The sequence below is a fragment of the Peromyscus eremicus genome, chromosome 1 (genome assembly GCF_949786415.1).
Source record: "Peromyscus eremicus chromosome 1, PerEre_H2_v1, whole genome shotgun sequence".
In the NCBI taxonomy this organism is placed as follows: Eukaryota; Metazoa; Chordata; class Mammalia; order Rodentia; family Cricetidae; genus Peromyscus; species Peromyscus eremicus.
Window position 1 is genome coordinate 88,592,639 of NC_081416.1, and position 60,948 is coordinate 88,653,586.

General features: G+C 43.9%; 3 long non-coding RNA genes across 3 annotated transcripts; all 3 read left to right on the forward strand.

Annotated features, from left to right (window-relative positions):
- The first annotated feature begins 8,054 nt into the window (after positions 1 to 8,054).
- Positions 8,055 to 14,695, forward strand: LOC131900057 (uncharacterized). Its single transcript, XR_009376162.1, has 2 exons — positions 8,055 to 8,181; positions 14,546 to 14,695. It is a non-coding gene; the product is annotated as an uncharacterized LOC131900057 (long non-coding RNA).
- Positions 14,696 to 14,768: 73 nt separating this feature from the next.
- LOC131900064 (uncharacterized) lies at positions 14,769 to 38,678 on the forward strand. The gene is made up of 2 exons (XR_009376163.1): positions 14,769 to 14,876; positions 38,248 to 38,678. It is a non-coding gene; the product is annotated as an uncharacterized LOC131900064 (long non-coding RNA).
- A 16,223-nt stretch (positions 38,679 to 54,901) lies between these two features.
- On the forward strand, positions 54,902 to 60,744 carry LOC131900072 (uncharacterized). The gene is made up of 2 exons (XR_009376164.1): positions 54,902 to 55,103; positions 60,557 to 60,744. It is a non-coding gene; the product is annotated as an uncharacterized LOC131900072 (long non-coding RNA).
- Positions 60,745 to 60,948: the final 204 nt, after the last annotated feature.

Consider the following 60,948-nt stretch of genomic DNA (forward strand, 5'->3'; position numbering starts at 1 on the left):
GGAATGGGCTGCCTCTGGGGTGCAAATGCCGTGTCGCTCTGAAGTGGAGTGGCATTTTCTGAAGGGCTTCGTGTATCAGGTGGGGAATTACATGAAAATGGCTTTAAGGTACCTTTAATCCGCCACTTTATGAGTGTGGCCTTGAGGGGTCTACACCATTATGAGAATCAGAATATGGAATCTTCCAGAAGTTGCAACAGAACTGTGTATCTAGAGCAAACCAGAACTGTCTCACCTCCCAGGGAGTCACTGCAGGCTGCCACCACAAGGGGAGGTCTAGGTAAGACTGCATGATCCCACAAGTGGTGAACAATTACAAATAAAATAACTACTTTCTTCTCATTAACTGTGTTTGATTACCAGTATCCCAACTTGATCCTGGGTTGGTATGGATTAAAAGTACTAAAATAATTAATTAAGAAGCTTTTATGGCTGAGATGGCTCCAAGGCCGTGGGTTCCTGCATAAACAAAACAAAACCCAGCAAACAGCAAAACAAAAGGTAACCCAGGATATATTAATGTGATCCATCTTATAATAACCTTTTGCAATTTGTAAAGCTGCCAGATCTCAAGTTCTATGTTACAGTATCCCCTAAGCCCTAGAGCTTTCTCTGCAGGCCACCTCTACCTACTGACTCTAGCCAAAACCTCGATCTTTCCTGAGGCTACTGCTTCCCCTCAGCCCTCTCACAGGGAGGTTCCTCACCCCCACCCCCACTCCTGTCTGAAGAGCTTCAGGGAGCTGATCCTTTCTGTTTCTCAGTATTGCCTCCCAGGCTTGCTCCTCTCACTCCCCTGAGACCTACAGCTGTGTCTCCCATGCCTGTGTCAGTCACCATCCACTGTTAGCCCTGCACACTGAGGAGCCCTTACACTGCATGGGGCCTGCTTCTTTCATTAGAGTTTGGAGTCCCGTCAGTGTTTTTTGAGCTCTCCTTCACAGTCCTGAGTTATTTCAGCATCCACATATTTGATCTTTCAATGCCCAGACCTCTCTTTTCAGGACTTCTTCGTCCCCAGTGAACTTGTCTTCATGGAAACTATTGAAGGAACCATTATGTTCTGTCAAGAGGTAAATCACCCAGATGGAGTGGCTTTGGTTTGGGGTTCTAAAAATGCAAGCAGAAGACACTGCCACTCTGAACTCAAATGCAGCCCAAGCCAGATCTCTGAACTAGGCCACCTGTCCCGTGCAAGCTGGCTTTCATACTAAGACAAAATGCAAATTTCTGAAAATATGATGCGTTAACTTCTGCTGACCTTCTGTACAATGAATTTCTTCTCCCAAACCATCTACAGACTTGGACACACCCCATCCTCATCTCATAAGACAGCTTAACTGTCACAGGGACCAATCATAAGCCCCAATAAAGCCCTCTATAGGCCCCACTATATACATAGTCTATACCATACATGAGCTATCTACATAGTCATTATTTAGTAAAACCATGGGGTGCTGTTTAAATACATGTTTTCCCCAACTGCAATCCTAAAAGATAATGGCTTCTCTGTTTTTGACTAGGTAGATTTTTTTTTTTTCTTGGCCTAGAGTATCAAGGGAATCAGCAATGGAATCAGCAAATAAATCTCCACTGAAACTCCAAGGAAGACAACTTCATAGAGAAGAAAGCGGGGGCTGCAGGTCCCCAGGTCCACCCTGATGGGAGGTTACTGGCATGAGGGAGCTGGAGGCAGCCTACGCAAGTAAGGATCTTGTGTGATAGATTTGAGGATGTGTTTAACTTCTTATCAGTCCCCAGTTGTAAGTGGGACATTGACTAGAGAAACTGAGGATTGCTGATCAGGTTCTGACCGTTGTGGACCCATGGCTACATAGGTCATGGTTTCTTACAGAGATTGGGGGGCAGAGTTCTATCATCACTTATAGTCTGGCTACTATACATATATTCTGTCTCTCAGCCTCCGTTCCTCCTCGGCCATTCGTTGCCATGGTCAAGGTTCTGAACCTCATGATTACCAACGACTGTGGCTTGGTTTTGCTCATTTTTTTTTTCTGTCTTCTTTTTTTAGTCCACTCTTTGGCACCCCAACAATTCATCTCTAAGCCCACAACATACTAATTCCATCACCTTTTACTATCAAAAAGGACCCTTCTACATCCTCATGTCTTGTCTTCATCCTTCTCTCCACCCAGCTGAAATTCTCTCACTGTTAAAATCAGTTCTTCCCACACTCATCCTGGGATTTTGGCTGGATGCACCTGTCTCACCTGACAAAGCCACAGCGTAGTTACAATCCAACACTCCACCAATGCCACAGCTGCATTCCCACAGCAGCCACAGCTAGAAAGCTTGTGCAGCTGTGCTGACCACCAGGGAAACACTCAGGGATGAAGCTTTCCTCCTCTTTAACAAATAACGATGCACAATTCCAGACATGGAATCACCAGAACTTTCACAACCAGACCCTTGGAAAGGCCCATGCAAACAAGTAGAGAGCCCTGAGCTTAAGCTTCCTGAGCTCCGTAAGTTTGCCCTTGCTGACTGGTCCCTTGCCTCAATGCTGGACTTTCAATGCTGCCCATCAGTTATGTTTTATCTCCTCTAAGTTTCTTAAATGGCTTTCAGAAAGAACAAGGAAGCAATAACATAGAACTCCCACACCTTCCCAGAACCCACCTGCCTGTACACTTCGTCTCCTCCATTATCGCCAAGGACTCTGTGGGTGCTGCAAGGGCAATCCTCCTCCATTCCCCTCCCTGCTCTCCCTACCACCCTCCCCCTCCCTCGTCGTTGTCCCCCCCCCACACACACACACACTCTCTTACTTATATCCCTCTTTATGGGGACCTTCCCAGCAGCAAGTAATGTCTCTAATCTTAAAAATGAGAAGTCCCTGGAATTTGATTCTTCTTGTCAGTCATCCCACTTCTCTCCTTTCAAAACAAACTCCTCACAAGAGCTGTGTTCCTCCCTTGGGTTCTCGGTCTAGATTTTTTAGTCTGTCACTCTATCCTCCTTGACTAGGTCCGTGGGGACTTCCATGTTGACAGCCCACACAGCTCTTTCCAGCTGGCAGCTCCTGTCACTTACCTGGAGTGTGGTGGTAGACCCCACTCCTCACAACCCTCTGCATTTGTGTTCAGGATACCGTTTTCATCTGGCTTGTCTCCTCTCTCGCTGGTGGTGCCTTCTATTTCTTTGCTTATTTGTCAGGCAAATTCTTCCAAAAATAGTAAACAGCATATCTAAGTTGGGTATAAGGAAAATAAAAATCTTTAAAAGAAAGAAAAAAGAGAGGGGCTGGAGAGATGGCTCAGTGGTTGGGAGCTCATACTTTTCTTGCAAAGGACCTGAGTTCAGTTCCCAGCAGCCACATTGAGCCTGCTCAATCCAGAGTATCCAGTGCCTTTTCTGGTCATTTATGTGGATATCTGCACTCACAGGCACATAACCACACAGACATGCATGCACATAATTTTATTTTTTTAAGTTGTGTATAAGGCCATGGCGCACAGGCTCTGGTGTACTCTCGACACTGGAAGTGATTAGGGGCTGTAGACCTTCCGTGTAGAAGCAATTACAGATGTAACTCCTTACAGGAACACTGTCACTGTTGGATTTGGTGGGCTTCAAATGTTCTGGTGGCTCCTTATTTGTATGACCCATGAACAGTGCGTGTTTTGTTATCTCAGGGGATAAAACCTTGACATGATCCCTCAACTCTTCATCATCTTTACATGTTGAGGTGACTCAGGGCCCCTTCCCTGACTTTTTCATCTTTTTGAACACATCATTCCCCTGGAGATTCCATCTCACCTGTCAGCTGATTTATCTGTCAATCACAGAGGGAGTAATTTCTAGGGACCACAATAATTTCAGAGACCCATGAATATGCTTTGACTTCTTTCAAAATTAGAATTTAAAAAAATGAGTGTCATGATAATGAACCCAGGCTAGATTATATTCATCTGTATATTTTTATTTTTAATGGAGAAAAGAAATCATGAAGACAAAAGTGCCTAGGGCCCATGAATGTCATGAGGTGGCCCTGAGTTTTATGGCCTTAAATACCATGTAGATTCAATCACACAGCTCTCTAATTCATTTCCCCAGCATAGACCTTAACCCTGAACTGTAAATTTGCATGTCCTTATCATATGAACACAAACTGACCCACCGGTCAGGTGATCCCAGGTGTTTGTTCCAGGATACGTAATCACAGAGTCTATAGTCTTATATAGTCACACAAATGAGACACAAAATAAGTATGTATTTGGGATAAGAAGGCTGGGACGATATCTTATTAGCAGAGTACTTGCCTAACATGCACAATGCCCCAGATTCAATACCCAGAACTTTATAAAACCAGGTGTGATGTCTCTCTCACACACATATACTCACACACAACTGTAACCCCTGCACTTAGGTGGAGACAGGCTTGTCAGCAATTCAAGGTCATCACTGAGCCTGGGCTATATGAGACAAATAGAGACAGAGAACAAGAACTGCAAACCTGCAATTTAAAAAGACAACAAGACTTGGAACAAGTCACAAAATTCAGAAAGAAAATACAGCACCTGCACTGGTTGTCTGAGAAGCTTTTACACAGTGTTTTCCTACCAACCTGGGGTGGATGTTCTATGACCACCTCTTTATTTTCTCCATCAGGAATGAGAAGGCAGTGAGGTCTTTCCACCAGCATAGTTGGTGGAAAGCAGGTTTTTAATACTGACCGTGTAGTGAACGTCATTTCAGCGTCGAAACTTGTTGGTAATGTCCATACTCTTTGAGGACTGTTTCTGAGTTCTCAGGGCTCTTGAGCACCTTTTCTATGGAACTGTAGGACTTTGGAGTACTGCAGGGTTTTCTGTTTGGTGTGATGGAGCTGACAGGCTCGTTATCCCGGTTCTGTCAATGTCTTACTGTGGGAGTACTACCCTCAGTACTGTTGATGTCGTGGTGTGAATTAACAATGCCTTTAGTTACTTCTCGTCATTAACTAGACAATCTAATTTCCTGGATTTAGCAAACTTCCATGTTAAATTTACGTCTTTTCATGATCAGTTACTAAACCCAGTGTAATTTGAAAATTCCATTAGTTTTGTTTGCAAAATAACTTCTTTATATCTCATTGTTCATACTTATTGTTTTTGCTTCATATTCCATTCAATTTTATTTTTCAAGTTTATGAGGGGTTTTTGTTTGTGTGGTTTTTTGGTTTGTTTGTTTGTTTGTTTGTTTGTTTGTTTTTGAGATGGGGGTCTCACTATATAGCCTAGGCCATCCTTGAACCAATATCCTCTTGCCTCGGCCTCCTGAGTTATTTTTATGTAAATATTCTGTCAGATTTTTAAGATAAAAATAATTTAGAGATGAAGAGTACTTCTTGAAAACATGCAGAACAGTGATCTGTGGTTCCTAACTTGTTTTATTTAAACATTTCTAAGCTGGGCGGTGGTGGCACACGCCTTTAATCCCAGCACTTGGGGAGGCAGAGGCAGGTGGATCTCTGTGAGTTCAAGGCCAGCCTGGTCTACAGAGTGAGATCCAGGAAAGGCACAAAGCTACACAGAGAAACCCTATCTCGAAAAAAAAAAAAAATTTCTAATATCCAAAATGAAGTTGAAGTAGCATAATCATTGATTACAAGTACCTATCTTAACACACACACACACACACACACCAAAAAAAAAAGCTATTGAGTAATTTTAGCTATATCTATTGTCTTAGTTAGGGTTTCTATTGTTGTAAAGAGACATCATGACCACAACAACTCTTATAAAGGAAAATGTTTAATTGGAGCTGGCTTAAGTTTCAGAGGTTTAGTCCACTATCTTCACGGTGGCATGCAGGCAGACATGGTGCTGGAGAGGGAGCTGAGAGTTCTATGTCTTGATTCACAGGCAGCAGAAGCAACTGCGTCCCATACTGGGTGTAATCTGAGCATAGGAAACCTCAAAGCCCACCTCCACAGTGACATACTTCCTACTCCAACAAGGCCACACCTTCTAGTAGTGCCACTCCCTATGGGCCAAATATTCAAACACATAAGTCCACAGGGGCCATTCCTATTCAAATCCCCACATTTACCCCATCATTAAATATATACCTGAAAAGAGAGGACTACCATTTTGACTTAGTCTCAGTAAAAACTGAATCCTTTGCTTATGATTAATGATTAAAAGTTTCTATAGCTCTCACTCTGAAAATAGCTATTCTTGATCCTTCTAGTTCCCACATAGCTGTCAACTTGATCTTGTCAAAATCAAGTTGGAACCTGCCAATCTTCCAAAGCACCCAACAGACCCAATCCTACTGTAGACCTTCCAGGGCTCTGCACAATCTGAGCCAATCCTGACTTCACCAGGATGCTAGCTAGTACTCTCCCCTTTCCTGCTTCAGTTACATAGATCCCTTTCTTTCAGGACTAGTTACCCCAGGCCACTGCACATGTCATTTCCTTTGCTTAAAATGTTGCCCTACCAAATAAAACAAAGGGGCTCACTCCCGCACCAGCTTTGGCTCTTGGCTGAAGCCTCGGCTCTCAGTGAGGACTTCACTGCCTACCCTGCTTCTCTATCCATCTAGCTCCTATACTATATCTAGTATTAATTCCTAGGGCTAACTTGAACATTAAATAAAATCAATTGACTGAAAGAATGAAAGTCTAAAAATCAGAGACTTTATGCTTTTTTTTTTTAAACATACTTTAGGTGGAATCATTCTGGAATTTTGTTGTTCATTCTAGGGAAATGTGTTTGTCAAGTATTTTGTTGTTGTTGTTCATTCTGTTCTTCATTCAATAAACCAACAAGTTCTGTGCTTAAAGAATGTTCAGCACTGTGCTAGGTCCGGGGCACACATTGCTAAAGGAGGGAAAGATGGTCCCAGGTCTCCTGAAGCTCATGGCTATGGAGAAAGTGGACTAGAGCCATAAGGTTTGGCACATCACTCCCTGAGCATAGATTTGCATAGAACTGGGCAAGTCCAGCTCCTGGAAATTCACTTCCAGCATATCCAGCATATTCTACAGATGCATAGATCCCAAACACACACTTAGAGAAGACAGCAACATCAAACGCAATGTAGTTCAAATAGGTATCAGAGACAAAGGTTTAGAACCCATGCATGTCTCCTTAAATTTACTTCTAGTCTCATAGTCTGTGTTAATGTCTGTAATTATTGAGCTTTGATGAGATCTGTATTCCTAAAGAAAGAAGAAGCCAAAGGGACTGGCATTTTGGGCTTTGGAATAGCTTTTAAGCCCTAAGATTCCAGCTCTTTATCCAGATTTAAGTAGCCAGAGAATATGCGCATAATTCTAGACTGCCACAGATTTCCAACAGCCTTTCGCGCCCTGTTCTCAGATGGTTGTGATATTTTCTTGAGTGTGTGCATCTTATCTGTTTTAATATGTAGTATTTCACAAGTTTTAATCATTCCCACTAGAGCGTGGGCAAAGGTGCGGGTGGTGTGAGGGAGGAGAGTCTCACGATGCAGAAGTTGGAGAGCTGTCACTGCTCAAACCCAAATCATCTGTGTTTCCTTTCCTCTAAGTCCATGAAACATAGCTCAGAGGAAAAACACATCCTACTGCCTGGCACACTGTGGGTTCTCAAGAGCATATGACTGAGTATATCAGCTTGTCTTCCGTAGCTCATAACACAATGCCACAGGCTGAGGAAGTTATAGAGAAAAGAGGTCTCTTTGGGTGCATAGTTCTTTTTCTGATTTCTTTTCTGTTGCTATGACAGATACTTCAACTACAAACAACTCAGGGAAGGAAAGGGCTTATTAAGCTTTCAAATCTGGGTCATGGCCTCTCATTTCAGGGAAGTCAGAGCAAGAGTTCAAGCAGCTAGTCACATCACATCCATAGCCAAAAGCAAAGAGAAAACGTACTTTGCTCACACTCATCCAGCTTTCTCCTGTCCTGTATAGTTCAGAATCCAGCCTGTGAATGGATCCTGCCCACATTCAAGGTTGGCCTCCCTACTTCAATAATTAGGACCGTCCCCCCATTGGTGTGCCACAAGCCAACTCCACCTAGACAAATCCTCACTAAGACTCTTTCTGTGTGACTCCAGGTTGTGTCAAGTTTACAGCCAAAACTAACCAGAAGAATTCTGGAGATAAAAGGTGCTAAATATGCAGGTGCCCTTCTTGCAGACAGTATCAGATGGTGCAAGTACCACACTGCAAGAAATAGAGAGAAAGGTGTGTATATTACCTCTGGTCTCTCTTCCCTCTTCTTAGGAAATCAACAATATTCAAACATAGGGCTCTACCCTGGTGGCCTTATCTAGTCCTGATCACCTTCCAAATGCCAAATTGCAATTGCTTCCACCCTCTTAATATTTCCCAACGGGTTGAATCTCCAGCATGAATCTCCAAAGGGACAAACCATATTCAAAATGCAGAAGCAAGAAAATGAACCTTTTCAAATTGTTTTGGGAGACACTGTAGGCAGAGGCATACTCAGGCAAGTTAGTAACTGAACCGCAAGCAATATGCTGCATCTAACTAATTTAATTCTGCTGGCTTTGGTTTGTCTCATTTGATTGTAAATAACCCAGATGGCCTTAACTCCACAAACCTTCTGGAGTGACTCCTCCCTCCTGCCCTCCTCTTCCTTCATATGAGCACACAGATAAGAACTAAAACAATACCAAAAGTAAACAAAGCAGGGTGCACTGTTCACCTACTTATTGTAAAGTAAGTGTTTCAAAGCCAGCATCCTGCTCTGGATACAGAATTCTGAGGACACCCAGAAGCCATTCTCATGCCCCTCCCAGCTGCAAGCCTTTCCTTCCCCACAAAATCATCACTTAAAATATTTTGTTTGTTTTAGATTTATTTACGTGTATAAGTGTTTTGCCTGCTTGTATATATACACACCATGTATGTGCCTGGTGCCCACAGAGGTCAGAAAAGGGTGTCAGATCCCTAGAGCTGGGTTTATGGATGGTTGTGAGCTGCCATGTGGGAACTAAACCCAAGTCCTCTGCAAGAGTAAGTGCTCTTAACTGCTGAGCCATCTCTCCAGTCCCCAAAGTAATCATTTTCTTGAATTTTAGTTTGATCAGCAATACACATGTCCCTAAATAGTATAATTAAACCTCTTTTAGATCCTTTCTCTCTCTCTCTCTCTCTCTCTCTCTCTCTCTCTCTCTCTCTCTCTCTCTCCCTCTCGTGTGTGTGTGTGTGTGTGTGTGTGTGTGTGTGTGTGTGTGTGTATGTGTGTGTCTTTGGATGGCTAGACAAGCACTCTACCACTGAAATACATCCCCAGACTTTTGTTTGTTTTTTGTTTTTTCGAGACAGGGTTTCTCTGTAGTTTTGGTGCCTGTCCTAGATCTTGTTCTGTAGACCAGGCTGGCCTCGAACTCACAGAGATCTGCCTGACTCTGCCTCCTGAATGCTGGGATTAAAGGTGTGCACCACCACCGCCCAGCCCTAGACTTTTTTTTTTAATCTCAAGTTGTTCACGCTAACCTCGAACTCACAGCCTAGGCTGGACTTGAACATCAACTTCCTGCCTTAGACTCAAGTAGGTGAGACTACATGTGCCCTAGCTAGCTTTCTATTGCTGTGATTATTTTCTATTGCTGTGATCTATTGTGTTACCAAAAGTTACTTGGGGAAGAAAGAGTTTATTTGGCTTAAATATACTGATCACAGTTTATCACTGAGGACAAGTCAGCAAAGGAACCCCAGCAAGAGGAGAGGCAGGAACTGTGGAGGAATGGAGGAATTCTGCTTACTGGCTTGCTCCCCATAGCTTGTTCAGCTTGCTTTGTTGTACAACCCAAGACCACCTGCCAAGGGACAGCCACACAGTGGGCTGGGCCCTCCCACATCAGTAATTAAGAAAATCCATAATATAGAATATTTATGTCTTTGTCTCTATAATGACTTAAAGCAGTCTATGTGGGGTCTTAGAAAATTTTAAATCACAGATAGTTAATATTGTGATATTATTCTAATTGGTATTTTTACTTTCATTTTTAATATATATATATGTTATATGAATGTATATATAGATATATAAAATGCAATTGATAGTCCAGGTGATCTGGTTCTCTTATCTGGACTTCCTGGAATCCTGTATGCATGTGGTACACATAAGCTCATTCAGATTCACACACCTACACATAAACAATAAATACATAAATATATATATAATATAATATTGGAATGCAATGTCCAATATTTTAAAATTCTTTTAATTTTATAGGTATATAGCTGTATTTTCGGTTACTGGCAGTTTTATTTCTACCTTTCCAATTCTTATACTTTAATTTCTGTCTCACTCTAATGTACAGGTCCTTCACCCCAGTGTCAGATAGAAATGATAATTGCCTTGTCTTACTCTTGATTTTCATGCACAAATCTTCAATATTTCACATCAAGTACATTTTTTAACTTTCTAGGTACTTGTTATTCAATTAACATCCCCTTAATCTTATTTTGTTTAGAGGTTTTATCATAAGAGTTGAGTTTTATAGATTGGTCCTGCTACATTTACACGGACAATTTCATTATTTTTTTCCACTTTTATTTTGTTAGTGTGATGTTTCAGTTTTTTCAGGCCACCATCACAGAAGATTATAGGCAAGGCAACTTACAAACAACAGAAATCTATTTCCCATAGTTCCAGGGCTTGGGAAATGCAGGATCCATATGAGTCTAATTCAGGGTCTGGCAAGGGCCAGCTTCCTCAGTCACCTGCAGCCTCGCTGTCACCGTGAGTGGTAGAATAGATGAAGCACTCTCAGGTCTTCATTAATGAGGACTCTAGTCCCACTTACAAGGGCTCTCTGCTTTCATGGTCTAGTCATCTCCCAAAGCACTCACATCCAAATCCATCAGATCAGAGATTAATTTCAACATAGGCATTTGGAGAGAACACACATTCAGACCACATCATGTGGCAAATTGTATTATTTAATTAGGTGTGTTATGTTGTGTGTGACGTGTGTGTGGTGTATACACGTATGGGAGTAGGTGTAACTCTTATGTACTCTTGTGACATGCTTATACACATGTAACTCTTATAACATGTTTATACACAGAAGACAGAAGGATGTTGGGTGTCCTGCTTTACCACTTAACATCTTAGTCCCCTGATAACACTGTCTCTCTCTGATCCTGGAGCTAGGCTAGCAACCAGCAAGCCCCCACAATTCTCTGCCTCTACCCACAATGCTGGGGGTTCAGACATGTATGTTTACATGGATCTGAACGAAGGTCTTCATGCTTGCATAGCAAATTCTTTTATGAATCATCCCTCCAGTCCCTAACTGCAAAGACAGCACATTAGGGCAGCAGTTCTCAGCCTTCCTAACACTTCGGCCCTTTAATACAGTTCCTCATGTTGTGGTGACCCTCAACCAAACAATTACCCCCATTGCTACTTCATAGCTGTAATTTTGCTACTGTTATGAATCATAATGTAAATATTTTGGGAGACAGAGATTTGCCAAAAGGGTCACAACCCACAGGTTGAGAACCACTGCATTAGGGAATGAGGTTAAGAAAGTTTTTCTCAGAGTAATCTGATAAGAATGAGCCCACATTTGATTTCTCCACCTCTCCCCCTGTATCTTCTGACTCTAACAAAGGGCTTTGCTCTATATTTATGAACAACACAGAAAACATGGGGTAGGAAGAAGATGAAAAATTCTTTACAGAGATCTTTAACAAAGTTTTACAGGGGAAGTAGTTACTTTACTGACCTAGAATAACACTTGAAACCACACACAGATGTTATCAACTTATATTCACATGTTGCTTCCAACATTTATGATGGATATTTGTTTCAAGGTTGCTTTCAACCTGCTGACTGCTTTTATCAAATTATTGCCACCACCACACACACACACATACATACATACATACATACATACATACATACATTGTTCTGAGTCAGGGGTATGGAAGAGTGCATAGTTTAAGATTAAATCTATGCTTTTGACTTAAGATGTAAAGGATAAGTGCATTTGTAAATCCAAGACATGGTAAGGTTGGATACATAGTACTCTTAAAGGCAGACTAGCCCTTAACAAGCTGAGTACACAGTAGGAGAGCAAGAAAAGTACATAGTCTTAGGTGATCTCAAGGGGTATTATACTTGTCTGTGAGGTCCAGCAAAAGTGCAGTCTCATTGGAGTAAGAGATATTTTAGAAAAATACTCCACTATGTCTTAGTTACTTTTTTACTCCTGTGGTTAAACACCATGAGCAAAAGCAAGTAGGGGAAAATGGTTTTTTTGATTCACACTTCCACACTGTAGCCCATTATTGAAGGAAGTCAGGATAGGACACAAACAGGGCAGGAATCTGGGGGCAGGAGCTGATGCAGAGGCCATGGAGGAGTGCTGCTTACTGGCTTACTCAGTATGTATTCTCATAGAACCCAAGACCATCAGCCCAGAGGTGACTGCAACCACAGCGGACTGAGCCGTCTTCATCAATCACTAGTTAAGAAAGTGCTCTGCAGATATGCCTGCCACCTGATCCTATGGAAGCATTTCTCAATTGAGCGTCTCTCCTTTCAGATTACTATAGCTTGCATCAAGTTGACATGAAACTAGACAGCACAATTGACCCCTTGTCGACTTGATACACAAATATATTACTGTTAAGCCATAACCTTTCCTTTTGCTTTGTCCCCAAGATGGCATGTGAATATTTATATTGCCATATAAAACATAGGTAACTTTAAAAATCCCATAATTGCCGGGCGGTGGTGGCGCACGCCTTTAATCCCAGCACTCGGGAGGCAGAGCCAGGCGGATCTCTGTGAGTTCGAGGCCAGCCTGGACTACCAAGTGAGTTCCAGTAAAGGCGCAAAGCTACACAGAGAAACCCTGTCTCGAAAAACCAAAAAAAAAAAAAAAAAAAAAAAATCCCATAATCATTACAAACTCAACACTTTAAAAGTTCCGTCTCTTAAAAAATAAAATCCAGTCTCTTTTGAAATCAAAGTCTCGTAAAACTACAAATTTTTTTTAAAAGCTTAAAGTCTCTCAGCTGTGGATTCCTCCCTATAAAATAAAAAAATAAGGTAAATACTTTTCAGTTCAAGAGGAAGGAACCGGGGCATAGTCAGAATCAAATGAAGCAAAACTGAATTCCAACCACCTAAATAACTCAGTATCCAATGTCTGGGATCCATTTATGATCTTCTGGGAGCCTAAGTCACTTCTCTGGCTCCACCCACTGCCTCCACACAGATTGTCTCCAAAGGTCAGGCCAGCTCCACTCCAGAACTACTGCTGTTGTTGGTGGCTGTCCATGGTACTGGTATCACCAAAGTGCTAGGGTCTCTTGCTGTAGCTGAGGTGTTCTTTTACCAATAGCCTCTCCTGGGCTCTCCTCAGGGACACCAGCCACACAGTGCCAAGCCTTAGTTGTTCTCCATGACCTCTTCATGCTTCAAAATCAGTACCACCTAGGTGACTCTTACACTACCAAGTTTGGCTGCTGGCACAACACTGGCCACCTCTGGAATGGAGCTACTGTGTGCCAACTGTGAGAAAACACATCCGATTTCACCTCAGCAATGCTGGTCCCTTCTTAATCACTGCTGATTTCTCAGCTCTAGTTAACTAGCTTTGATTATCTCAGCAAAGCAAACGTTTCCCTTCAGTGGTTCTAGTATCTTATTATCCACAGCTGACTCTTCAGCCTTGGCTAATGAGAACCACGGATTCTTAACTCAAAATATACAACAGCCTCAATAGAGTCTTTAAGTGACTCTCAAACTTCCGTCTGGAACTTCACAAGCCAGGCCTCCACTGTCTGCATTTCTCTCAACATTTATATCTTCCAAACTCCCACAGAACAGGTCACCAAGATTTGAACATTCAATGGCTTTTCTAGCCCAAAATTCCAAGTCCTTCCACAACCCTCCTAAAACCAACGTGGTCAGGTTTGCCATAGTAATATCTCACAAGCCTAAAAACAATTTCTGTCTTATTTTCTACTGATGTGATGTAACACTGTGACCAAAAGCAAGTTGGGAGGAGGAAGGGGCTTATTTGGCTTACATTTACATATCATAGTCCATCACTGAAGGAAATCAGGACAGAACTCAAACAGGGCAGGAACTTAGAGGCAGGAGCTGATGCAGAGGCCATAGAGAAGTACTTCTTACTGACTTGCTACCAATGGCCTGCTCAGTCTGCTCTCTTATAAAACCCAGGACCACCAGCTCAGGAGTGGCGCCACTCACAATAAGCTGGGCCCTCCCCTATTAATCACTAATTAAGAAAATGCCCTATAGGCTTGAATACATCCTCAATCTTATGGAGACATTTTCTCAATTGAGTCTCCCTCCTCTCAGATGACTCTAGCTTGTGTCAAGTTGGCATAAGTAGCCACTATATGCTAGAATATCTAATGAACTGATTTTTAGGAGCTATAGTCCTAGTGAAACCCTCTTTGGTTATAATGTTTTATCATCTTTTTACTTATCACTTGGCTCAGTTTGCCAACATTTTCTTTAGGACTTTTGCATATATTTTCATAATGAAACTGACTTTAATTCTCTTTTCCTGTCATGTTTTTTTTCCAGATTCAGATTCAAAATCATGATTGCTTCATAAAACACTTTAGATGGGGAGATTTTCTCTTTTTATAACTTCTAGAAGAGTTTAAGATATATGCTATTATTTTTGTAACATTTGGTAGAATTTTCAATAAACCATCTGTAAATGGTTCTCTATATTAGTCTGGAAATGTCTGTTTTACATTATTCTTGAAGGGTAATTTTAATTTGTTTTATTTTGTATTTATTCCATGTATTGGAGCATACAGGATGTGGTCAGAGGACAACCTGTAGGAGTCAAGTCTCCCCCTCTGTCATGTGGGTTCCAGGGATTAAACTCAGATCATCAGGCTAGGTGGTAAGTGCCCCAACCTGTGCACCATCTCACCAGCTCTTGGAGAGAGGGAATGTTTTAAAGATTGTAAAATTCTAATTTATAGTCATATTCTTTTAGCAGCTCATCTCCCACTATTTTCTGTTCCCATTCTTCCTGTTGATGTGTCAGTTGCTAGTCTTAGTCTTGTGACTTTCTTCTGTGGCTGCTTTGAAAACTAATTCATTACCCTTTGTTCTCGGAAACTTCAGTATGATGTATTAACATAGAGCACTTATTTATCCTCCAGGAACTTTGTTAGGAATGTCAAAACACTGGATTAACTTTGAAATTTCTCAGCTATTATTTCTTCAAAATTCTCTCTCTCTCTCTCTCTCTCTCTCTCTCTCTCTCTCTCTCTCTCTCTCTCCCTCTCTCTCCAGAAAACATTGATTAATACATAGACCAGTGATAACAATATTAGAGTCATTTGAATTAATTTTTCCTTCATTGTCTCTTTTGCTCTTATTATTTACCAGCTTTGGTTTCTCTGTTCCCATCTGAATGCTTTCTTTCAAACTATCTTCTAATGCTATCATTACTAATTCTCTCATTACTAATCAGACTCATTTATTAAATTTTAGTTTTCAGATATATTGAAAAATTCTATCATTCTGTGATTTTGACTTTCTCACATGCTCCAAATTTATTCACTTTTCAATCAAATCTGGCCTCAATATACCTTAGATAATCAATCCAAAATGTGTCCAGTTAATGGCACCCTAGATCCCAATATTATTTAGGATCTTTACAGATCCTACAAACCATCCAGGGTTACAGAAAGAGATTCTCCATTTCCTCTTTCTCTTTTCTGCACCCCAAGCCCTGTTTGTTTTGATCTGGTCTCCCACACACAGAGTGTAATGTCCTGTCTTTATGTTATTGAGGATGGATCTGTAACTTTGTTGCAAAGTGGGAGCCAGAGCTAGACCTAGCAGGATGAGGATAGAGCAAAGGAATAGACCAGAAGTAGGGCGCACATCCCTGACACACACCCCTCCCTGGCTGAGGTGTCTCCCTAGTTCTACTTACAGTGTCCTCTCCTAAGGTATGTAAGGATCATTTGTGTCTGCTGACTTCTGCCACCCACAAATTTGATTCCACGGCAACTTATAAAAGAAAGAGCTTAAGGCTCCAGAGAGTTCGTGATGGCAGAACAAGGGCACAGAGGTAGGCAACTGGAGTAGCTGTGAGAGCTCACATCTTCATCCACAAGCAGGAGGCAGAGAGGCACATTGGGAATAGCGTGAATCTTTTGAAACCTCAAAGTCCACTGCTAGTGACACACCTCCTCCAACAAAGCCACAGCTTCTAATCCTTCTTAAGCAGTTCCAGCAACTGGGGACCAAGTATTCAAACATCTGAGACTATGGGAGCCATTTCCATTCAAACCACCACAACTATCTAAGCACATCAATGGCCACAAAAGGAAGTGGGAAGTTTGTTCACAGATACATCACTGTAAAATCAGGAATACAAAGAACAATACACAGTGATTATTTTGCAGCCACATCTGGCTAACTGAGCCATCAAGGAACATATCCTCCTTAAATGAGTCATTACAGAACTGTTAAGTCTATCAATTGTCTGTCCTCCATGGATTCTTCTCTTCTCTGTGGATTGAAATGTCTATGGGGTCAAGGACAGGCTCATTTGGCATTTCCCTCAATCCTCCTGGTGGTAGTTTGAATAGGCATGGCCCCCATAGATTCATGTGTTTGAATGAATGGCCCATAGGGAATGGCACTGCTAGGAGGTGTGGCCTTGCTGGAGGAAGTATGTAGCTGGGGGTGGGCTTTGAGGTCTCATATGCTTAAACTACACCCAGTGTGGTACACAGCCTCCTTTTGCTGCCTGTGGATCAAGATGTAGGACTCTCAGCTCCTTCTCTAGCACCATGTCTTCCTGCATGCTACCATGCTTCTTGCCATGATGATGATGGACTAAACCTCTGAAACTATAAGCCAGCCCCAACTGAATGTTTTCTTTATAAGAATTACTATGGTTATGGTATCTCTTTAGAGCAATAGAAACCCAAACTAAGACAGATGGTACCAGAGATTGGAGTATTGGCGTGATAGGCCTGACTGTGTTTTTGTTTGGAGGAATTTGGACCATGGGACTTTGGGTTAGGAAAGCAATAGTATGCTTTAAGTGGTGCTTAACGGACCATACTAGTAGGAGCATGGAAGACAGTGGTGCTGAAGGTGATTTGAACTGTGGGAGACTGGCTCAAGAGGTTTCAGAGGAGAAGAATTTTAGTTTGTGGCCTAGAGACTGTTCTTGTGATATTTTGGCAAAGAATGTGGCTGCTTTTTGTCCTTGTCCTAAGAGTCTGTCTGAGGTTAAAGTGAAGAGTTTTGGATTAATTCCATTAGCAAAGGAAATCTAAAAACCTAGTATTAACTCTGTTGTGTGGTTATTAGTGTTCACTCCTATGAGTATTTATAATGAAAAAGAGTAAGCTGAGCAAGTAAAAATACAAAATGTACAGATGGAGAAGAAAAGGAGCACCAGGAAGTGGAATGGAGCTAATATTGTCTTCAAGGAGATAATCAGATGAAGAAATGGAATAAAGGGAGTAGTGATCTCAGGGCAAGACTCCACCCAGCTAAGCTTTCAACTTGTGAAAGGAATTAAATACCTTAGGGCTAGGTATGTTGGTACACCCCTTTAATCCCAGCACTCAGGAGACAAAGGCAAGTTTGTCTCTGAATTTAAGCCCAGCCTGGTCTACAGAGCAAGTTCCAGGACAGCCAAGCTCAGGCAATGAAGGAAACCGTCTAAAACAGAAAGCTGGTGAAGATGTAATTAAATGAAGGGACCATGTTCTAGCCCCAGTACGCAGCAGAACTTGGCAGCTTTGGCTATATGGTTCTGGCTTTGGAGTCAAGAATAGAAGAAAGGGGTTATGGAATCTCCCTCTGTGACTAAGGAAAGATGCTGAAGCCAGGTGTGTGGCAGGGGTGTCCTGCATGGAGGCCCAGAGAGGCCATTGTATGAAGCTATAAAGGTGAAGCTTGGATTTCCTTGGAGACCTCAAGATATTGGAGATGCCAGAGCCATGGGATACATGCTGAGGAAAGCTGCTAACAGGGAGTGGAACTTGTGTTATAAGACTCTGAAGTATACCAGAGTTCAAATTTTAAACCCAGACTTCCAGGTTATCATGAAGATATAATCACCAAGATAGTAACATAACACCTGCTGTGGTTAATAGTTTACTAGCTGGTTCAAAGCACTAGTTGTTTCTAGCTGTAGCATATATGCATAAATATATATGAATATATATAAACACACATATGCATCATACTGTATTTATTAGCTTAGTGTTATTTTTTTTACCTCTGCCAAATCTGGGAAAAGTAGGCTAGCTCACGCTTAACATCTGTGGGGTTTGGAGCAAGCATAAAAATAAAGGCTTATAGTTGCCCAAACAGCATAGTGTTGGCATTTTAAAAAGACACACAGGCCATTGGGACAGAATGGAGATCCTAGAAACTCCCGTTTATCTATAGACAAGTGATTCTCACATAGATACCAAAAACATAAGCTGCCCACTTCTCACATAGATACCAAAACATAAGCTGCCCACTCTTGAGGAAATGACAGACTTTTCAGTAAATGGTGTTGGGGAAACTGGACATCCACATACAGAAGGTTAAAACTTGTCCCCCATTTCTCATCCTCTACAAAAATCAATTCAAAATGAATCAAAGGCCTAAACTCTATAGCTACTAAAAGAAAGCTATTTAGTACAAACAGTAGTGTCTGGACAGGATTCCAGTAACTTAGGTGGGTAGCAAAATTAGACAGATGGGATTGACTTAAACTAAAGTTTCTTTTCAGTAAAGGAAACAATAGAGAGAAGAGAATATTTACAGAATGGAAAGAAATATTTGCCAGCTATTCACGTGACAGAGGCTTAATACTCAGAATATATAAGAAACTCAAAAATCATAACAGCAACAATAAAATAGAATTCTCTGATTTGAAAGTGGGTAAATGACCAAATAGATGTGTGTCCTAGTTAGGGTTTCTATTGCTGTAATAAACACCATGATCAAAAGCAAGCTGGAGAAGTGTAGCTGTAAATTCTCTCCAGTCCCGCCAGGTCCTGCGGTCTGTGTTCCTCCAGTCATGCCTGGCACTGTGGTCCCTCAGCTGCTTATAAAATAGTCACTCAGAAGCTTATATTAATTATAGCTGCTCGGCCATTAGCTCAGGCTTATTACTAACTAGCTCTTACACTTAAATTAACCCATAATTCTTACCTATGTTTAGCCACATGGCTTGGTACCTTTTCTCAATTCTGCCTTGTCTTCTTGCTTCCTCTGTGTCTGACTGGTGACTCTTCCCTCTGCCTTTCCTCTTCCCAGCATTCTCCTTGTCTGCTCACCCTACCTCCTATACTTCCTGCCTGGCTACTGGCCAATCAGCATTTTATTAACCGATAGAAACAACATATATTCACAGCATATAGAAAGACATCCCCCAGCAGAGAGGAGAAGGTTTATTTAGCTTACACTTCTACATCAGAGTCCATCACTGAAGGAAGTCAGGACGAAACTCAAATAAGGCAGGAATCTGGAGGCAGGAGCTGATGCAGAGGCCATGGAAGAGTGCTGTTTACTGGCTTGCTCCCCATGGCTTGCTCAGCCTGCTTTCCTATAGAACCCAGGACTACCAGCCCAGGGGCAGCTCCACCCACAATGGGATGGGCCCTCCCCAATCAATCACTAATTTAAAAAATGTCCTACAGCCAGATCTTATGGAGGCATTTTCTCAACTGAGGTTCCTTTTCAGATAACTCTAGCTTATGTCAGGTTGACATAAAACTAGCCAGCACAACATGGTTAGTTGTGCTGAAAGAAGGTTTGGTGGCACATGTCTATAATCCCAGCACTAAGTGTCTGAGCCAAAAGGATAGTAAGATTGGAGCCATCCTAGACTATACAATGAATTCAATACTAGTTTTGGGTATATAGTGAGAAGAAGGAAAAGGAGAAAGAGGAAGAAGAGAAGGAGGCAGCAAGGGAGGGAGGGAGGGAGGGAGAGGAAAACATTGTAGGAAAGTAAAATAGCAGAGCCACCGTGGATACCAGTATGAGGGTCCTCAAGAAACTAAAACCAGGTCTTCTGTATGCCCCATCTGTTCCCCTCTGGAATGACAGCAGCACACTGAAAAGCGTCCTGCATGCCTCTGTTTATTTGCTGCACTATCCGCAGTAGCTAAAACGGACTCAGTCTGTGTACCTGTTCTCATTTCCCGTTTGCCTCTCTGTTGCTGTGATAACACACTGACCAACACAACCTGAGAAAGAAGGGGCTTATTTAGACTTTCACATCAGAGTCCATCACTGAGGGATATCACAACAAAAACTCAAGCAGGAACCTGGAGGCAGGAACTCAAGCAGAGACAGTGGAGGAACACTGCTTGCTTGATTGCTGTCCATGGCTTCCTAAACTACCTTACCTAACCCAGAACCACCTGCCCAAGGGTAGAACCACCTACAGTGGTCTGGGGCCTCCCACAGTAATCATTAACCATGAAAATGCCCCACAGCCAGGCTCACAGGCCAACCTGACAGTGGCAATTCTTCCTACTTCCCAAGTATCTCTACTTTGTGTTGAGATGAATGGATAAAGGAAATGCAATATTTACATTCACATTCATAAAATGAAATATTTTCATCTATAAAGAAAAAAACTAAATCTTGTCATTTTCAGCAAAATGTTTGAGATGGGAGCGCATTGTGTTAGATTGAATCAACCAGACACAGAAGGACAAACATCTAGAATGTTCCCTCTCATATGTGGAAGCTAAACAAAGTTGATCTAGAAGTGGTTACCAGAGCTTGTGAAGGATAAAGGGAAACTGGATTTCATCAGTGCCCATTGTTTAGAGGACCATAGCACCCCATTAACACACTCAATTAACAAAGCCTTTTGTTTTGTTTTTGTGAGACAGGGTTTCTCTGTGTAACCCTGGCTGTTCTGGAACTCACTCTATAGACCAGGCTGGCCTGGAATTCAGAGATCCATTGTCTGTGCCTCTCAGTGCTGGGATTAAAGGCGTTTGCGCCACCACTGCCTGGCTCAATTAACATATCTTAATAATTTGCAAAAAGATGAATACTTACTGACCATATGACTAGTGGGTAATGTAGGGTAACTCTATGAGTGCCCCAACCAAACTGACACACTAATTACTCTAAGTTGTCAATGTTCCAAAAAAATTTATAATAATGAGCAACAGCTAGAGTGGGGAGAGGCCTACTGCCTAATGGGGCAGAGAAGCCACTGGAATGGGTGTAGCCCCACTAGCCAGGCTCAGGCACCCACGTAATCCCTTGTGCAGAAGAAAGACTATATGAGTTAACTGTTGCATAACAGACACCCCAAATCTCAGTTTGTTAAAGCAATGCTGTGCTTCTGACCATGGATATTGACTCCTGTCTTTCCACCTCTTCCAACAAGCCAGCCTGGCATGGTTTTTTCATGGAGATGGCAAAACCTCCTGAAACTAGTAAGAAAAAGAGTCAGTCATCCTTCAGTAGCCACAGGGATACTCCACGGAGGCCAAAATCAACAGCTGCAAAAGTCACTTGCTGGAAATGGTATGGTTTCTCCATGGAGCCCACACCTTCCCCGCCAGTGTACTTTATATATACTCTAAATCTGCTCATGATTCCTTGTGACACCCAAGACAACATACTTCTATGTATACAGTCATTATCCTGAATTGTTCAGGGCGCAATGACAAGGAAAACAGTTGTGCGTATTTAGCAGGTCAATTGCTCTTGCCAAATACTCTTCGTCTGCACTTGGTTGACTCAAAGGGTATGGAACCCGAGAATCTAGAAGGCTGACTGTATGGAAGCCTGTTGCTGCCTGGGCTTCTGGAACATCACTTCATCACCTCTTGTCCTAGTGGCCAAATAAGGGGTCAGAAGAGAAATAATGCAAACATCCATCAGGCACGAACATGTGACCAAACTATTGCATGCCTGTACTGTGATAATTGGAGTGTTCATGGCAAATGACTGGACCCTGTTTGTTCCAACAAGCTAGGTTCACTGCATATTGCCAGTGCACCAATTAAAGAGAAAAGCTGTGAAGGGAGGTGCATTCAATGTGGCTATATTGGGAAGAGGGATAGATAGAGGGGGTCCAGTGATCCCAGTCTATTTAGCAGGCTGATATGAAGTATAGGTTTAAATAATTGGGGGTAAGACATATCACAAAATCCTGATCTATGTGTGTTCTTACTGACTGCTGTCTCAACTTGGGTCTTGCAAGGTGGTCCAAAGCTCCTTATCCTTGAGGAGACAGGGAGGTTCTCAGGAGAAGGTCACATCTGCTCCAGGGTGCAGCCTGGTCCAGCCTCACCCTCATGGGCAATTGCTCTCATCTGGGGGTGGCCTGACCTGAGAGGTTTCATGCCTCTTGAAATCCAAGGTCACTGCATGTGTAGGACAATGACTTACCATAAAGGAGTAATAAACAAAGCCAGAGATTCCAGGCTTCCATCCTGTTTGTAGTAGTCTTCTGAGCCCAAGAAAGAATCAATGGTTTCAAGTATAAGTGTTAATGAGTAATAGTTTTAAGTCAAAGCAGCTTCCTTAAGATTTACCTTTTAATTTTAATTATGGAGGGTTTATGTGCATGTGTGTATAGGTGCCTGTGGAGACAAGAGGGTATCAAATCTCATGGAGCTAGAGTTAAAGCTGTCATGAGCCACCTGATATAGGTGCTGGGAACAGAACAGGGTCTGCAGCAAGAGCAGTATGAGTTCTTAAACCACTGAGCCATCTCTTCAGCCCCAAAGCATCTTTTAAGTGCCTGTTACACAATGGCATGTTATTCTTCATTAATAAATGGCCAAATTCTGGGCTAAAGAGATGGATCAGTGGTTAAGAGCATTTGGCTGTTCTTCTAAAGGACCAGGGTTCAATTCCCAGCACTCACATGGAGGCTCACAGCTGCTTGTAACTCTAGTTCCAGGGGACTGGACACCCTCACACAGATATACATGCAGGCAAAACACCAATGCACATAAAAGAAAAATAAATAATTTTTTAATGACTGAATTTTTGGCATGGTACAACATGATACCTGGAGGTACAGGGAAAAAAGTCTCCAGCAGGTACAGTCTCAAGAGCACACACTGACCAACAAGCAGGACCATCTGTCACTCAATGTCTATTGGTCATCTCTACATCTCAAATCCCCTACATCTCAAATGCCCTCCATCCATGGAATCACCCCACAAAGCAAGATGCAAAATCAAGACCCTTTTCAAACACCTCCATCACCAGTTAACTTTGTTTCCTCCCTGGGTGGCTTCCTTAACCACCCAGCCCAGAGAGTATTAGCTTGCCTTGGTGGGGACATGAATTACTTGGCAAGAATTTGTACAGAGTTATTGTCAAAGCCCAGACACAGCTTCGGAGCCCCCACAACCCTCCACAGTGACTTATTTTGATTTTCTTTGCCTTGCTGCTATAACAACCTCACAGTGAGCCCCGGGAATGCCGAGGTCAGCGTGAGGCAGGCTGCGGGAAGGAAATACAGCTCCAGAGACAGAAACCCCACAGGGAAAACATGTCAGTTATTAGTTTAAAATATTAACCCACCTCATTTGCTTCTAGGAGTAAACTATTCCTTTTAGCCAGAAGTTTAGAATATAAATGTCTCTTGTTAGGAAATGAAAATAACTCTTCCTTCAGGCTTTTCTGTTTTGGGCAGATACCGTTGGTGGTGGATGCCTGGTTAACATTCTCTCTGTCCTTTTTGGAAGTCAGCAGTAGCTTTCCCAAGCTGGGCTTGCCTCTCTTTCCCCTAAAGAAATGTATGGCTCTGAAAACACTCTCAAACAATGGCCCCATGGTAATGAAGAGACAAGACTGAGCGGATATTAATGGCTTCCTGTGTACATCCCACTGACCCCCAAGATGTCAGGTTTCTTGTGTATCCTGTGCTGTAAGCCCCTGATGGAGGGGAAGGTTGGTGGTATTCAAACACTGCTCATTAAAAAGGATGGAAATTATTCTAGAACCGAAACAATCCAACACCCGAAACTAATTTTCTTGACACATTTCTCAGGCTTTAACGACAGCTTCATTAATTGAATGTAGTCACATGGGGGCAAAAAAATCACCACTTTTTTTTTTCTTCTAATGACCTGCCAGATGATGGATCTGTTTGGTTACTTACCTTACTCTGGAAATGTTCAAAGGAGGAAAGAGAGAGAAAGGCACATTTCCAGGTGTCCCATGACCACTGGGCCCAATCGAGATGCTTCCTGGGGTATAGGTGGTGGAAAAGGTGAAAAAGATGCTGGGCTTAACAGGATAGGGGAGCAATAAGGCCCTTGTTCAGAGCCCTGCTGAACTCATCGGCATCCCCACCCTTAAGGTCTACTAAATAGGAATCTGCATTTAATAAGATCTCTGGGGACTCCCAGGCACACTGAAGTTGAAGGCTCACTGAGTAAGAACACATATTTGGGACACAGTCCCATGGGCATAGGTAGGGATTCAGTGTCACTCCCTGGCTACTGTGAGCAGGGCACAGTATGTAGCCTTTCTCAGCCCATCTTTCATCGGTAAAATCAGAGTGATGTCCACTTCATGGCATTCTGAGGACTGAACAAGCCCTTAGCCCAACTCTGGGATATGATTCTGTGCGAATCAGTGGTGATGGTGTTCTTGTGGCCTCCTCTGACCCTTCCATCTTGGAGAGGAAGGTTTGGGAAAGCAGACAGAACTGAGTTCAAATCCATGTTTACAACTGCGTGACCTTGGCCAGGCCACTTAACCTTCCTGAGCCTCAGCTTCTCCTTGTGTGTAAAGTAGGCACAGTTTAAATCTTGGTTAGCAACCTTCATCCTCCTACAAAGCCTTAAGATATAGGCCGATTACATGGGCCATAGAAGGTCTTGAGATTTTCACAGCCACAGGTTTGCCCTCGCTACTGGACCAGTGCTGCTCTGTCCTACCTCTCCTCTCCTTTCCTCTCCCTTCCCCTCCCCTCCCCTCTCCCCTCCCCTCCCCTCTCCTCTCCCCTCCCCTCCCCTCTCCCCTCCCCTCCCCTCTCCCCTCTCCTCCCCTCTTCTATCCCATCCCCTCTCCTCTCCCCTACCCTTTCCTCTCTCCTACCCTCCCATCTCCTCTCCCCTACCCTCCCCTTCCCTGTCCTCTCCTCTCCCCTCCCCTTCCCTGTCCTCTCCTCTCCCCTACCCTACTCTACCCTACCCTTCTTCCCCTCCCCTCCTCTCCTCTCCCTGATGCTAAGTTGGACTTACTTTCACTAACAGTTCCCACAAGACATTCGCCTCTGCCAAACATTTTTGTGAGTTGGGTGTACTTGAGGGAGTCACAAGTAGAGATTTTTGCCTATGGCTTGACCTCACGCCATCTCTCTAGTTCTTCCTGCCATCTCATACTCTCTTATCACAGACCAGCTCAGGAACAAGGAACTTCTTTCCTTTCTCATCCAGAAGGAAGCTCAGCTTCAGCAAGATGCAGGGAACAAGGAATGAACATAGCGAGATGTGTGTCCTCATTCTAAAAGTCCCTACTATTACATCCTGTCTCTACTTCCTTGTCCAAATAAGGCAAGTGCCCCCAGTCACAGGTTAAGCACTTTGGAAATACTTAACAGAGTGGCAAATGCCTGTCAGCTTCGGTTTCTTCTCTGCCAGGCTCTGCTGCTGAGGCCGAGGCCACCCTCTGTAAACAACACTTTCCATCCACAGCCAGCTCCTCCTTCGGTTCCAAGCATCAGGGATGCCAGGGTTGCTGGAAGGTTGGAGGACCAGAAAGAAATCCCTCTGTTAACATGCTGTTCCTTTCAGCGTTGCTCAGCAACAGCGCCTCAACCTGGTGGCAGCAACTGAATCCAACCGGACAGGTGCCTCTGGTTCTCAGTCCCTCCACGCTCAGAGCCACGTTCCCTGTGTCCTCTCACAAGCAGCACCAGCTGCAGGCACTGGCCCTGACGCCAGACTCCCAGTTCCACAGAGCCAGTGTCCAGGCTCCAGACCCCAGCACCCAGGCATTTGAGTGTACCCCCGGCCAGAGAGCTGGGCCTCAGTGAGGCGGGCCTCCAAACTAATAGACTGCAGCCATCACGGCATCTTCCTTATGTCACTCCATCCACAGAGTGGGCAACTTCTTAGGCAGCTACTCCGGTTGCAATGCTTTCTGTTTGTGACCTCAGTCCTCTGCTCAGTGAGCATCCACTTCACATTTATACTCTACCTGGTTCTGACTTCTAAGAGGACCCTCTCAGATACAGAAAAGTATGTCAAAAACACCAATTCCTTCCAGAAATTAAAATCCACCTTCTAAATATCGTTTTCTCACCAATAAGGATATTCAAAAGAACATGCCAATGGTTTTGACAGCAATTTCCCTAAGAAAAATATCCACACTATTTTGGGCTCTGACAGCATTTATTGGAACAGAACCGCAATCCTAAGCATTTGGAACAAAGAATCAAAACAAGGCTCTGGGGGAAGAATTAGAGTTAGACTTACTCATGTGGGCAGAGCTAAGGCACGATCAGGAGAGACAGAACCTGTGTAGACACCAGTGTAAGCAAGGACAAGGAGAGGACAGTGAGGGACCCCTTTGACCTGGTCTCTCCATTGCTGATAATGACTCTAAAGGTAGAAAGAATTCTAAAAAAAGAATTGTATCTGTAAAGGTACTTGTTCAACGTTATATACAAATGTGAAAAAAATGACATCATAAATCTGTAAAATAACAATCAAAAGTACAGCCATATCCACCTGATAAGAAACAATATAATAACTGTAAAAATGTGGAAGTCTTTTACAGTGTGATATTGAGCAGAATAAAATCAAGACATAAAAATGTAAAGGAGGAAAGGTCCATTTGTCTCAAAAACTAATGTAGAGGAGACTAAGGAAAAGAAGACCTATGAGGACCTTGTATCAAGATGCTGAGAGATGGTTGTCCGTGAGAGATGGTTGTCCGTGAGAGATGGTTGGTTGTCAGAGATGGTTGTCAATGAGGGTCAGTTGTCAGTGAGAGACAGTTATCAATGAGATAGTTGTCAATGACAGACAGTTGTTAATGAGAGTTGGTTGTCAAGGGAAGATAGTTGCCAATGAGAGACAGTTGTCAATGAAGAACATTTTTTTTGTTTTTAGCTATGGCCATTCCAAAGCTTTCCCTGAGACCCTGAAGTATGGAGGAGGAACATAGTTCCTTGTCTAAAACCAGGAGCATATTTAATAAAGCCAGTAATGGCCTAGGGCCAGGGCCTTAAGGAAGCTGAAATACGGGATCCTGGGAACCCAACTCTTTCCTCCTTAGGGCCTGTGCTTATCAGTCCCAAGACCCCAGTGTATTTGGTCCGTGAAGCACTTGAGAGATTGTCTGTTCCCTTTGTGCAACATTGCTTGATCAGCTGCCTGCTGACTTAGTCCTATTGTGGGATAGTTTTCTGCTGACTCCGTGCCATTTCCCCTCTGCAAATAGTATCTAGATGTTATACTTAATAAACTTCCTAGTGTGAGTCGTCAGCCCATGCAAACCTCCTGATCCGCCTTCTGTTTTCTTTATTTTCTCATCTCTGCTTCTCCCTCTTGACACCTCACCATTCGGGTCACTTTTTAATAATCTTCAGTGTTGCATTCATGCTTCACAAAAGATAAGACAATTTCATTACAGACTGTGATAGCTTCATTCTATAATCAGCATCAGAATTTTAAGGGTAAGGACCAACAAGATGGGCCAGTGAGTAAAGGTGCTTGATTCCAGGTCTGATCACCTAAATTCAACCTCCCAGACCCACCTGATAGATGATGAGAACTGATTCTTGGAAATTGTCCTCTGACATCCACACTCACACTCTGGCACACATGTGCTCACATACATACACAAAATAAATAAATGTAATTTTTAAAGTTGAAGGATTTCTGACCCTGAGATGTGTCTTTTAATTTAAGTTTTGAAAATAACTTTAAGGTTGAACCTAAGTTTCTTTCTCCAATTGAATCAATACTAAAAGTGATTTTGTTCCAGGGGAGGGAGAGGGAAGGGAGGGAGGGTGGAAAGTGGAATTTGAACCACACAAAGTAAGCACATGTGGGAGGTTGAGCATTTATGAAGCAGGACCGAAGTGACGGGCCACTGATTTAACATGTGGTCAGCATGGGGAGAGTCACGATTGTTGACCAAGTTCAGGAGATGACTGTCTGCAGGAGGTAAGCTCAGTGCTAAACCTTGACTCAGACCAGTGTTTTCACCAATACTTGGCACTTATGGCTGGGGTAGAAAAGCTCTGGGGGGCTGGAGAGATGGCTCAGAGGTTAAGAGCACTGCTTGTTCTTCCAAAGGTCCTGAGTTCAATTCCCAGCAACCACATGGTGGCTCACAACCATTTATAATGAGATCTGGTGCCCTCTTCTGGCCTGCAGGGATATGTGCAGGCAGAACACTGTACACATAATAAATAAATAAATCTTTAAAAAAAAAAAAAAAAGAAAGAAAAGCTCTGGACAACTGACTTATTTTGAGCCTTAGAGAGTCCTAAAATTCTAAATGATGTATGGTAGCAGTTCTCAACCCATGGGTTATGACCCTTTGAGGGTCAAATGACCCTTTCACAGAGGTCACCTAAGGCCAGCAGAAAACACAGATATTTACATTACAATTTATAACAGTAGCAAAACTACAGTTATAATGAAGCAATGAAAACAATTTTGTGGTTGGGGTCACCACAACATGAGGAACTATATTAAAGGGTCGCAGCATTAGGAAAGTTGAGAACCACTGCTTTATAAGATTAGATGGGCACATAATGCATTATAGGAAGCTGTAGTTACCAAGGACAGAGAGAAATCCCATTTTGGAGAAGATATTTGCTGTTACTGCAGAAAGTCCCTAAAGGCAGATTTGATGACTGAGTTATCTGTCATCCTTTGATGTTACAGGCTGGGGGGTCCCATAGCCTCTATTCACCTCAAAGAAGCCATACAGTAGCCTCTATTCACCTTGAAGAAGCCAAATAGTAGGCCCCATTCAGCTTGAGAAAGCTATGTTGTAGCCCCTATTCAGTTTGGAGAGGCCATGTTGTAGCCTCTATTCAACTTGGAGAAGCCATGTCATAGCCTCTATTCAGCTTGGAGAAGCCATGTTTCAGCTCCTATTCAGCTTGGGGAAGCTGCATCACCTGAATTCCATAACAGCAATTAGGGGTTACTTCTTTAGAGGAGGGAACCATGAAAACAGGGGTTAGAACCTGGCTTGGCAATTTAGGGTAAAGACATTGAATGAATCATTTAAGATGGCTGAACCTCAGCTCCCTTCTGTCTAAAATGAAAATAGGAAAACAATAACATTTTCTACATGGCAGGGCTCTTGTGAATATCAAATGAGCTAGATCATCATCAAATGGAGCTTATATCAAAGCAAATAAAACAATATTCCTTCCTGTGGCTACCCTGCACTGATAAAATATTAGAATATTTTCAATCATTATACTAGTTGAATTACTGTACTTAAGTATAATATCTGTGTCTTGGATATGTTTTAAATGTATATAATTAGCAAATAACCAAATCTAATTGATCACAGATGTCTAATATCAACTCACATTCAATGAATATTGCCAGTATTAATAAAACCATTTGGGGGAGTTCTACATTTTCATTAAAAAACAAAACAAAACCCACAGAGTACCAGATAGATGAAGTGCCCCAAATACAGTCTATTTAAGGGGCTTCCTTGCTGTGTTTAACATCTGTGATATGTTCAGAAATCAGAGGCTCAGTGTTCATTTAATTTTCCCTGATATTTCTGTTAAATGGAAATCTTCTATTAAGAAGTGTGGACAGGCCGGGCGGTGGTGGCGCACGCCTTTAATCCCAGCACTAGGGAGGCAGAGGCAGGCGGATCTCTGTGAGTTCGAGGCCAGCCTGGGCTACCAAGTGAGTTCCAGGAGAGGCGCAAAGCTACACAGAGAAACCCTGTCTCGAAAAACCAAAAAAAAAAAAAGAAAAAAAAAAAAAAAGAAGTGTGGACAGAACAGAAACTATATTTTTGTAATTTATGTAACTACTCTTTTCCTCTCAGGACCTTAAGTGTTTCTCAACCTATTTTTCCATTACTGCTTTCCTAAATGGCCTTTACACCATTCTTTCCCTAATCGTCTCCTCCCTGTGGAAGTGTAATACCACAAATATAATATGCAGCTGCTTATAAATGGCATGTGTCTCTGTCTTCTACATCAATCATATACCCAAGAACCAACAATCATCTTTGTGTGAGAAGGCACAGCCTTCAGATGGTTCATACAATGGAGCATCTAATAGAAAATGCCTTTGGTGTGCACAGTGGGCCTGTCCCATGTAAAGACCTTGAAGGCAGTGCTGGGGAGGTGGCTGGCAGTTAAGTGCACATACTGCTCTTGCAGCATCTGTATCAGGTGGCTTACAACCACCTATAACTCCAGCTCTGGGAATATCTGACATCCCTGACCTCTGTGGACACCTGCACTCATGTGCATGTATGTACACACAGAGGCATACATATAATTTTATAATAAATTTTAAAAACTTTAAACTTGAAGTCACAGTGTGGGTGCCACAGGAATCTGATGACTTAGATTGAGGCTTATTTCTCAGATGTGAATCTGCTCACAACCTGTTGAGGTGAGGAGATCAAGAGTGTTCTGGAAATGAATTCCCCATAAAAGTTCAGTTCTGAGACAGGTCCTGTGCAGCAGGTAAGCAGAGACCGTGTGCAGCACAGGTCTGCTTGGTAGATCCTATGGGATTCATAGGATCTTGGTAGATCCCAGTGGATTCACACTGGATCCTGAGGCACCGATACTCTGATGTGAGAAATAAAAGCAGAAGCATACCATGCTACCCTCCCCCGTCACACCCACAGCCTCCTGAGAAGCCTAGCCCCGCAGCAGCCGGACAGTGGGCTGTGCATGTGTCACTGTGGCAGGTGGGACAGCATGGATCTCTGACTGTTATCCCCATGCTCATCTCTGCTCCCTCCGCTGTTGGCCCCAGCTTGTACTCATATCAAAAAGGAAATGGAAAGGCCAGCTCAGCAGCAGCCAGACCACTCAGTACTTGGTTCCAGGCTCTCAGAGAGAGGCTAACGCTGGCTTTGGAGTTGTCTAGAACCAGATTTGCCTTCCATTTAGTCATCTCGTTTAGTGATGGCAGACATAGTCCTTAACCTGTCTGCTTCAGTCTCACCTCTGCACAGCATAACTAATAATAGTTGGATAACTCCCCCAGCACTCTCTTTGCCTAATCGCTGGCACACGTTAAATGTTCAATAAGAGTTAGCTGCTTTCAGCCCTTGATCGTGACTATTCCAACACAGTATTCCGGCCACAGGAAGCTGAGAGCAATTCGTGCACTCCAGCTTTCTGCTTCTGTCACAAACATCTCAGATGAACCAATCTGAGAGGAAGAAAGTGTGGCTTTGGCTCTCATTTTCAGAGGATTCTGTCCATTGCTTGGGGCCTGTGGTGAGGCTGCACATCACAGTGGGGGCCTGTGGCTAGAGGAATCTGCCCATCTCATGGTGTCTGGGAAGCAAAAGAAAGAAACCAATGGCCCACAATCTGCTTCAAGGGCCCACTCCCAGTGCCTCCCACAGGGCCCCACCTCTGAAAGGTCCTACCACCCCCTACAGCACTGAGCTAAGACCCAAGCCTTTAACACATGGGCTATGGAGAGCAGTCCGAATTCAAACTACAGCAATTCTTCAAATACAACTCTGTGCTTTGCTTTCTTCTGCCAGCAATGTTTTTAATAACCCTGTCTCTCTAGAGAACCCCTTGCTCATGCTCTAAGCCCCAACTCAAATGTCATCTCCTCTGAGAAGGTGGTTCCAGAAATGCAAAGTCAGTGATGCTCTCTACGGTCCCTTGCTAGCCCCTGGTTAGAGCCCTAATCACACGGTGACTGTTCCACTAACTCTCTCTCCTTGTCCCTGCATGGCCCCAATGGAAGAAGTGAGCCTGCTTCATCCTCCAGTACAAAGCCTGGGTCACCACAATGTCTGACTGTTGTCTCCACCTCTAGAGCATCACCTCACCGGGGATGTGCTCTGTCCTTGGCCCATCAGGGGCCTTCCACTCACTTAAGTGTCTACGAACTGAAAGACCTCAGCCCATGCAGAAAGCTCCGCTTTGTTTGGATCCAGATGGTTTTCAGGTGGTCCCTGCATAGACAGCCCTGTGAACAGTCAGCACTCCCTTCTGATAAACAGGTTGTAGAAGCTGTTTCTTAGATGTTCATTATGCTAAATATGGGTCCAATTCAGAGCATGGAGGCGCAGAGAAATAGGTAACTCTCTAGGGTCACTCAGAGTTGGGGTTCACACCCTTCTGTCTGAGGCTCACCCTCTTATATCATACTGAAGCAGCTGTTTCTCCCACCAATTCCCATCCCTCAAGTGGAATAAAGTGGGGAGGAATCCACCTTCCGGCAAAATAAAGCTGAACCCCACTCCACAAAAAGACCAGTGATGAAGGCATGGGTACGTGTCAGGAGGTACCCTGACAACAAAGGAAGCAGGGAGTGGCTTTCTAAAGCAGATCAAAGAGCACCCACTTAGTCTCAATGTGAGCACCCCCAAGTCAGAGGGTGTGCTCACTGCAGAGCCAGCTGACAGGGTGCGCAAGCCCGCAGTTGGGCTTCATAGAAGGCGCAAAGGCGCCGCCTGTGAAAAGACCACCACAGTGATGCCATGCTGCTAGAGAGAGCTTCTACCTAAGCAGTTATCAGAGAGTAATCAGCTTCCTCCATCCCCAGGTTCCATCATGAGCTCTGGAAACTTCTGCTTCAGGTACACTGCCCAGGCACAGCATGGGGAGCAGGCAGATCTGAACCCAGATCCTGACTGTCACTTCCTCACTGTGTGGCCTTAGGCAAGTTCCTTTCCCACCCTGGGCCATTTTCTCACTTCTAAAACAGGGAGATTGACAGTATCAACCACTTCAAGTTCTTATGAGGATGGCTGGAAATTTCCCATGTGAAATCGCATACCACCAAGCCTGGCTCAGGGCAAGTGTGATCAACATTAATACCAGGATGAAGACCTTGTGGATGCCTCCAGGCCTAGCCTGACTCACCCCCTCACCTCAACCTGCATGTGCTGAAGGCAGCCTCAGTCTCCTCAACCCTGGGCATGACCTTCTCCAGGCTAGCCTTGGATATCACTGCATCCCAGTCTCTGGAAATATTTACAAGCAAAACTGGTTTTTGCCCCACTCAAGAGGGCTCTGTTTTCCCAGTCCTCCATCTTTATCTGTAGGAATAAACAGGGGATTCCTCTAGACAGGGGAGCTTTGTGAAGGAAGACCATGCAGCTGGAGAGGAAGCATGAGGCCTTGCTCAGCAGTGTAAGAAGCATTCATCTTGGCCCCTCCCTGTAGTCACACAGACTTCCAAGATGTAGCCTCGGGGACTACCTTTCTGGTGGCAGGTGTTCCTCAACAGACTTGAGTGCCCTGGGATGAGCGGGCGTGGATGTCTCTTAAGACCTTACATCCTGCATCAGAATGACTTTCCTTTCTATGAACAGCACAAACAAACTGCATCCTGTCACCCAATCATCCACCAGTAGACCCTGTGTTGCTTCCATCTTTGGGGCTATTGTGAATAGTGCTTTGAACAGAGCATGCATGGTTGGGAGATCTTGTTTTCAATCTTTGGGGGCATAGGTCAAGTGTGTGTGAGTTACTTTTCCCGTTGCTGTAACAAAATCCCTGGCAAACTCAACTTAAGGAAAGAAGGCTTATCTTGGCTTATGGTTTAAGAAGGGATCTGGCCCATCATGATGGGAAGTGTGGCAGCAGGAGCATGGCGGGGGCGTGGCGTGGATACCCTGGGAACACAGTCAGGATGGAGAAGTCTGCAGGGCCAGGCTTAAAAACCTCCAGCCCCACTTCTTCCTTAGAGGCTCTAACCCCTGAAAGGTCCACAGCCATCCGAAGTAGCTGCCACTAGCTAGGGACCAGCTGTTCAAACACCTGAGCCTAATGGAGGACATTTCATATTTAAACCATATCAAAATGGAATTGCCAAATCCAATGGTTATTAGTCTATGTTTAACAAGAAAGATGTAGCACTGATGCCACTGTGCCTCGCACTCCTCCCAGCCCAGGAGTCTCCAAGGCAGCACCTGGTCATATATGCAGACTCATCCCTGATGCTGTGGCCCTTCCCATTCCATCCAAGGAACCCCTGCCTCCATCTCAATCCTGTTTTGAAAACAGTCAGAGCCTTTCACCCCAGGGCTCAGGTTGCTAAGAGAACATTGCTAAAACAAGTTTCACAAAATAAGAACTCAAGAAATGCACTTCTGGAAAAGCATCCCCAGTTTTCTCCTTTGAAGAACTGTAAACAATAACTTCTGGCCTTCATAACAAGCACAGGGAAAAGTGAGCTCAAGGTGTTGCTAATCTGCACTCTTTCTAACGTATCTGAGTTCACTCTATGTTTGCTCTTTGCTGGGATGAGCATTCAAGTGGTCTTGGATTTTTAAAATCCCTTGTCCTTTCACTACGAGGAGCATCCAAAGATCCAGAAGCTGCCTCCAGTCCAGCGGTGACTAGACCCACCTTGGCTGAATCTCAGTGTCCAGTGAATTCAGTTTCTAGTTCACCAACACAGAACCATAGAATAATGACAAGAGGCAAGGATCACTTATGCAGAGCCTGCTTTGTAGGGCTCTGTTACAAATGCTGACACTGCTCTGATGCCACTATGAGAATCAAGGCCCAGTAGTAATTCCTCCTGGGACAGTTAGATGCTTTCTTTGAGTTTTTAGGAGACAATTAAGTCAGAGAAGGAGAAGATGCTGTCCCTAGGCCTCTCGGAGGGCAAATGATATAAAGAGACCTTGCAACATGAAAGAAAAACTATATCCCTGGAGTTTATGGCAAAGAGATTTTTCCATTAAACAAGATCTCCCATTAAGGTACAAGAAGGAAAGTTTGAAACTGTTTGGAATATGTTCAAATCATAAATAACCTCAAATTTAATAATATGCAATTCATAGGTTGAAAATAAAATCTATAAATAATTTGTGAATGAATATTCACTTATGGGGGGGCAGGTAGATGCTTAGGGAAATTTCAGCAATGGCCATTGGTGGCCATTGTCTTAGATACAGCCTTTGAAAATGGCTGCCATTTCTCTAATTTGCCCTCTCTTGAAAGTGATTCATAACAATCCCCTAAATGTCAGGCTAAGGAATGTGCCCTTTATCCCAGGGGCTGTGAAAGCCCTCGAGAAGGTTTTAAGCAGAAATGAGAAGGCAGATCTAGAAACCAGGCTGATCAGGGATTGACAGCCTAGGGATTGACACTGTGGGCTCTGGAGCCAGCTGGGTCTTGTTTCAGTTGTAACCGTTATTTCTTGTTTGACCTTGGGCATTTATTTCGACTCCATGAGCCTCTGCTCCCTCACCTGTAAAGCAGGGTAATCAGGATAACAACCTCCTATGTCATAAAGATTAAATGAGGTAACCTACTCAGGGGATGTCCACGGAGCTCGGCACAGGACAGGCTTTCCATAAATGGCTGATAGGATTAGAGTTTAGGATACCACTCCCTTGGCCTGCCTCTCTGTGTAAGATCTGGCTATCACATGCTAAAACGAGCCCTTCAAACAATGGCAGAGGCATTTTAAAATCAGTATTTGAAGATGCATGGGAGTCTTTGGCTTCCACACCTCTTCCTCTACTACTCAGATGTGAGCATGATGCACAATGGCTCAAAGAGTCTTGAGAGCATGTTAAGGCATGTCTAGAGGGTGTAAAGTACAATGAGTGGTCTTGGCTTTCAAGATTTAAATCTGGGTGCACCACACTGTCTCTATTCTAACACAAGTGCAAACTAAAGCTAGATTCTCTTCAAATGCTCTTTCCTTAACCTTAAGATATTATGACTTTGTGGTTTTATATCATAACATTGGGGCTGTTCCTGCCCCCGTTGCTAGTCACTATTAACTGGATGTTTAAGTCTAAATGGGAAAAAGTAACACGTGGTGTTATTTTGTTCTTAGCCACTCAACTTCTAGCTGGTTTTCAAATTGCCTTTCTCCCCGCCTTGCAAAATCCAAGTCATTTCTCAGTTGAAGAAGGAAGTCTCTGCAGGTGCAGAATTTCTATCAGTAGAGAGAAGGGCTACTCTGCCAAAACATGTTCACAAGCGCCATCTCCTGGCCAAAGTTCAGAACAAAAAGAAAATGAACAAATAAGCAGGTGCTGAAATGGTCTTGTGCCTTTAATCAGCTGCTTAACTACTTAACCATGAAAATGAGCTTCCTAGGGCTAATGAGAGCTGCCCAATTTGCAGAAACAGGGTGTTTATTTTTGTAGCACAATTTTCCAGCTGCCTGCATCCTGCATGCTTTACAGTGTTAGCATCTGCTTATGCAGCATTGTTCATAGATATGGCTTTGCCTGGAGACTCCTTCTGGAGACCGAGGGACAGAGCATTGCTAGGTCTCTAGGGTTGAACATCACATTCAGAAACCCAAGCAGGCATCCAGGCTCAAACCAAAAGGATCTGTAAGTCAGTTACAAGGTCTTTACGTTTACAACTAGTCAAGAATCAGATAAGAAAGGAGGGTGAGTTCTGGTGGTACCCTGTAATAGCAAAGAGAGCTACGTGATCTGGAGCCAAGCAGATGAGGTCAGCATATCCCTAGCTGGCTATTATTCTGATTTTTTTTTTTAAGAAAAAAGACAGGTGCTCTTGCAATAATGAGATAGATGTACTCCTGGGGGAGGAAAAAAGCATACTTGCACACTTTCTGCAAAATTGCAAACTAAAAATAATTAAGACTTATGGGAAAATAGGGTAGAGGCAGACAATTCCAAGTAGATAATAACCTCAGTGAAAAAATGCCAGCAGTTTCAAGAGAATGTCCGGTTCCTAATAGACATAGACATCCTGAAAAAAATAAAGGACTCTGCCTTTAAGACAGGATGTAAGGACAATTTGATGGATGGCAATGTAAGAGAAACTATGGTCTTCTGAGTTATACAAAGAAGGAAAAACCCACACAGGATCAGTGAGAACTGAGTGACAAGCACTCCTACCATGGACACGAAAGCTTCCCTGAGGCAAAGGAGGGAGGATGATAGGGATATGACAGTCTTGTCTCTCTCGCACCATGCTGTATCTAGCTGGGTTCCTGCACTTTGCCTGCGTCTTCTGACACTTGCCAGTGCAAAATGTTGGCAGGCTGGGAGCATCACAGATGAACCACATTTTACTGGCATTGTTCCATTTATCGGGCACATTTGAGCTAATTTATGTTAAAATCACACACAAACACACAAGTGTGGCAGCAAAACAGACTGAGCGTGGGCAGCTTCCCCAGCACACACACTGACATTAACCCCCTGCTGGCATGATGGGTCCTGTCAGCCCTGCTTCAACAGGAGAGTCACAGATGTCCCCATCTCCTCACAGGGTCATGGGAACCCTACTGTGGCTCTAGGCTCCAAGCTTTCCTACAGTGTTGTGCTATGGTAAGCTATCAAGGAAGTACATATTCAAAAGGTTATTTCAGCTACACTTGAGAAAATCTGTCTAGAAAGGACAGCACTTTTGCTAACTAAAATGCCCAGATGAAATGAGGCTTCAGTCTTGGAGTCAGGGACACAGATTTGGTATGGTTCCTTGGTATGTGTGTTTCTCAACCACCTCCATCCTCCCCAGTTCTTTGCTTCTCTTGGTGGTAGCTCCTTCTTTTCTACATCTCCCCCCACTTATGGTACCTGAACCCTCCAATCTCAAAACTCTCCTAGGCAGCAATCCTAGAGGGGAATGACCTTCCCTTTCCTAATGAGTTTGACTAAAAATAAGAACAAAACATGATTCTCTCATTTAGATGCTTATGGGCATGATCCCTGACTTTGAACTACTCAACTGTGATCCAAGGATGAAGTCTCTGGACAGGACAGGGTGAGCTGGCCCTTGGTCCCACCCAAGCCATGTGCACAAAGACAGGGAGGTGTCTCTCCAAAGGGAAGGAGAAAGAGAGAGAGACACCCATCTTCCAGAGTGGTCTGAACCAGGCACCCATCCAAGAGTGTTGAGATTGGAGTAATCTCCTTTCTTATGAATGTGACTCCTGCAAGAGAGAGTTTACCTTGGATTTAACAAAGGAAAATAAAAAGATGGTCTGGAAATAACCTCAATTCACTGCTCATTGACTTAGAAGCAGATTACTATGTTGGCAATAAGACACACAATTATAGACATGGCTGCCTTCACTTTATACCTTTACCTAACAGGTGACTTACTGTGCTTGCTCCCTAAACAGCAGGCAATCGCAAAGGCAAAATCTTTCCCGTCTTACTCCAAGGACAGCCAAACACTTGTGACACATAGAACTGTGACCTTTGCCTTATGGGAGAAATATCAGGCTTTTGTTTCAAAGACAGAGTCGCACAGAACCTCCAGATGTGACTGATCCAAGGTAGAAAGCTTTGCAAGAGGTGACATCAAGAGAAAACACCTGGCCCAGAAGAGACTCATAGAGACCTCATGACCCAGCAGGAATGCATCTGACTGCAGAAGAGAATCACACTCTGTGAGATGTGAACAATGAAGAGGAGTCACTGGGTTCGAGGATAGTCATGGTTTCTTTCATGTAACCCTCTCAGGATGGGCAGGATGAAGTGTCTATTGGAGTTTCTTCTATTGCAAATGATAGATTATACGGCCAAAAAACTTTAAGTTGGTGGTCCTCAACCTGTGGGAACAATTCTTTCACAGTGGTCGCCTTTGAACATTTGCATAACAGATATTTGCGCTACAATTCATAATAGCAGTAAAATTACAGTTATGAAATAGCAATGAAATAATTTTATGGTTGGGGGTCACCACAACATGAGGAACTGTATTAAAGGGTCACAGCATTAGGAATGTTGAGAACCACTGCTTTAAGGGGATAAAAGCAAAGTGGGTTGAGGATTTATTGGCTTATCTACAAAGTCTAAAATTCAAGTATGGCTTGATCCAGTGGTTTAAATGATGGACTTAAAAAATATTTTTTTTCTTCATTGTGTTTCCTCTGCCAACTTCCTCACCTGGATTCATGTATCCATGTGTGTTCAGGTTAGATTTCTTTCACTGGTCTGAAATGCCTGAGGAAGAGGTATTTTAAAAGGGGTTAGGATTTATTTGACTCATGGTTTCACGGGTGTCATTCCATGGTGAGTCAGCCCTAAAGTAGAACCTAATGCCAGGAACCACGTGGTGGTACAGGCTGTTTTCTTCCTGAAGAGGCTGGGGAGCAAACAGGAAAGAGGGGAAGGGCTCAGGGTTCAATATTCCCTTCAAGGACATACCCCAAAGGAACTTTCTCCAACTAGGCCCACCCACATGCAAGAACAATACCTCATAACACCACAAGTCTTCTACATATGAGCTTTTGAGGGACATTTAAGATCCAAACCCCCAAAAAAACATGTAGTGGCCCCAACAGCTATCTCACATCAACAAACAAAACAGAAGCCTTATTGGCTTCTCAGTAGACTATATGTTGATTAGTGTGCCGCTCACGAAATTCATGAGATGCAGTACTCTAATTAGCCAGTCACATGCTTCTTCCTTGAAACTGGATTAGAATGTAAGTATGGAGTAAGGTGGGGACATATGTGGAGCACAGAAAACTGTTAGACATTCCAAAGAGAATGAGAACACTGGATGCCAGGAGCCAAAAATGGGCTCAAGTCTTCCCAAAAGTTTTTGTGCTCAAGCTTGTTTGTTGTCTGTTGCAAGGCAGATCAAACCCAGGACTTCATGAATGCAAGGCAAGCCTCTACCACTGAGCAGCACTACCAGCCTTTAGGGCTTGTTATAACATACATGGAGTCCACCACCCTGACTGGATCTCAATGACCATGATGTTAGCTTCCCATCACTGCAACAAAAATACCTGAGAAAAATCAGCTGTAAAAGGAAAGATTAGGAGGATCGAGAGATGACTCAGTAGCTAAGAGCACTGGCTACTCTTCCAGAGGACCCAGGTTCAATTCCCAGCACTTGCACGGCAGCTCACAACCACCTGTAACTCCAGTTCCAGAGAATATACTGCCCTCTTCTGGTCTCCTCAGGTGCTGCACACATGTGGTGTACATATTTACATGCCGACAAAACACCTATATAAAATAAAAATATTTTTAAAGGAAGGATTATTTTTGGCTCACTGTTTCTGAGGCTTCAGTCCATGGTCATCTGACTGTGTTGCTTCTAGGCCTGAGCAGCATGACAGGTACCAATGATGGAGCAAAGGTGACCACGCCACAGTGACCAGGAAGCAGGAAGAGAAAACAGGAGAGGAAGAAAGGAACAGAGAGAGGAGACAGAAGAAGGGTAGAAAGGAAGAGAAGGAATGGAGAGGGAGAGAGGAGATATACCCTTCAAGGAATGTCCTAGTAACCTTCTCCAATTGAGGTCCCACTTTCCAAAGTTTCCAAATCTCCCAACAGTCTGTTAAATTATGAACCCATTACTGTTACCATCTAATGAGGAGGCCAGAGTCCTCACAAGCCAATTACCACCCAACTGAACACTGCTGCACTGGAGACTGAACTTTCAACACATGGGCTTTTGATAGACATTTCAAATACAAAATACGGTACATGAGAAGGCACATAGGAGCTGCACTTACATACAAAGAATATTCCTTTGTGCATGCTTGTAAGGCCCCAGGGCTCGTGAATGAGCCATAGACAGGAAAGGCTTGAACACATGCACAGAAACACACACACACACACACACACACACACACACATACACACACACACACACACATACACATAGGTATACAAATATATATGCATGGCACATGCACATAGCACATTCAGCACACTTCAGCACACACATAATAACACATACATGGAAACACACATGTACACATGTAGACATGCACCCACATAAATGTGCATGTGTATACATGAATGTGTAGCAAATCTTCTTCTGTCCCATCAGCCAGCTCCCAAATAATGACACAGAGACTTCTTATTAATTATAAATGTTTGGCCTATAGCACAGGCTTGCTCCTACCTAGCTCTTATAACTTAAATTAACCCATTTGTATTAATCTACATTCTATCACATGGCATTACCTCTCTTTCATCTTGTACCTCCTGTTTCCTCTCCATCTGGCCGGCAACTCCACCTTTCTTCTTCTCAGAATTCTCTCTGTCCAAAAGTCCCACCTATACCTCCTGTCTAGCTATTGGCCATTTAGCTTTTTATTAAACCAATCACAGTGACATATCTTTAGACAGTGTAATCAAAGATCTCACAATATGAATGTGTACACATTGTATGCAGACTTACCACATTCACACTCACAAACACACACAAGCATATACAACGGTCCATTCCACTTCCTTGCCAGTTCTGGCAGATGCAGGCAGATACACATACAAATCTGTTTTGGAGAGGGATCCTCCAGACACTAACATTACCACGATAGAATCAGTTTTCTCACAGAAGCTTCCTACATTTGTTCTCTGTCCCTTTGCTGTGGTTTCTGAGTGCTATATCCCAGGACATCTTGCTCCCCTCACCACTCTCTTTCCTGTGCTCTAAGTCAACTCTTCTGGGACCCGCCCCTGTCTTTCTTCTGTCAAGTTGTGTCTTTATGCTGTCCTGGCACCTCAGTGGACCCTGATCTATACCAACAAGGAGATATTACCTCGGCCCCTGATCTATACCAACAAGGAGATATTACCTCGGCTCATTCCAAAAAGAATTCACCTCCTGGCTAGCACTATCCCCAGGCAGAATTTCTCTTAATGATAACAATATGTGTCAGACAGCCTCTCCTCTGGGCACCTGCTGATTCCCTCCTTAGAACAGCAGTGGTTTTCAATGCTGTTTAATCTTGTCTTCTTTTGCTAAACATAACCACACACACACACACACACACACACACACACACACACACACACTGCCTGTGAAATGCAGACATCATTAAGTCAGCTTAGCCAGAGCCCCATGCTCTGATGTGTATGAGCACTCTTCTCATAGATCAGGTTTCCCACTCTGTATCAGCCCCTGGTGATGTTGGCCTTATGGCCTAACTCCAGCTAGAAGCTGTTAGATTGGTTTAGCAGGAATCCCCCAGGCCTCCGGATGGTGATTTTCCATTCACTGACCCCTACCCTGTTTCCATTTGTCCATGTTGTATTCAGAGTGGAGCACAACCTCTCCCCCTTGTTGCAAGGTCCATTATATGGGCTCTTCCAGTTATCTATTGAATAAAATCTACCCTACCGTGGTCTAACACAAGTCATTGAATATTCCTGTAATAGGGAATCAACCTTCTACAGAGAAATAGATACACACATATAAATATTCATCTACATGTCTGCAAGCACTGCACATGTTTTAAATACATGTACCTAGGACCTAGAGAGATAAGTCAGCAGAGAACATATTGCTCTTGCAGAGGACCTGAGTTTAGTCCCCAGCACCCACGTTGAGTGTTTTCAACTGCCTGTAACACCAGCTCTGGGAGGATCTGATGTGCTCTTCTGGCTTCCATGGGCAACTGCGCTCACATGCACATAGCCCCAGACAGACACATAGATAAGAATAAACCTTTTAAAAAAAAATAAGCCTTAGGGGGCTGAAGGATGGCTCTGTGAGTAAGAGCATTGGCTGCTCTTCTGAGGATCCAGGTTCTGTTCCCAGCACCCACACGGCAGCCAACAACCATCTGTGACTCCAGTTCCAGGGTCCAGCACCCTCTTCTGCCTCAACTGTTACACATAATTTTTTTAAATTAAAAAGGAACCTTAGAAATACACACACTTAAGCATTATGTAAGCATATTCACATATCTATAAATATGCTATATACAAAATACAAATATACAAAAAAATCCTGTACAATTCATTCATCGAGTAAATGCATGTCTAACAGCTACCATATGCCTGACACCACAGTTAGTCAAAGCCAGCAGAGTTGACTGGGTCCTCTTCTCTTACAGTTGAGAGACAGACATTAATCTTACCAATAGGATAGGCGGGCTCTTCCACTATTGTCCCATCTCAGTAGCAGTCACTAGTTAGTCCCATCCAATCCTCCCTTAGACAGGGAAGGAAGGTGCTCCCTTCCCTGCCCCCTGAGTTCCAGAAGGTATCCCATATCAAGACCACCTCTGCATTCCGGAGAGTGACAGCATGCTGGGCCATAGAATGCAGGGAGGTATCCATAGTGATTGGCAGGCTTTCCATCTGTCACTGCCTCTGTCTTGGTATGGCTTGGCCTCTTTTTAACTAATCTTTTGAAGAAAACAAAAACAAAAACAGTCACTCTGCAAGCTTTGTCTTACAGTTCTTATGCTTAGCCCAGCAATGTTTTCTTCTTAATAGTCGAATGTCTGCAGTTTCGAGTCCATTTCCTCAGTGAGGATGTTCAGCTAACTGGGGCCTTCACAGTCCTGCAAAGGACATCATCAAGCCCAGAGTGGAGTGGGAGAGGCAGGCTCTTGAATACTCAGCAATTTGATCAAGATACATGAGGGAAGATGTCATGCAATAACGCAACCCCCAAATAGCAGATTTGTTTTATAGGGAACTAAGGGGGAAGTTCTATGGTTAGGGGCACTAACAGTAGACCAGTAGAATCATGACCTTGGTTTGGACTTGGGTGAGATAGTGCTGTTGAGGAAGGATGGATGGAGCTGAGCTAGTTGTGCTCAGTAGCACAGAGAGGCTTTCCTGAGGGCTGAGGGTGGGGATGATTTACATTTCTGGCATGAGGCAGCTGAACAGGGCACAGAACCGTTTACAGAGATAAGGAAGACACACAGAGGGACAAATGTGAGAAGAGAGGAGATTCAGATCTTGATTTGAATCAGCCACTGTCTGTATCTAATACTTATCTCAAAAGGGCCAGAAGTTGCTTTGCAATGGAGATGCATGCTATGAGCAGAAAGGGCAAAGCCAGGTAAAGATGTTGAGCCTGGCTCTACCACCAGCTGCTTGTTTGACCTTAGGCAATGCTAGTGCCCTCCTGGTATCAACACTGTTTAGTTCATTTACAATGTTAAATAGAACACTGAAAGCAAATGATACTGGTTTGGCAGGGCCCACAGCTGCTATTTAGATTGTAACATCTGCAAGTAATCTCAAATATCCATTTGCTGTAGTGAAGAATTCTGGGAGGATCTGAATGTGTGGATGGAGTACTCAGGCCCGTGGTAGGGCTAAAGGGAAGATGAGGGCTGTATTAGTTACTTTTCTATGGCTGTAATAAAACACCAAGGCCAAGGCAACTTATAAAAGGAAGTTTGGGGGCTTACAGTTCCAGAAGTCTATCATGGCAGGAACCGTGATGGCAGGTGGCAGACACGGTAGTTGAGAGCTCAAATCTTGACCCTCAAGCACAAAACATAGAGAGCAAACTGGGGGTGGCCTGAGGCTTTGAAATCTCAAAGCCCACCTCCCAGTGGCCTATTTCCTCCAGCAAGATCATACCACCTAAACCTTCCCAAACAGCACCACTATCTGGGGTTCAAGAATTCAAATGCCAGAGCCTGTGGGGAATAGTCTCATTCAAAGCACAGGGACCAAAGTGGGAAAAGAAAATGCTGGTCGAGCCCTGGTCCCATTTGAGAGACTAACTTTGAGCCATTCCACCTGGGTGGGGAGTAGGGGAGAATGTGCTCAAGTTAGTTTGGGTGGGGTAAGGGTGGAGGAGGTTGGGGAAGGTCTCAGAAGCCGAGGACTCAGCCAGTGCAGCCAGTGTGCTGTTGGAGGAGCCAGGTGAGTCAGAGTGATCTGGAATTAGAGAAGGAGTTTGCATACCATACAGAGTCCCAATGAGAGCTGGGGGTGGGGTGCCAACACAGCACACACAGATGTATGGGGTAAAGCATACTACAAAGCATAGCATTATTAGCAGAGGTTGCATGTTGCAGGCACTAGTTTGCCTGGAGGAGTGGGGAAGCATGGGCAGGCTCACACCTGAGAGCAGGTGTGCAGAAGGCATGGGGCTGGCTTTGAGGGCACCTGCAGCTCCTTGTGAACAGATGGCGCTCACACCTCTCAGATAGGAGACTCCGTGTGAATTCATTTGTAACTTACACTCTCAGGCTAGCAAAGTCAGGGGAGGGGTGGATTTGAGGATAAATAATTGAGTGAAAAAGTAGCCAGTCAACGGCGGAGTGGTGCCACACAGCTGTAATCCCGGCACTAAGGAGGCTGCAGCAGTAAGATTTCTGTGAGTTTGAGGCAAGCCAGGGGTACACAATGAGACTCTGCCTCAAAAATACCAAAATAGAGGAGGAGGAAGAAGAGGAGGAGGCCAGCAAACAGTGCTGTGGGCTACACGACTCCCCTCACACCCCAGTTCTGCTCCAGATTCCATTGCTTTGGTGTTATAATAAGAACTCTTGCAATTTCTTCTTCGAATTATCTTTGCACATAGCTCACTGCCTCCACATTATATGATGCATAAAGCAAACACATGATGTTCTCTGCTGCCTGGCCACCAAAGAAAACGCTGATTGTGATGATTCCAACACAAGTTGCTTAGTTATTTCAAAATAAGCAATAGTGCCTCATCTGGAAGATGTGTCTTTCCTTCTATGTTAGTGCTTTCTGCTTTCTTGCTGGAGATTCTACTGTGAAAAGAACTGGTATTTGCGATGGACACTAAAATCCAAACTCATCAGTACCTTAGCAACTTCTGGCTAAGATGAACACCACACAGAACACCGTCCTGCTTTTCTATACTATTCATTCTTAAAACTGTAGTTGAAGCCAGAGAGGGAGCTCAGTGTGTACTATGTTTCCAGAGGACTCAAGTTCACTCCTTAGCACCCACATCAGGTAGCTCACAACCCTCTGTAACTCTAGCTCAATCATAATAGTAATAATAATAATAATAATAATAATAATAATAATAATAATAAATCTCTTTATTAAAATAAATGAAAAAAACAGTAGCTGAACGAAGCATCACCCAAATGGGTAAATGCATGGCGTGGGCCCAATATAAGCCAGAAAGGAACAGTACAGAAAGTCTCTACCCCAAGAAATTTTGTAACCTAAGGAGAACAGTAAGAGATACACATGAAATAACTATATTTCCCCAAAGGGACTGGCCCCTCCCAGGCACTCTGGGGAGTCCTTTTTAGCCACATGATGGGTGAAGGAACCATATGACAGTTGGTGCCAGTTGGGGACCAACCATCTAATTGTCCATGAAAGATCTTCCAGATCTCTCTTTCCCTTTAGCACACAGGTTGGCACCATTTCAGCTGAGGCTGAAATTGGGTCCCTTGTTGTTCACTGTGATTTGAATGTCTTGACAAGTCTCGATGGATTTGTCATGAGAGTGAGTAATAAGCCAGGGTGTGCATACCAGTAATTTTAACGTTCCAGAGACAAAGGCAGGATTGTGAATTCAAGCCCAGGCTGGGCTACACAGAGAGATCCTGTGCCACACCCCACCCCAAACAAAAAAAAACAAAACAAAAAATGTTGGCCCATATTTCCTATCACAACATTTTAACTGAGACTCTTAAAGGATGGGATGGTCCAACCTCTAGGGCACTTTAGAGAATCTTAAAGAATGGAGACCAGCAAATACTGACAGGATCAGTAGGATTTCTAACAAAGGATGCTTCATAAACTAAGAGCCATCAATCTTAAGGTTTGTTCCTTACAAGAGTATAGAGGAAACGTGGTGAAAAGAAAGGCCCATGAACCCTCCGAAAAGAATGCAGCCACAGGAAGAAATGGATATGTTCCCCAATGACAGTCACAGTCAACTAATTTTCACTCACTTTGTGGATAGGTTTTATGCTGGGCTCTGGCAGGTGATAGGCAGTGTATTTAGTCAGGTTATACATTTCAAGGAGAGTTTTGTAAAGGAGCTGAGCACCAAGCTGAGCAGGATGTAGGAAACCACAGGGGGGAAGTGCAGTGTGCTGGGCTAGTAACAGTGAGGAAGCATCCACCCCTGAGGGTGAGAGTCGGCCTGAACCAGCTGACCTGGAGACTATTTGCAGAGCAGAACACTTTCTCTATGTGGGCAAAACTCAAGTGACCTTGTGTTCTGAGAACTCAAGAGGATAAACATTTCAACCAGCCATTCTTTCCTCTCCCAATTGCTTGTCCCCTTGACCAAAGCCAACCGGAAATTCAACTACAGGGTGAAGGAACCATCGCTGTGGTAAGAACTGTCATTTTCATAGCAGGGTGGGAAGGGAGATCCAGGGGACAAATAGAAGACAGCCAGCTGAGGACTCCAAGAGAAACAGAGGACTCAAGATGTTTCTGGACATGCACGCAGTGTATTTTTTTAAAGATTTATTTATTTTTATTTTATGTTTTTGAGTGTATGTAAGTGCACAGCGTGTATGTCTAGTTCCCATGAAGGCCAGAGAAGGCATATATATGATCCCCTGGAAATGAAGTTCTGGACAGTTGTGAACCACCATGTGGGTGCTGGGAATTGGACACAAGTCCTCTGCAAGAGCAGCAAATGCTCTTAACTGCTGAGTCTCCTCTCCAGCTCCCATGAGTGACAAAAGCTGTTGATGATTCCTTGAGGGACAGGCATGGTAGCACACACTTTTAATCACAACACTCTGGAGCCAGAGGAAGGAAGGTCTCTGTGAGGTCATGGCCAGCCTGGCATGTATAGTGAATTCCAGGCCAGATAGGGATACATAGTAAGACTCTTTTGGGAAAGAGAGAGACACAGAGGGGCAGAAAAAGAAAGAATTTTATGAGAAAAAGCCAAAGAAATACACCGTGGACTAATTTATAGCTGGTTAAACAAAGCACATGTCATTGATGAAGTCCATATAGTAGAAACTTCTAGACATTGGTGACTTGTAGGAAGCAAAGGTATGGACTCGCATAATTGATTTTGTTATTGTACAACTGTAGGGGGCACAGAGATCTTTGTGCTCATAGATACGCACTGGGGGAACCTGGAATGTTAAGCATACAGGGTTTTTCCTTCAACCTGGGAAGAAATGCAAAACCAAATTTTTCCACCCAGAAGGATGGAGTAGACATGCTGTGTAGCCTGGTGACCTTTGAACAATCTGTGTGGCCGAAGACTTTCCAGCACCAGACCCTTCTCCAGACCCTCCTTGTAAACTTGTTTTTCTCGGTCAATCTATAGAACCCATCTTTATGGAAGGTGTCACAAGTACTTCACAAAGAGTTTCAATGTAGTCACATCTAATCTGTATTTCCCCAAAGAGACCTAGGTATGTTTAGTTGTGCACACAGGATTGAGTTAATCATCACAAGAATAATTTTCACCAGATTGTGCTGTTTAAATACATCTAAAATAAACAACCCAGCGTCTGACTCCTGAAGTTTGAACCAACACTGGCTACTGAGTCATGGTGTGCCAAGCTGCCTTCTTGCCTCCCACAGCTCATCTCTCTGCTGCCTGTGAAAGTTGCAGAGACGCCCTCCCCCAACACACACACACACACACACACACACACACACACACACACACAGTGACTGAAATTTGGTAACTTGGAAAGTAGTATCAGTCTTGCCCTTGCCTGTGTTCTCATTGCCCTCTGCAGTTACCATGCAGTGCATGATGGCGAGCAGTTTTGTCTCTTTGGCAGACCCCTTCTCTCTTCTGGCAACAATAGAATCTACCTCAGATCCTTGTGTGTTGGATGCGGTCAATTGCATTATTTGCCTTCTGCTTAACACCACAGGTCAATTAGAGGGCTAGGATCAATCCCAATGGAACCAGATAGTTGATTTTTGTCTTTGGATTACAGTGCTGGGAAGGTGCAAGTTTGGACCAATGACAGTGACTATGCCCAGTTCAGCAGAAGAGGATATTTACAAAAAGAAAATTTGGGATACTCATTAAAACAGAAGCAAAAAATATCTAAAGACAAAGAAAAATAAACCATCTCAATAATACTGTCTAGGTTTCTGGGCTGACCTGTTTGTGAAGCATGTCAATGACTTCCACTTTTCTTCCTTATATGAGCCATTCTACTGTCCTTTTTCCTTTTGCCAGTTTGAGTTGGGTTTCTTCTGCTTACAATAGAGGTGTCCAATTAATCTGCCTGCATTATAGATCTATCAACACCAGTGATTTTCATATGCTTTAATACAAATATTAGTATATTGACGATCGCAACCACTGTTGTTGGGTCCTCAGTAAATGTTTGTGGGGTAAAAGATTGTTATCACTAGGTGTGAAATGTCCCCCAAAACACTTGTGTATTATAGGCTTGGTCTCCAACTGATGGATCCAATCACTGACGGGTGATTGGACTTAATAAACAGAGTAATCCACTGCTGAATTCACAACTCAATAATCTATCAGGAGATTGTAGAATACAGGACTTAGTAGAAGGTGGAGACATGCCTTTGGGAAGTGTCTCATCCTAGCCCCTTCCATTTCTCTCTCTACTTTCTGGCTTGCCTGAGATGGGAAACTTCCTCTTCCACATGTTCATATGGCCATGAAGTTCTGCCCTTCTTTGGGCAAAAAGCAATGGATCCAGCTGGCCTTGGCTTCAACCCTATGCAACAGTGAGTTCCAGCAAATCTTCCCTTCTTTCAAACTGCCCACCTTGAGTATTTGTCATAGTAATGAGAAACAATTATTGTTATTAAAGGCCAATGAAAGCCTTCTCCATAGCAGTGTGGGGGGTCAGTGAAGGTGACACATCTTTGCATCCATCGCCAGAAATATCAGTTCTTGCCACCCCAGTCCTTGGTAAAATGTCTGCCACTGTAGAAGTCTCAAAGGGAAAGGAAGGTCACAATCAATTACTCCACTGCCTTATCTGCACATAAACTGACATTTGGAGTCTTCTCCCAGGTCATACATAGAAAGCAGTAGTAGGCTTGTGAAAACAGGCAAGGTTTTCCACAGATATTAGAACTCAGCCCTAGGCAGCAGGTGCCATGTACTGGTTCTTGCTATTGTGAAGTTCTGCTGGGACCTTCTCAAAAACCATCTTCCCTGGGGCTCCCACACCACACCATTCTCTTCTGTTGCTAAGGCAAGCTCTGCTCATATGACCTCATAGGCCCTGTTTCTTACATACACTTTCTGAAGTCTGGGTTGAATCCTTCAAGGTTGCCAATATCCCAGAAAGACTATGTCCCTTACTCTGCCCTCAACACAATCAACCTTGCTCCCTCTGGGTTCCTCTCTCCTTTTCCTGACATCATGATCACCTGCAGAGAGTCTTGGCCACATCTTCTCCAGGTGTGGAAAAGTCAGGTATCCACATGTGTACTGTGAAAACCTCTGTCATCCTCTTACTTGAGACCAAGGCTACTACCTTCCTAAGGGAATCATACTGCTCAGATCTACCTCAAAGGAATTCTCATTCTCAGACTCTCTTCCTGAAGCTCTACATCCTCACACAAATGGCCTGAATAGGGGCTAAGGCTTCCAATCTGACTGCAGAATTCCAGCCAACAAGGCCAGCCTAGATGCAAGGCCACCCTCTTTCCATTGGAATTGTGTCATCTGACACAGGAGCCATAAGCCACATATGGTCATTGAGAACTTGAAGAGTTGCTGTCTAAATCGCATAGCTCTGTGAGTGTGACAGTCACCATGTTTTACACACAATAAGCTAATGTAAAATAAATCTCATTATTTTTATAATGAGTAGTTATGAGAATATGTATAACATGTAGGGCTAATATAGTTCATTACAATTGATCTCATTTCTTTCCTATTAAAAATATGGCTACTAGGAAAAGTTAAACTACATACACAGCTTATATCTCTACTAGACAGCACTGCTTTTAAATGTATGGGCCCATGGCTTCAGGGCTTTGCTGTGGATATTGCTCTATATGCTGTGAATGTGTGTTGCTCTGATTTCTTTGATAAATAAAATGCTGATTGGCCAGTAGCCAGGCAGGAAGTATAGTATAGGCAGGATAAGCAGAGAGGAGAATTCTGGGAACAGGAAGAGCAGAGTCAGGAGTCACCAGCCAGACACAGAGGAAGCAAGATGTGAAGGCAGAACTGAGAAAAGGTACAAGCCATGTGGCTAAACATAGTAAGAATTATGGGTTAATTTAAGTGTAAGAGCTAGTCAATACTTAGCCTGAGCTAATGGCCAAGCAGTTTTAATTAATATAAGCCTCTGTGTGTTTACTTGGGTCCAAGCGGCTGCAGGACTGGCAGGTAAGAGAGATTTGTCCTGACCATGGGCCAGGTGGGACACAGGAAAACTTCAGCTATAGGGCTTACCTGAACTAAAACTCCAAGATAGGACAAGTCCAGTTCAAGGGTCTGCTACATGGTATTTGTGGATCCCACAGTTCCCTGCTTGGCACATTTTAAACACAAGATAGTATGAGGGAGGAGGAGGAAGTGGAAGGATAAGAGGAGATCTCTCTCTCTCTCTCTCTCTCTCTCTCTCTCTCTCTCTCTCTCTTGTTATTTTGAGACAGGGTTTCTCTGTGTAGTTTTGGTTCCTGTCCTGGATCTCGCTCTGTAGTCCAGGCTGGCCTTGAACTCACAGAGATCCGCCTGGCTCTGCCTCCCAAGTGCTGGAATTAAAGGCATGCATCACTGCTGCCAGGCCAAGAGATTTTTGTAGTGGTAGCAGCAGCAGCAACAGCAGCAGCACCAGTGACAGCAGTAATAGCAGTAGCAGTAGGTGATGCTGTTGATATTACTCATCTCCATTAAGCCCTGTGTGAATTAAAGTCGTTACCATTCTGCTGACCTCACAGGTTGCAATATGGTTTGAGGGAAGTAAAATCTCCTTAAACTGTAAAATCACTGCATATGTAGTAGTTGTCATGGTACTAATACTCATGATGACAGCTGTCATATTTTGGTATGCAATGCTGTAACTGGTTAACATAGCTGCTCTGGTGGCCTGGCCCTGGGACCTACAGCCATTTTCATTGCATCAAAACTTAACACAGGGTCTGACACTAGGTGGCAGTAGAAACCGCACTCCATTCTGCCTTGGTCCCAGCTGCACAGTTGGCCCTGCACTGGGAAATGTGCAGTGTCCCTGAGGGACACCCCCGATCCCCTCAGGACTCCTTGAGTTAAGAGCATTTCTTATCTCCAGTTTGCTGCTAGGCACTGTGAAGAACACAGAAAGCTTCTAAGATACAGAGCAGCTCTTCAGAGCTTTAGTGTGTTAAGCAACAATTACAGGAGGCCACTGTTTGGAACTGAACTCTCGCACAGGCCCCAGCAGACCAGACCAAAGCAAAATGAAGTCATTACAGCTAAATACCACATACACAGAAAATGTAAGTAAATCAACCCTAAAACAGACTAGCTTCCTGAAAACAGATTCCAGTCTACCTAAGCTAATAAGAGGAAGTCCGTTCTGCTTTAACCCTTTCCCTCAAAGATGCATCTTCTTATCAACCCATCAGTTTAGTTTCCCTCCAGTTTCCTTGTCTCCATCTTGCAAAGCCCACTCTTTTAACATTGTCCAGTGAGCTTTTGTTCCCTTTTGTAGAATTGAGGCAGCCCTGATTCACCATCCTTGAAGAAGTCATTCATATTATGATTAAATTTGCTGTAATTTTGTCTTTTGGTGAATCTAAGGAAGGAGCCTGGCTCTCAAAAAACAATCTAGCAGAGGAAATCCCTGCTGTGTTGGAGAGAGGGGTGGCAACTGTGGGCATTCTGAGAGGCCTAAAGGGAAAACAACAAGAGCTTCCTGTGACATGTGACATGTGACATCTGAGCTGGATTTTCAGGAAGGAGGTCTTCTCTTGGAGAAAGCAGAAGACGTTCCTGGAAGAGGAGTGAGCAAGTGCAAAGGACACCTGGGACACCAGTGAAAAGGAGGGGACATTTGGAAAGGAATGACAAGGGGTGGGCATGGTGGGACAGGCCTGCATGGTGAAGACATTCCTGCCTGGAACAGTGGCATCTCTGCTGAGAAACTAACAGTATAGACAGGGAAGAGTAGATGGAAGTGTGGAGGTGTGGTAGCTAATCCTGGTCGTCAACTTGACTCAATCTGGAATGAATTAAAACGCAAGCCACCTGGCATTCTCTTGAGGGACTTACCTTGATAAGTGTGGGCAGCGTCTTCTGGTAGCAGCCAAATAAAAGGTCACAGGAGGAGGAAATTGCTTTTGTCTTGCCTGCCTTCACTCCTCTGGCAAGTCCATCATCTATCCCATGGCTGTCCCATTCCTTTGCTGATATTAGGAATTGCTTTGGGCTTCTGACATAGACTGAGACCAGCACTCTCCAGGAATCCTCTAGAACCAGATAGGGACTGCTGAGACATCCAGCCTCATAGACTAAACTAATACAGGATTCCCAGCCTCTGCAGTGTGAAATGACCATACTCCCAGGACCATACCATGTGATCCAATCTAATAAATTTCCCCTTTAATATATGTTCATTCCATCAGTTCTCTTCCTTTAGTGAACCCTGATCAGTATAGAAGGAGAACTAAGACAAATTGGGAAGGAAACCCTGAGCCTGTGGAACTTTCACGCTCTTGCTGGTGACTCAGGGCTACTGGATTCCTTCTCATCTGCAGAGAAACCCAACAGGCATTCTCTGCAGGGTCTGTTAGGAAGCTTGTGAATATACCTGTACAGCGCCCAGCTTGACTTCCAGCGCTCTAGCAGACAGGTTCCTAGATTCTCCATATCCCTGATCCTGGCCCTAGAACAATGTCACTCTCCCTTTTGAGCCTCCAAAGCAATGTGGACTCAGATAGACAATTAAATACTGACTCTGTTGGATTAACTTCCAAACTCACACCATCACTAGAGAAAGCAGACTCTTGCTCTGTGTTGCTCATCTCTTAACACTCAGTAAAGATGGTGCCACTGGATTGTCTGAATATCTGCTCTGAGCCTATGCCAGGATCTTCATTCCAGTGGGGACCTAAGAACCTGCTGTGCCAGACTTGCCTATTAATTATTATGAGAGCTGACATTTATTAACTTTGAGTCAGGCAGTGGCCTGGGTTCTTTACATACATGATCATATTCTATCCTCAAGACAACTCACTTTTATAGAGAAAACAAGTTCAGAGAAGTAACTTACTTGCCTGAGGAACCTAAGTGGTGAAGCCAGGCCTTGACTGTAAAGACCTTTATTCTTTCTTAGCCTGTCTTTGGCATGGCGTGCTATGGTGTTGGCTAAGTGTGCCCCCAAGCCCTGTTTGTTGAAAGGAAGGGCTTGACCGTCAGCCTCTGGTGCTGCTGGAAGACAGTAGAACTTTTAGGAAGTAGAGACTAGTTAGGTCATTTGTGATGTGTCCTTGAAGAAGTTGGGACCCCAGCCCTTTTCCATCTCTGCCACCATGAGCGGTTTCCTCTATCACACCTCCACTATGCTATACTGTGCTGCCATTGGCCCCAAGTCAACAGAACCAACCAACCACAGACCAAATTCTCTGAAGCCACAAGCCAAAGAAACATTCCTCCTTGTGATTTATCTCCGGCATTTGCTCACAGTGGTGGACGGCTGACTGGCACATGAGGAAATCTTGGTCTTCTGAAGGTGAGGAAAGAATCAAGCCTAGCTAACCACTAGACAATGAAGAAAGGCCTCTTAATCCAGCTTCCTCAGCAGGCTCTGATGTGCCAAAGACTGTAGTGGGTTCCCTGAAAGCTGGTGCCTGGGCTGCAGTCCGCTGTTCTCCTGGCCCTCGCTTCAGAATGAATGGAAGGAGACATTGAACAGAGAGTTGATAGGATGTTACCTTCCATGAAAAAACAAATCGGCCTCTGCTGCTTCACTGCTCTGGGCTGACATCTTAGCTACACAGAAGTGAACTGCCATAGAGGCCTTTTCAAGGGAGGAGTGGCTCTGCACATGGAGGCAGCATTGCGCATGGAGGCAGCACCGAGGCACTGTGCTCCCTTGGGCAGCTCCTCCCCCATTAGGTACCACAAAGGTGCAGCTCACAGCCACCTGGGCACAAGGTGAATTCACTAGTGCCTGTTTTTCTTAGCAGCTTCCTGGATGAGAGCTGGGTCTCACCGTATCAGAGGGCTATTATCCTGCATGAAGAACTGAGAGACCAAAAGCTGTGGGACTGTTCCGTGCAGGGTTGCTGTGCCCACCCCCTCCATCACCTTGATTCCAGGCAAGGCATCTTCTCATCTAGCCATCACTTTATCTACAGTATGAAGTTGCTGTTCACAGCCATGGAGCAAAACGTAAGTATGAAGAGTACTAGTCTCCAAACCTTGGGAGTAGTTGTGGACAGACAAAATAAAACCCAGTTTCCCCAGGATTCATCAGTGTGTAGTACACATGGGGCCTATTCATCAAATCCCTCAGAGCCTTTTAACTCCCTGTTCTATGTCCCTCAAACACATAAAGTTACCAAGGAATATGTAACCATAATTTTGAATGAACCCATAATTTGAACCCACACTTGGTCCTCGCTCCCCTTGTCACTTTGAGTTTTCCTGGTCAATGTCCTCTGTTCTCTTAGCTGCACAGGCGGCCCACACATACCCAGAAATGACAAGTGAGACTATCAGTAGACTCTAGAGTGCTCCAAGAAAACCACTCTGCTTTGGTGGGTACAAGCCCCATTCCCAACTCCCTTTCCAGTGCCAATGTGCAGGTCAGAATCTGAAACTGTATATTCTATGGGACTACTGGGTTCTGGGGACACTTCCCAGGCCTCTAGACCTCAGGTTGTTACAGTGACATTGTGTTCCACACTGAGTAAATAATGGCCTCTCCTCACATCTGCTCTGGACTTGGTCACCTGCAGACCCCAAAGCAGAGTAGTTCAAACCCAGTTTTACAGCACCTGTGATTTGCCTGTCCAGACTAGACACCTATAATGTTGTATTCTCCTATCTTCTCCTTCTCACTCTTCCAAACTCAACTACTTCCCACAGAAACACCTTTATGCATATCAGCTTCTGTAATGGAATTCAAGAGGTTACCTAGTCCACCATCTGATGCAGTCTGGCCTCAGCTAGAAAACTCTCAAGAGTTTGCATAAGAAACTACAATGCTGCTGATGAAAAGCTATCAGTTATATATAAATCTGATGATGTGTTTGGAGTGACAGCTGAATTGAGCCTAAGCAATAAAAAGGGAAATATAAGGGAAGACACAGGAAGAACACTCCAGTGTGAAGCAGCAGCATGAACACAGGCGCAGAGATACCAGCTCAGCGTGGCTGGAGCATAAATGCAGAGTGGGAGAGGGACTGCAGAGGTCAGAGACGAAGGTGGTTTTATTTTGAAGTCAGATAATACATTATGTTAAGACAACTGGCGGGAGGATGGTGGTGGTAGGGTTGTTAATGATGGTGCCTAAATTGGAAGGATGACCAGCTGGGTACTTTAGAAAGGTCTCCAGTCAAAATGAATTTTGGAAGTGCTGAAGGGGAGGAAGTAAATCTACTAGGGATGTGGTTTCAGGGACTGGGTGAAAGGGTATGAGGACTACAGCTAATTATAGTGGTGAAGTGGGAGGAGGAGAAGCAGGAAGACTGAGACAGTTTCACAAGTTGAAGTGGGGGGAGGGGATCACTCCACCACTTCTACTTTTGGCTTGAGTAACTAAAAGTACTGAGGCCACCAACCAAGATACCAACCACATCAGAAAGGAGAACAGAAAAGCGATAAGCCCTTCTCTGAATGTGTTTAAGGTTCATCTTTGTAGAGTGACGAGCAAACCTATAGAAGCATGGAGCCCAAGCTCAGGGGAGGTTTCCCACCCAAGGATCCAGACTCTGGATCATGATAAAGGAGTAGGTGTTTGTGGGTGAGGTGCTGCCAGAATCCATGGGAAGAGTGTGGAGGGGAGAACTCTGCCATCACCAACTCAAAAAGAGCGGTCAAATATCAAAGCTGACTAAAGAGACTGGGACAAATCATCATTAACTGTGTTAGGAGACACTAAGGGCAGGGGTGGGGTAGGTGTGGGGAGTGTGGTGGTATTGTGTTCCCCAAAATATTATGCACCCTAATAAATTCATCTGGGGTCAGAGACAGAACAGCCACTAGATACAAAGGCTAGAAAATGGTGGCACTCACATCTTTAATCCTAGCACTCCAGAGGTGGTAGAAATCCCTCTGGATCTCTGTGAGTTCAAGGCTACATTGGAAACGGCCAGGCATGGTGACACACGCCTTTAATCCCAGAAAGCGAGCCTTCAATCCCAGGGAGTGGTGGTAGAAAGCAGAAAGGTATATAAGGTGTGAGGAACAGAAACTAGAAGCATTTGGCTGGTTAAGCTTTCAGGCTTCTAGCAGCACTGTTCAGCTGAGAGCCATTCGGATATGAGGACACAGAGGCTTCCAGTCTGAGGAAACAAGACCAGCTGAGAAGTTGGCCAGGTGAGGTTAGCTGTGGCTTGTTCTGTCTCTCTGACCATCCAGCATTTCACCCCAATAACTGGCCCCGGGTTTGATTTTATTAATAAGACTCTCTAAGATTCATGCTACAGGGGAGGGACAAAGAATGGAGTGGTGTGCAGACAACAAGGGCTGCCTGGAAGGTTTAAGTATAGGAGCTAAAATCATCAGATTTGTAATTCAGAAAACTTCCTCTGGCAGCTGGATATCGTAGATTGTAGAGGAGTCAGACTAGAGGCATGGAGACCAGCTAGAAAAAATTAGAATCTGGAGGAAAGAAGTGTGGGCCTTCTCTAGCACAAAGTGACAGAGGTGAAGATGGAAGCTTACCTATTCCTAGTGTTAAGTGAACATAGTAGACAGCATGTGGTCACAGATGCAGTATTTAGCATAAGGAGATGCATCATTCAAGACTGATTCTCATTTCTAGCTCACCTGAATGGTCTTTACAGATAGGACACAGCAGAATTCTGGGGGAGAAGAGGCACGTAGGTGTAAGAGACAACACCCACTTTGGGTAGCCTTGGTCAGTCTCTCCCAGAGTTGAATTGCTCCCATATGATAGATGAAGGACTTTTTATAGATGAAAGCAGGACTTTCGGACTTGATAGAAAGAGAGCAAAGAGTCTATCAGCCAATAATTCACCTTCTGAGTGATGGTGTCTGACCAACCAATATACTCCTAAAACCTCTGTCTGGCGATACATTTGAAAGAGAAGGACCAAGTCTCGTGTAACCATGGGGCCCAATGCTGGCTGCTCACAAGTAGTAGCAAACTGGAAAGAGATGGTGAAATTTTTTGGGGACTAGTTAATAAGCTTTTTCCCACATCTGGTGATCCTGACTCCTTACCACTGGAAGGTACCAGCACCCCACCAACATATATATATATATACATATACATACATACATACATGTGAATGAGGATTCAGGCCAGCCAGCATGCCGGGAACACAAGGGACCATCTACAAAAGTGTGAGCTGCATTATGACAGCCAAGAAGGAATGGCAAAGCACCGTTGGCTGACAAGTGGGAGAGCCACAGGGCAAGGACTGGAGGCTGTAATTCAAACTTCAAGAAACATAGAGAGTGGGCAGAGCCCTGGCATTCTGCAGTCAGCCAGCCAGGTAACCAGTCAAGTCAGAGCCCAGAAAAGGGACTCTCTCCTCTGGTCCTCTACTCTAGATGGCACCCACTGGCTGAACCCAACTGGAAGCTAAAGTCAAAGAGTCCAAATGGGTCTCACAAAGAACAGTTCGGTGTGGCAAGTTCAGTGTAAAAAAGAGGAGGGTGCAGAGAGAGAAGGGAGATGGGTGGGAAACGTCCAAGGGGCTATAGAATCCCAGTTAGAAACCCACGAAATTAGAAAGTTCTGGCTAAGAAAAAATAATTATGGGCTGTGGAGGGAAATGGCTCAGTCAGTGAAGTGCTTTCTTTGCAAACCTGAGTTTGACCCCAGAGGTGGAAACAGGAGGACCTCTAGGGCTCAGTGAGTCTAACTCATTTGGCCAGTGAGAGAGAACTAAGGCAGACCATACAACAGCTGATGGTTTTCCTCTAGCCCATACTTGTACTTGTGAGCGTGAGCGCGCACACACACACACACACACACACACAAAGATAACTGGATTTATTTTTATTAATTATTGGCTTAAAATGCAATGGAAAAAGTAATTTAAGCCTTTAAAAAACAGTTGGTAGAGTTGGAGCGACGGTTCAGCCAGCAGTCAGCACTGGTTGCTCTTCCAGAGGGCCTGGATTTAATCCAGGTGGTAGGTAGTTCATCTGTAACTTCAGTTTCAGGGGAACCCATGCCTCTTCTAGCCTCTTCAAGGCATCAGGCACACACTGTGGTATAAACACACACACAGGCAAAAATACACATAAAATAATAATTTTAAAAAATGGTAACTTACTGTGGAAAACTGTCCTTTCGTTAAAGTAAGTGAAAATGCTGTGTGGAGAGCATAGAGTAGCCAGACCCAAGTGCAGACCAAGAGCGTGATCAAACAGCTTTGAAACAGATGTACCCTACAATTTGCAGGTGTAAATGAGTATTTCTGATTCCGAGGAAGGAATCTAGTTCAAATTGGAAAGGTTTTTCTCTTCTCCCTATCCTCTTTCTTCAAAATGGAAACATTTTCTATCTTAAATTTGTGCTGATAGGGTGACTTCCCCTCCTTTTCAGCTGGCTTGGAGTTAGCTTCTGGAGTTTGACATTCTTTCTAATTACAGGGCACGGGTTGCCCCATGCCTTCAGCATAGAGTATGATCAGGCTAATGGCATGTGAAGTTCTGTTACAAGAGTCATGCTGTATAATTAGAGAAAAAAAAAAAGTTCCACATTTTAGGCTTCTGCTTTTCAAATGCAAGCAAGAAAGGGGAAACGTTCCTGAACCGTTCCTGAAATACAAATGGGGCCCAGGCCACCAGCTACAAATCTCTTACCCCTTAGGAAAGAGAAGACCAATTTGTTTGCCAAACAATTGGCTGGCTACAAAGGACTGGGACTGGAGCACAGGGTGTGCTGTCTCAAGGTGTGGCTAACAGAATCCCTGGGGACAGCTGGTTCTGAATTGGGTTAATCCCTCTGCCTTTGGGTGAGGCAAATGGAAATGCTGTCTTGGGTGGGGTTGTTTTGAAGGAACTCTATCCCAGGCAAGCACTGTTGGTTTGAGAAAAGCCAACAGTCAAGGGTGCTCAATGGAAATGCTATGAACACTAGAAGGAGAAAAGAGAACTGAATTTTAATATTTTTATTCAAAATGTTCAAAATGTGTATTCCTTAAAGGTGAGGGGTGTGAACAAAAACACTAGGAATGGGAAAAATCATGATGTACAGTGGAAAATACAAGTTAGATTACAACAAATTCAGGAAATTTTGGGTGATTCTGAGGGAAGAGTTACTGAACATTTACTATATTCTGCACAGATGTTTGCTAGAGTATCTACTATGTAGTTTGGCTTCTCTGTCCTTATAGAACAGGTCTGTTTGGTTTTTTTTAGAAGTGACTAGGAACTTCCATTCTGTAGTCACTATGACACAATGCAGCTTGTTCATTTACAAACAATTGCACTTCTTACTGAAAAGGGTCAAAGGGATTTCCTGGAAAATGCCAAACAACCACAATTATGCACATTGCTGTGGTCTGCACTTAGAATATAAACAAAAGAACCCCCACCCCCACCCCAGTGTGGTAAGTGTAGTGGGTAGCCATTCCAGCTTTGATTTGGAAGTTCCAACCCCCACTGAGGCTTCGGTAACTGTCACACCTACAAGGCAGGGCTGAGAGAGGACCCTGAAGACCCAGGATGTGGATGCGCCAGCTCTCTTGGTGCCTGGACCCTGGACAATGGAGGTAGACTGAGTTCTCCAGAGAACACCGCCGGACTGCGCTACACCTTTCCCAGACCCTGTAACCAATCCCTTCACTTGTAAGTTACCCCACAAAATAAACCTCCCTTTTAACTATGTGGCGTGGCCTTAATAATTTCAATAACAGGTAAAGGCAACTCTTCAAAAAGATTTGGGTGGTTCTTGGTCTCCCCAGGCACAACCCTTGTTATAAATACTAATCCCAGGTCCCATTTCTAGGATACCCCGAGTTGGGGCCCAGACACTTCCTTGCAGCATGATCCTGCTGAAAAGCACTAGATTAGGGCAAGGAAAAGCAAA